Here is a 72,089-nt window from a genome sequence, read left to right on the forward strand (position 1 = left end):
TAAATTAGCATTTTTGCAGGTTTTCTGCCAAGTAGATGGCCAGAAAATTATGTTGACTAAACAAGTTGTGACCACAAGGGGGCGCCACTGAGTCCTAAATCCAAGACACCGTAATACAGTGATGAAATATAGGGTATTTATTTTCACAAAACAACATTTCACAAATACCTCTCCAGAAATCAGCCACAATTCAATAAATCCAGAAAATATTCCTTCTTACAGCTTCCGCTGCATACTGCCTGCTGTCTCCTGACTCTGACTCAAATGAAGTAATGCAGCAGATTCCTTTTATGTTGGACCAGGAAATGCTTCTGGTGTCCCACTGTGACCTCATGGAAGCACTTCTGGGCAATAGAAAAAGTAGGGAGGTCTTCCACTCGATTAATCCACTGCACTTCTGGACAGTCCCAAACACCCCTCCAGGGTCCCAATCAGGTTACCATACAAGGACCACTGCTACTTTCAGCAGAGTATGGGGGACTGAATCACTCCAGATCCTTGAATTTTCTCAGTCAGTCCATTAAATCATACTGATCAGGTACAGATTTATGTCCTTGTCCCGCCAGCTAATCTGCTTGCATCATTGTGCCTGGCCTCCCATCCGGGTAATTCTAAAAACACACCTCCCCTCCAAAGGGGTGTGCAGTCCAAAATGATTTTCTAGAAGGTGAAAAATTACAGAAGAAAACGGATATCTTGGATATGAGTAACTGTCCTCTGCATTAGCCCTGGGTGAATTTTTATCACATTGGCAGCAAGGGAGGGTAGCTTTTTTCTTGGGCAAAAGCACGTTTGAATTTTATCATTTTTTTGAAATCCATATTTTTCATTCTGTCTGTGAGTCAATCCTACCTCTTTTTGAAACTCACTGTCAGACTCCAGATTGATATAAACATGATCCTTGTTTTCTAAATATTCATTGTCTTCCAAAGTGGATGTTCCTTTAAACTTAGCTTCTCTCACTTTCTAAAATGGTTTCTAGGGGCATCTGGGCATAGATTTTCTTTGACATACTGGTTTGTTTTTGGAAAGGAGCCACACACACAGAGCATTTCATTTTGTTTTGTCTTTAGAAATTGGAATGATTGGTCTAATGGGATTATGTATTATGTGTAAAAGTGAATGGTATTGTTGAAAGTTGGGTGGCCATGGAGGAATTGATGTAAATTGTTGGTTGATTGTGTAAATGATTGGCTTAGGTTATGGGTATTTGGAAAAAATATGATTTAGAATGATATAATTTTTGTTTCATAAACAGTTTGCACATCTGAATTGCTCATGGGTTAGTAGACCCGAACAACACTAATGTAATGTAAATGTGTTGTGGTGTGGTAATAGTATGTACTTGATAAAATTTTGTTCTGTTCCTTAATATATGCTTTGAAGAAAATGAACCAAGGTCATTGAATCTCAGGTTGAAGAAAGTTTTTTTTTTGTAAACTTTGAAAATGCATCTCATAGATTCGGACACCACATTAGCCTAGAGTCTAGATTTTGATCTTTGCAATGCTGATCAGCATGTTACTAGAATAGCCCAACAGTCTAATTATGCTAGCCATTTAGGACAATGTTAAGTTCAGTTTCAGTTTTCCACATATAACATTAGGATTCATATAAGTACTCAAGAGATCACCCAGAAGACTGTGAGGCAGCTATACAAACAATTTAATACTGTAAATAACAGTTTACATTTGTATTGTTAATAGACTACTGCCTTGAAAATTAAACAATACTATTTTTAATAAAGCTCTGAATAGCCATTGGTCACTTAGGGAACATTATATGAGAATATTTAGTCACATTACTCAAAACAAAGCTACTACTTATCTCTCTTCCCAATAGTTTCCAATTCACTGGACCTGAATATTTCATTTTGCCACTTGGATGGTCTTACTGCCCTGTGGCATTTTCTCAAATAAACAAATATAACAGAATCTACTCATCCACATTACCTTGTGCAACTGGTGCAACCAATGATTGAAATTCATTTTCAGTGGACACCTTTCATAATAAATTATAGGTTGTACTAAGGTAAAAAGCAAAGATAGATTTTAATACCTGTACTCTGTGCTCTATGTGATTGCTGCATTGATTTAACTGATTTCAAAAGAGAACACAATTGAATCCATTAAAAAGTAAGATTATGATGGCATTGCAATTGGGTCACAGAAAGGACTGTTTGAGGGAAGCCCACTATCAATCAACTGCCACATTTCTGGCTGGCTCTCACTATCAGCACACTGCAGCACAAGAATAGACAAACATAAAGCATCACACCTGGCCCTCCCAGTCCCATGTGGATCAGTATATCATATTACCCAACTTATCATCAAGCAGCCTTTACTTTCACCAGCTTAACTCATTCTTCAATACTATGTGCAATTTTATTCTACAAGTTGCACATTTCAATCTTTAATGTCTGTGTTGTTCATCCATTCAGGACACTAATTGTTCAGCTATACCTTGATTTCCCTTTTGCTTTTAAAGGAGGGAAGGATCCTTTACTCTTTCTCTACCTGCCATCCCACATTATTTTGTTCCTGCAGGAAGACTTTCAACTATTTCCTCTATAGCTACTTTCTCTATCTTTACTCTGCTTTGAAAACTTTGATTGTCTGACCATTTTCATTTTCTTTCAACATTGCTTTGATCTTTATTTCGCTATTTATAATAAATCATTTTTTTTACTAAGGTCTGCAGTCCATTTGCTCTAATATCATCAGCATATTATTTGGGGTTTCCATGATGTGAAACTATATTGCTGGACTTATAAATACATCCATCTTAAATTTTGCCCCTTGCCCTTTATGATTTCACCTCTTTCCACTCTTCAGCAGTTAATCCTACTAAATTTACCAATGGGCATGTCCAGTACCAGTCAAAGCCCACACAGAGGCCAAAATGATGCCCCTCTTCTAAATATGTCTCTTCTAAAAAATGCCATAAGTTCCGTGAATTAAATACGGATTTTAACTTGTTGAACTTTGCACATCTGTAGTTTGCTTGTGGAGTCTCATGCATATTCAGTATGCCCTCATTAGTGCAGTGTTTGATGAGAAAACCTGAAATCCACAAGGAAGAAGGGTTCTTTTTATTTGTGAATGGCAGGGATTTTAAAGGTATTTCTAAAAGGTCAGAGTGGGAGAATAGTCATGTATGCCGCAGGATCAATGCACAGAAATGTTGTTATCTTTCAACAGCTTAAGAGAACAAATTCAAACTCTAGTCAAAGCACAAAAATTCAAAAAAGTTCAAAATCAGAACTGTTTTCCCTAAGAGATAATTTGCTTGCCTGAGTACCAAATCTTTGCCAAAGGTCTCTTCTTTACAAGCAAATTTCAGACACTTCATGCATGTTGTCTTGATTTCTAGGTTGCTCAGATTTCTTTGCCCAGAAAGGCACCTTGTCCAGTGTCACTCAATGGAAATGCCCATGAGGAAGTGAAGAAAATCAAAGTAGAAAAAAATAAAGGTTAAAATATATCATAAAAAAACCAACACCATTATTGCTCAGTTCCCTTTTTCTCTGTTTCTCTCTCTCACTGGTTCTCTTTCTTTTTGACGCCTCCACTCCACTCCACGCAAGCATTGTCCTCCATCTCCAAACTCTGGCTCAACCGAATGGAGTTAGGTGGCTTCTTTATGCTGCACCCGGAAGCGCTCCAGGTGTTCCCTGACAATCATTTGGCAGCACTTCCTGGTGTGGAGGGAGTGCTGAAATCCAGGACTCCATAACTGTCCAGGCACCCCCTGGTGGTGGCCATTGGCCCCAGCAGGGTTGAGCTTCCAAGATCCAAGCCCGTGACCCCGATGCAATCCAGGGGGACTGTCCTCTCATGCCCCGCGGGAAGCATTCCCTCTTCTAGTCCTTCCACCTGTCCGCCACAACACATATGAACAACTCTGCTCAGAAACTGATGTGATCTTTGACCTTGTGCAGTAGAGGACTATGGATGTTCTTTACTGCAAACAAACAACTGAGTATCTCTTTGCTTTTACAAAGGAAAAGAGGTCAGAGGAGGCTTACAAAGTTGTTTATGAAAAAGCAGCAAGTCTCACATCATACCCTCAAAATAAGCCTAGGCAAAAGCGTCTGTGTCTGTCACAATTGCTAGATCCCTAGAAACATTATATAAATCAATGGCCATTGTAGACAATCTTATAGAACAGATTTCTCGGCATCTTTTAAATTTGGAAAGCATGTGGTTCATAAAACTAATCAATCCAGGTTGATGAATTGAGACAGGTGTTTCCTGGGGAGGCATTCCAAAGTGTCCTGAAAAGTTATGGCCATTTCTTTGGTTCAGGGAGACTGAGATCTGAACTCCAAGTCCTATATTCAAATCGTGACTTGCAGAATAACAGGGGTGAGCTGTGTGATTTCTTGGTGTTTGGAGTTGGATGGAGCAATGCCTCGGCTATATAAGCTATTGTCTTTAGTGGCAACAATTGGAGTTACATCGGCAGGTGTAGTGAGGAGTGTCTGCTGCTTAAAATGAGTCAAGTCATACAACTGCAATACAATGGGCCAAAACCATTTATGCAAAATTGCTCTGCTTGCCATTGAGAGGAAACTGGTCAAGTCTCAGGAGAAGACTCCCAGTTATTATGACAGGATCACAGACCATTTCTGAAAAAAGAGAAGAGGGCGGAATTTACATATAAACAACATGATGAAATAATTGACAAATTTTATGATGTAGGCCTAAAATTTACTTCCCCTGTTTAAAAATCACCAGCTGCCATTGGTGGAAACAATGAAAATGGAAAAAGGGGTGTAATTTGCTTACTTCCTGATTATAAATGCTATATTTGCAATTATTTCATTATTGGTATGAATAATTGATTAGTGTAATGATTTGTTACTACCTAAGAATTATTAATATTATATTAAAAAAATCCAATTGTGGAAATGACTCTGAATTTGGAATTGATTTTATGTCATTGTACTGTACCAAACAATTAGAAAATAAATCAGTTTTATAAAATCCATGATTCTTCGATCAAGCAATAGTCCTATCTAATTCAAGAGAAAACTATAATATGACTAGCTGGAGAACAATTTTGAATTATTACTGATATTGAACAGTGTTTTCTAAGTACATAAATGTCAATCATAATATTTCACTAGATTACAAGTGTACTTATCTGTCACTACCATAACTTTAGCATTCGCAGTATATTTAATTCAAGTTACAGGGAGAAGATATGTTTTAGATACTTTGTATCTATAAAAAAGTGCTAACAGAAAATAAATTACAGATGTCAAATGACATAGCTATCAGGCACCATTTCTACTGTGAGAAACCCCTATATTTGAGTGCAGTATCCCACACTAAAAATAGAATGAAGTCAAGAAGGTCTGGTTTTCTCTTGTAACTTTTCTCCATTACCCAACAGAACTGTGTGGTCTTCCAATTATAACAGGTTATTTTAAGTGCTTTTCAGCAAATAACCCTAGTAAAAAGTTTTATTTATTAACCCTCCTTGAAATGTTAGGGTATTCCACAGTTCCATGACAACATCATTTTTTATTCTCTCATATCCATTTTCAAGTGTCTATGGAGCTCCTGATAAGCAGTGTACCCCATACGAGCAGTTATCTGTAGATCCCTGATGTGTACACCCTTACACATGTAATGTAAAGAAAACAAATGCAGCCCTACTAAAAAAGGAAACAGGCAGCTGCAGCAGCTAATTATATTACTCACATAACATGCTCTGATGTGAACAATTCAGTTTTTGATAGCATTATCTGGCTTTGTTCACTTTATACAGCACTGTGCCCTACCATTCAATATCTCCCTTTGATTATTTGGGGCACTACTATATTAATAACCACCAAGGAGCCAATGGTCATCTCAAAATATCTGGATACACTTTACCATCTTTTGCCATCAAAAAGTGTAGCTTCTAGAACACCACAGACCCAATTAGATTGATTTGAATGTGTAAATTAGTTTTTTCTTTTTTTTATTACTGTTAAAGGTTTTTATGTACAACATTAAATTCCTACATAAGCTCAAATTTTGTATATAAGTCTATCTCTTTTTTGGGGTAAGCAATCTGAAAAAGTAGTTATTTTTAGTCAAATTTTTTAATCTGCTGCTTTTTTTGCAAACATACTATAATTCAGAACAAGACAAATTTAATTAAAACAGTAGTTAATTGAATAATGTATTTTTCCTTATCAGGTTTCTGTAAGCGCTTGATTTGCAAAAATATATTTGCCATCCTCCCCCTTGTGATTTTGGATCATTTGCTACTTTTTGTGCACCTGAAAAGTGGTTTACAACTTATACTTGCACCTAAGGGTTAGAAATGTTACAGGTCTAATGGTTCGTATGACATGAGTTTCACTTTTTCTGATGTCTGTTGCCTCTTTGACCTTCACCTTTACATATGTCTGCAATGTGTAACATTGTAGCATAATACTTTAGTCAGTCTGCTAGAATTGATGGTCCCTGACCCTCAGATTAAAGTGCATGCCTCTTATGACTGGCAAAAATAACTGAAGCTATTCAGTCTAAAACATGGAAAGAACCTAATCAAGACTTTCTAAATTCTTAATTGTCATACGACAGTTCAACTGATAGGGTAATTTCAGTTTAGCAGTATTAGGGGTAGTAATCACATGTTTCTGGACACTGGTACAAACTAAAAGGAACTGTTTTCATGATTACCACTGAGGATTTCATCACCAAATGACAGTTAGAATTGAGAATACCTTAGTGACTCAAAAATTTTAAGATTTCCTAATGACTTATACAAGTATGAAGAGGTACTGGGATAAGTTAACAGAATAAATGTTCTCCTCTCATTTAAAATTTTTTTCTTTTATCTACATTAAAGTACTTGCTGTAAAGTAATATGTAATGGAATAAACAAAGAAGGGCTCTACTGTAGAATGCTACAGAAAAATATTCTTTTAAAATAAGCTTGGACTGCAGAATTGACAATTCTCTTGCTTCCCACTGGTTCCTGGTTTTCTTGGGCCTTGCTATTTCTATAACTAGCTCTTCCAGTTCTCTTCTGTGCTGATTGAAAAGTTCCACCGTCTCCTTCACCCCACTGAACTATTGCTGGTTGCTGGTGTGAAGTTGGTAAGGATAGAACAAACCCATCAGCCATAACCAACTCTAACTGCCCTACTGTACTGCAGTTGATTTAAGGAATTAGAATTATGAGACAGAGTGAGATTGAAAAAAACAAACCAAGAATTTAAACCAGAAGTCAAAGAATCTAATAAACAAAGAACAGAATGTGAAACGATAATTGTGGTAAAGAAATGTAGGAAGAGGATCAGTAACCATAAGTTCATGTATCCAGAGTCAAAACATGCCTTCAATGGCGGCAGCATGTGTAGACACAGTGGCTCGGCTCTCTCTATGGATTGCAGCTTTTTAACTGTTTTCATCATATTTTATCTGCTATGTCTGCCTTCTTCATCAGGGAAAGCAACAGTACACTCATATGAGTATTCCTAGCTACTTTCTATCAGGGACCGATTCACAGATTACAGCTTTAATGCAGAATCTATCCCTCCATAGATATTTCAGTTGTTTGGAGTTTCCAGGCAGAAGCATGGTAAGCAAGAATTGTTCATGTGAGGCTGCAATTTAACCCTCACAGACCAGACCTGCCAAGTCATTTTCTAGCCAGTTCCAGGTCACTTGCAAATAAAATGGATGAGTTTTGACTTAGATTGTTTCACACAATTGTAATAGCTGTGTGATGGTTATTGCAGAGACTTGGCTAAATAGTTTCATATCTGACGCCGCTATTGAACTCTGATAAAAACAAAGGTGTGTGGCGTGGGGGGGTTTGGGTTATGCATTTTACATTAACAATAGTTGGTGCATTGCCACAGACTTTGTTGATAAGCACTGTTTTATGGATATAGAATTCCAAATGGTAACGTGTCGACCATTTTTTCTACCTAGAGAACTCTCTATAATAATAATTCTGGCTATATTTGTGCCCCACCATTCAAATGCTAAACGAGCACTAGATAAGCTACAGGAGAGCGTTAACAATCAGTTGACAATGCACTCAGATGGCATTGTTATTGTAGCAGGGGACTTCAGTCAGACAGATCTGAGGGCAGTCTTGTCTAAATTTCATAAAAACATTAATTTCGGGTGGCACAGTGGCGCAGTGGTAGCACTGCTGCCTCGCAGTAAGGAGACCTGGGTTCACTTCCCGAGTCCTACCTGCACGGAGTTTGCATGTTCTCCCTGTGTCTGCATGGGTTTCCTCCGGGTGCTCCAGTTTCCTCCCACAGTCCAAAGACATTACGTGCATTGGCAATCCTAAATTGTCCCTAGTGTGTGCTTGGTGTTTGTGTGTGTGTGCCCTGCGGTGAGCTGATGCCCTGCCCAGGATTTGTTCCTACCTTGCACCCTGTGCTGGCTGGGATTGGCTCCAGCAGACCCCCGTGACCCTGTGTTAGGATATAGCGGGTTGGATAATGGATGGATGGATGGAGGTTAACTTTCCAATGAGGCACATGAACATACTAGATCAGGTTTATACAAACATATGAGGAGCATTTAAAGTAAAATCATCTGCACATCTAGGACTTTCAGACAATATCTCACTGATCCTGATTCCATCATATACAGTAAGCCACTAATTTGCAGGATTAGACCAGTCACCACAATTGTTCAGGTATAGACTGAAGAAGCCACCTGTAGGACTGCTTTGGTCCCACAGACTGGGACTTGTTTGCGCAGAGAGCAGACCTAGAGGAACAAACATCAGCAGTCCTGGGATACAGTGGTGTGAAAAACACACACAAACGGGCCAATTTAGAATCGCCAATCCACCTAACCTGCATGTCTTTGGATTGTGGGAGGAAACCGGAGCGCCCGGAGAAAACCCACGCAGACACGGGGAGAACATGCAAACTCCACGCAGGGAGGATCCAGGAAGCGAACCCGGGTCTCCTAACTGCGAGGCGGCAGCACTACCACTGCGCCACCGTGCCACCCCAGTTTTTAAATGATGCTTTTTATTATTTAGGGAGAAAAAAAATCCATGTGATTATTTGAGATTGAAATGAGTTACAATTATCATTTATACTCGTAGGTAAGTTGACTTGATTTTACAGTATAATTTCTGGTATTTTATAATGTTGGTCATATACTGTAAGTTGAATGCGTAAAACTCACGCTATTGGTACAAGGGATTATGATATGCTAACGCCCACCTGAGAGAGTAACCATGGAGCACACTGCCTTTTTATCTATGTGGGTGTGGCAATGCGCTGTATCAGCGTATGCTCCTAACCTCTCTCTCTCTCTCTATTTTGCCGAATACCTGAACTATTCTGAAGCAATGTTTGCACTGGTTTGTGTTTTTTGTACCTCACACCCTCACACACCTTTATCGTAAGAGCATCCCTTGTCTACAATGGAGCATTCAATCAGAAGAAAATATGAAGCTGGTTTTAAATTAAACGTCATTGAAGTAGCAAAAGAAATTGGTAACTGCGCTGCAGCAACTAAATTCGATGCGTCAATATTCAATAATTTCACCTAATTAATACCTAATATACATATAAACTGACTACTTAATATTTTATAATATTTTTCTAGATTGTGACAGTAAAAAGGATCTCTAGGAGTAATATGTAAAAAAGACAAATTGCAAATTTTAATAAAAAGTCTGCTTTTATCTGAATTCTAGTTTCCTTTATTGTTTTTGCTTGAACCCCAGCTTGGATGGTTGTATTCTTGTCAGCTTCTGACTTTTCAATTCTTCTTTCTTTTCTTAGTGTGCAGTGTCATGGGCATTGGTAACCAGATATACAAAGTGACTGGAAGCTTTTAGAAAGTGAAGCTATAGGATTGAATAAGTCAGATGTTGTCTTAAGCAAATAAAGATGTTCTGCATCACTATGGAAACAGATGGGAATTTAGTTATGTATTAATGAAGAAATCACTGATGACAGCTGTAGAAAACTAGGGATATGGTGTAGTCAAAAGGGAGGAAAATGATACAAATGCTAACTGGAATTCATAAGGTACGGTTTACCATTCAATTCAGGATTACAGAAAGTTAAAATAGAGGACTCAGATGAGGAAAGGATGGTGATATCTGTCTGAGTGATTCTGTGGGAAAGGGGGTGCCATAGTACTGTATTTCATTTCAGGCTTTTAGGGTAAACCTTTTCCTTACAGATGTGATCTGTGAGGTTTGTACAGGAGCTGCTTGTTTTATTAAAAATGAACAAAAGCATCACCAATACAACCTGCACAACATGTTAAAGCTGAGCCTCCACAAACGCAGTAGACATCCATTGCTTTTTTCTACTCATCACTTTTTTAATCAGTTGTCAACACTGCCTGGTTTTTGGTGAAGGTGTTCTACTGTCAGGGTGTTCTGCTATTTTACATTATTTTGGTGCTTTCTAGATTTTTTTTTTATTTATTTATGTTTTCTTTAAATTCATTTTTATTTATCTTTTTTAGTTTTTGTTTCTATGCATCCTTGATGATGTGTCATTTTAGCTTCTAAAAGGCATCTTCAAGTTATAGAGCCACCCGTTTCCTGGAAACCTCAGTCTGTGGCCTTGTGGGCAACATCTTATTCAAAGACAAGCATTATGAGTTTTGTAGGGTTTGCGTTTATTTGTCAAATTTGTATATATGGGAATTTATTAGTATTATTTTATTTTTATTATTAGATCATTTCCTTATTTTGTCTATGATTTTGGCCACCATTTTGATTATTGCAACTGCTTCCAACTTGAGCAGCCATTTTGTGGATAGCTGATATGTTTCAGTCAGGATATCTTCCCATGCTTATCTGCACTTTCTGTTTTGTTACTATACTGGTGAATTTTTAATTTATATTTCTTGTTTTTTATTGAATTTCTGGTAGGTTTGTTTATTATTTTATATTGTTGTACTGTATCTTTAAAGATTTTGGCATTCCTTGTGTTTTGTGGGTTGACCTCCCTGAAGGCAGGGATACCCAGAATTCATTAATCGTGGGTCCCCCTTCTGCATTTATACTGAGGTCAGTGACAGGTCAGTGAGAGGGTCCCAGTAGTGGATTATTGAGGTTATGCTGTTTTTTTTTTTATTTTCTGTTTTATTTTATTATTTTACTAGCAAAATACCCGCGCTTCACATCGGAGAGTAGTGTGTTAAAGAAGTTATGAAAAAGAAAAGGAAACATTTTAAAAATAACGTAATATCCCTGACCATCTCATCTTTGTTGTCAACCATTGTAAAGATAACAGGTTTCATTCATCGAAGTGATCACTGCCCAAATCGGTACTCGTGAATCTAAGATGTTTAACAGGCATTCCCGGTATTAACTTGTGGATTTGCCTGCGAATATTTAGCGGCAGCGTGTCTATGAACGTAATTTAAACTTAAGCTTTACACCTTGCTTTCCTATTGATATGTCTACAAAGGCTTATTCAGCTTCAGAGGGTTGTCCCTTTCTTACTTCATCAATAAACAGCTTGTCTTCCTCTTTATCTGAGACATCACACACTGCATGCATGGGTTTACCTTTCCCAGTCCTGCAAACTATAGCGAATTGGTTCAATTTACCACATTTTTTACACTGTCTTCCTTTAGCTGGACATTGACTTTTTCCATCGTGTGCTTTGTTTCCACAGTAGCTGCACTTATGAATATGCTTGTATGCATCACTCGCGTCATATTCTTTTGCTGCCTTCTCAGTTGTGTAATGTGTTTTTTGTTCAGCACTCTTTGGAGCTCTTGCTTGTTCTCTGCGTACTGTGCTCACAGTCAGTTCTCATCTTCGTTTACATAAGCGCAGTCCTTCATCCATGAATATTTAGCAGCAGCGTGTCTATTGGATTGCTGCTGACAGACGGCATTATATGGGCAGGCACTCAATTACGTGGGATGTGTGATGATCATTATGTACGTAAGTAGGTTCCAGTTATGACAGTTACGCGTAGAATGAAACCTGCTTAACTTTTGTAAGTAAGCTGTAAGGAATGAGCCTGTCAAATTTCAACCTTCTACCTAAACGGGAAGTTGGAGAATTAGTGATGAGTGAGTGAGTGAGTGAGTGAGTGAGTGAGTGAGTGAGTGAGCGAGTCAGTCAGTCAGTCAGTCAGTGAGGGCTTTGCCTTTTATTAGTATAGATCTGCCCTTGCAATATTGATTTTGGGTTGTATATTAATATTTCTTTGCCTCATTTTTGCCTTTTTCTGCTTTTTATTCTGTTTTTGCTGTGTTCAAATTTTGTTGTCAATAAATTTTCAATTTATAAAGATTTTTGGTTTGGTTTGTGTCTACAAGCCAGAGGTCTGTGGTTATTCTCACTCTTGTAAGGCATTTTTGATATATTTTCCGAGTTTCATTACATTTTGAACTTTAAGACTCAGCTTCTGATTTTGGGGCTTCCCTAGGCCAAAGTAGTTGCTGTTAGTAGTTGGGGGTTGGCTGCCTGGGGTGTAGTTTTGGTGAAGTTCTGGCCTGCTTTTTTGGCCCTTATTGGAGACCTCACACTCCGCTTGTCATGTTGAAATGTGTGTATCACCTTTTTTCAATTAATTTATCGTAGTTAAACATCCCATTTCTTGCTGAGGTCCAACAGTGTGGTGGAGATCTTCCACAAAGCGAAACTAAATAAAAACAAACAAGCATTTAAAACAAATCTTGGATATAACTATAGAGAAGCACAAATCTGTGGAACGGTGCAAGACCACCTCAAGGCTACTAAACATAACTTGTAGCTCAATGCCAGAAGTTGAAAAGTTATGGAATTTCAAACATATTGCATAGGTCAGCCTGCCCCTCTAAACTTGGTTGCTGAACAAGGATGCCACTTGTCAGATAGGCTACTGTGACACCAATTGGCACACTGACTGAGTTGCATTAGTCAATGACTGTGATTTCAGTAGGTGTTCACATGTCAACATTCTCCAAGGCAATGCATAAAATGGTCCTTTATGGAGTGGCAAGGAAAAAATATACCTTTTCCCATTAGGAACTTTCAGAAACTTCACTGCAAAGATACTACAAAGATGTGACAGAAAGCTTTGTGTTTTGAAGAGGCTAAAGTGGAACTTCCTGTCCTGAATACTAAATAGAATGCTTGACATAACACTAACTCCACACATCAGCCAGGTATCACTAGCTCCACTGTAAAATGTGGTTGTGGCAGTGTTATGTTGTGGGGATGCTTTTCAGCAGCATGAACTGGTAACCAGATTAGAATTCAAAGGAAGATAAATGCAGCACAATACAGAAACATCATGGAGGGAAACCTGTTGCCCTCTGTTAGAAAGCTTATGCCGTTAGGAATGTTTGTTCATCAAAAGGACAGTGACTCAAAGGATACTGACAGAAAAAATGGAGTGGCTTAAAATGAAGACAATTGAGAGGCCTAGTCAGAGTCATCTTTGTTACCCTTTTGAACATCTGTGGCAAGACCTAAAACCTGATGTTTATTACCACTCTCCAGCTAACCTTGAAAAGCCTGAGCAATGTCGTAAGAAGAAATGTACAAATCTTGCCCCATTACATTATGCAAAATGAACTGAAACTCCAAAAGGTCTACTTGCTGTAATAACTCAAAAGAATGGTTTAACCAAGCACTGAATGGGAGGGTAAATACTTACAAACTGTTGACATTTCTGTTTATTACATTTAAATTGTTAATGGTTTATAATTTTCTTCATTTTTATTCCCGCTACAAATAAAAATTCCAAGACAAATTGATCAAAATCCCATATTGCAACAATCATTTATGTGAATAAAGGTTTGGGGGCTTAATACTTTTCAAGGCACTGTATTTGTAATGTAAATGAAGTCATTTTATCCTGTAATGTTACTTCATAAGGATTTTTTTTGAAGCAATAAGATAATTCAAATATTGAATTAATGGTAGCTTTATCTTCTGATATAATATGCTACTGTGGCTGTCCGTTTGTCTTTCCAGGATTTTAAATCACCTGTAGCTCGCAAAACCATTTGACCTATTGACCTGAAATTTGGTACACATATACAGTACTACATGATGTCTACTATCCGCTTTCGGGGTAATGATTGACTTCCAAGGTTATTCCTCTTTTTATTTTATTTTATTGTAGAATCAGCTCTTGGCAATGGGCAGCAAGGTGGCCGTGCGGAGCATGCGTATGGGTGCCTTTCTCATCCCTACCATCTTTGCCGTCACTTCCCCTACCTTTTCATATCTTAAATCGTCCTTGAGGCAGATTGAAGACAAGTGCCAGCTTAAGTGAAAAATTAAAGAAAACGTACTAAGTAATTGCAACACAAACACTGACTTAATCAGTTTTAACGTGAAAAGATGCCGACAAAAGAAGAGAAGAAGCGGGCCACTAGGGTGGAGAAAAGAAGAGCTGATCAGGAAGCAGCAACCACATCACCCTCTCAACAAACGAATGCTAAACATACAGAGTAGTCAAGTGTATTCACTATACGTTATCATGCAGTGCGCTGTTTCTGGTATAGTACATGTAAAATAGGTTACTGAATTACCAAATGCATACTGTTCTTTAAAAGTGTATGGCATGTTTTATAATTCATGTTGTTAATCTTCCAGTCAATTGACGTTTATTATTGTTAGCTTGACTGTTTTCTTCAAAGCATCTAGTTTTATTTATCAAGTAGAAAATAATCAATTATCATGACTTATCATCTCCAGTAAGAGGATATAGCAGATGCAGCATTCAGAAAAAAAGTCTCTGTTTGAAGATTACACTGATCTAATTGCAAAGAGTGAAAAATAGCTTTTAAATAACTATTTACTTGGAAAAGATGTTCATTCAAACCTTTGAACTTTTCAGGAACCCAACATAAAAAGAATTGGTAACACACCTTATGCTGTCACTTTATATGTAGAAGTGCATTGTGCCCAGCTACAAAGGCTTACTGTATATAGTGTGTTAAATTACACTGCCCTGTGTATGCACAGTTCCTTGATGTTTTGTACAAACAGATAGAAACTAGAGACAGTTTTTTTGGTATGATTTCTCATCACTGTTTTTTTTTTTAAAGTTGCCCACATTTACTTTAAAATTCCTTATCATTTTATTTTTGGACTAAACAATAACTACCCCTTGGTAAAGGTATATCATTAATTGTGATTACTGCTGCATGCTCCTAAATGTAGTTGTATGGAATTGAACTGGACTCGGTCAGTAATATCTATGGTGTTATATACTTTAACTGTGCTCTTTGATATACAGTACATAATATTAAATATGTACTGGACATTGACTGCTTCTTGAAGTTGTCTGACAATCCAACTGACAGATGAACAGACACTGAGATAGGTGGCCTAAAGTCCATATTTTCACTTGCTCCATTATAAAGCACACTATCAATTCTTTGAAGTGATGACTGTTTCCTAATTCTAGTGGAGGCACACTTCTAATATATAAACCCACAAAGGTGAGCACAATTATGCTCTTTCCAAGCATAACGGAACAGCCAAGAGGTACAGTATTCCATTGCCATCTTGAACTAATAACCAAAGCTGACTTACACAATCAGTCAGATAATGTACTTGCAGTTGGTCAGATAAAGAGGTATCCAATTTCTTTAAGTGAATCCAAAATGAATATTGTTGTTTCTTTTAAGTTGGTTCAGATAACATTGTGAGGCCACCAGTTTGCTTTCTTGGTAATATCATTTCATTTAAAATTAATCAAAGGTCCTCAATATTTTCCTTTTCAACTAAACTTGTTGCTGTGCTTTATTTGGGAAATTCAATACTGTGTCATATTTATGCAGTTTAGGCTAGGGGATTATTGATTAGGCTCAGCATCATTCCAGGGTGACATAAGTCTTCACTGGTAGGAACACTACATGTTTTGTCAGTGTAAAATATAAAATCATCTAAATAAAGAGTGGCAATTACTTATTGTATAATGAGGTTCATTTTGTTTATTGCTTGAACATGGGCTATTTTTTCTTTGAGGTTAACTGGTGAAAGTTATTTAGGCTTCAATGCAAATTTATGCAAAACATCTATTACACCCAATTATTAAATGGAAATTTTTGCTGTCTGTCTGCCTGTGTTTATTACCATTTTCCATACGCTATTAATGTTTTTTATAAGAAAATTTAACACTTTAGGAGCAGACTATTGCATTTTTTAATGAAAGCAACAGAAGCATTATCAAGCACTACTCAAAGTAAAAGGGCATTATGCCCCTTTGGTAGCTTCAGGTATAGTATGTGGAGGTGTTTACTATTGTTAGAAGGAGATTTTCTAGCTTCTACTAGTAGGGGGAGGCGTAATAAGCCATATCACTTTAACATAAAGGACAATTTAGCTGTGTCATTTTGCGATATAATATGAATCCTGGAATGATTTAACCTGAGTTCAAATCTAAATGAAAATGTTTTTTTTTCTTTTTGTATCCTTACACTGCTGGCAACTGAACATGGTCTGATCTTTTCATATCAGAAACGATCATCTATTACTCAAAACTACTCATATATTAATTACATTTTTATCTATATCAATTGACTCAAAATGGTCTACTGTAGAAAAGCCTAGATATGGAGGCTTTGAAGGACAGTTATTTTAAATAGTGTTTTGACCATACAATATGAAAGGGTTAGGGTTTTGAAATGTTAAAGCATAAGGGCAGCTAACTAAATGCACTTAAAATGTATCAGCTATCTATGAGACAAATATAACGCAGATAACATTCTAACCTAAACGAAAATTGCAGCCATGCTTACTCTGGGCTAAGAACGTATTGATCCTTAGTCAGTGATGGTTGCTTTCTTCCCCAATTTCTTGTCAACCTCAGCTGACCAGCCAGCAATGCTAAAAACAGAGGTGCATCATCTGTCAAGGATGTCTCTGTGGTGTCATCATTGTTTACACCAGAATTTTTAAAGTTTTCATAGTGGAAACTCATATAGCTATTTCAATTTACTTGTTTTTCAAAAGTGACAAAACAAAGTGCTTTAAATGATGAAAAGATAAACATGTCTTCAGTTAAATTGTGAACTGTTTACAATGTATCATCTTTATTTAGCATTTAGCAATCATTGCTAAATGATTTACTTTTGTCTACACTCACAGGGTTATGTAACTGTCATAGCTTAGCCAAATAAAAGAAAAAATAAATCAGGAGACAAACTGATACCTCTGAAACCACTTATATTTCAACATCAGTACAGAAAAAAATGAAACAAACTCTAGCTCTACAAAACAATATATGAAACAAAGAAAAGAACAAAAATATTCAAAATAGAATGAAAATCCATTTAAGCAACTGATTTTTGTGATAATTAGTTACAGGAAAAAAACAGAACTTTAAACCTTTGTATCAATAGATAGATAGATAGATCTTTATTTTGTGAGAAATTGCATGTATGCACACTGTGATCTGAATACACAGCAGAATGATTATTAAGAATGAAAAGTTCTGACTTGGCAGCCCCAGCAAGAATACAGTGCAAGGCAGGAACAATCACTGAACAGGGCACCAGCTCCTTGCTAGCGCTGCGACATCATGTACTCAAATGTTTAATTATTAAAAATATAGATTATTTAAATGATGTTAACATTTTATCTGTATAAAGTAATCAACATATTTTGCTGCATTTCATTATAAAAATGATATTGTCATCATATGTAAATACGCGCTTTATAAAGTGGCGCATGTTGTGTAATATTATAACTGTATCACAAGTTTACAGTGAGGTAATTGTACTTATAAGTACAAAGAGTTCTACAAGGAGCACTTGATGGACTGATTGGGTGCGCTTATATGAAACTGTTTCTGAACCGCGAGGTCCATACAGGAAAGGCTCTGAAGTGTTTGCTGTATGAGAGCAGTTCAAATAGGCAGCATGGCTGAGGTTGCATGTGCTTGATGCTATACTGATAATTCTCTTTTCAATCAGCTGATGTAGAGCTGTGATTCCACACTCAGATACAGTGATATAAATACTCTGAGTGGTGCAGTGAGAGTAATATGGAAAAAAGATGATCCACTGTGGCAACCCCTAACAAGAGCAGCTGAAAGAAGAATAAGAAGGTACAGTGAGTGTAACAACGCTAAAGCTATGGTATTTGGAAAAGTTTGGCCATTCTGTGGACCATTATATTGTTACAGGTTAATTACAATCAGCTGCCTTAAACTAATCTATACTAATAAAAGGCAAAGCCCTCACTGACTGACTCACTGACTCATCACTAATTCTCCAACTTCCCGTGTAGGTAGAAGGCGGAAATTTGGCAGGCTCATTCCTTACAGCTTACTTACAAAAGTTAGGCAGGTTTCATTTCGAAATTCTACGTGTAACAGTCATAACTGGAACCTACTTACGTACATATATACGGCCATAGCCTGCAGCTCGTTCGTCGTGTGAGGCGGAGTTGCGTCCCTCATCGTCACGCCTCCCTTGTAATTGAGTGCCTGCCCATATAAGGCCGTCCGTCAACAGCAATCCAATAGACATGCTGCTGCTAAATATTCACGGGTGAAGGACTGTGCTTATGCAAACGAAGATGAGATGGTCAGGGATAGACTAGTATTTGGCACAAACTTAGCGAAAGTGCAAGAGAAACTTTTAAGTGCTGGGTCTTAGCTAACATTAAATAAAGCCGTGGACATTGCAAGATCACACGAGATAGCACAAGCACAATTGAGAACCTTCGATGCATGTACTCTGAGCGGCTCACGTGAACTGACTGTGAACGCAGTATGCAGACTACAAGCAAGAGCTCCAAAGAGCGCTGAGCAAAAAACGCATTACACAACTGAGAAGGCAGCAAAAGAATATGAAGCGAGTGATGCATACAAGCATATTCATAAGTGCAGCTACTGCAGAAACAAAGCACGGTGTAAACCTTAAATTAAGTTCATAGACACGCTGCCGCTGGCGTTTGTCATGCCTACAACAAATATGATATTCGCGAGATACAAGTTTAATGAGAAGACACATGGTATAAATGAGACTTTTGATCACTTTGTAACAGATTTAAAATTGCTTTAACGGAGTTAAAATTGCTAGTGAAGGACTGTGCTTATGCAAACAAAGATGAGATGGTCACAGATAGAAGTGTTTGGCACAAACTCAGCAAAAGTGCGAGAGAAACTTTTAAGTGCCGGGTCTTAGCTAACATTAAATGAAGCCGTGGACATTGCAAGATCGCACGAGATAGCACAAGCACAGCTGATAACCTTTGATGCATGTACTCCGAGCTGCTCACGTGAACTGACTTTGCAGGACTGGGAAAGGTAAATCCTGCAGTGTGTGAGGTCTCAGATAAAGCGGAAGACGAGCTGCTTTTGATGCAGTAGGAAAGGAACAACCCTCTGACGCTGAACAAGCCTTTGTACACATATCAATAGGAAAGCAAAGTGTAAAGCTTAAGTTTAAATTACGTTCATAGACAAGCTGCCGCTAAATATTCGCAGGCAAATCCACTACCGGGAATGCCTGTTAAACATCTTAGATTCACGAGTACAGATTTGGGTAGTGATCACTTCGATGAATGAAACCTGTTATCTTTACAACGGTTGACAACGAAGATGAGATTGTCAGGGATAGACTGGACAAACACGGAATGTAACTTGAACACAATACATCCTTCAAATACGAACCTAATTGAAAGAAATAATGATAATCAAATCCTTGATGACAGCAACACTCATAAGAGTCACAAAACAATTACATTGACAATCATGTTACGTTATTTTTAAAATATTTCCTTTTCTTTTTCATAACTTCTTTAACATACTACTTCTCCGCTGTGAAGCATGGGTATTTTGCTAGTAAATAATATGCGGTTAATTTCAGTGTATATGATAAAGCCGCGTCAGGGATGTGGATCTAAAAAAGAAAGGGAAACCACACTGGAACAAAAGTACTGCTTTGCCTCTGGGTGCCGCCTGTTTGAAAAACCGAGCGGAGAACTTGCATATGGCAGGGTTTGAGCTACCGTGAAAATGTGCGTGGCTTTACACCAAGTTTAGGTTTTATACATCGCCATTTGTGTGTGGAAACAGGACTATGCAACATTTTTGTGCGTACACACCGTTTATACATGAGGACCCTGCTCTTTTTCAGTAAAATAAAATACTAAATAATGTCTACCCTAATGACATCAGTCAAGTATTACCTAAATTGTAAGGAGAAATACTTAAAATTGGCAGAATTTGATCCTGATGTATACAATTGCTCAAAATGTCAAAGAAATTCATCATCCTTATTTTTGTCCAAAATAGCCTTAAAAAGCTCATTATTTCAGGTTCTTTGGTCACATACACATATATTTCAATATTGCAGAACAACAAAACACTTTAGTTTTACTATTGCACCAATTATGAGCCAATGGTCTTACAAGTGTAATATGTTTACATGTATTTCATTGTGGATTATTAAATGAATGTACAACCTATTTTATTAAATCTTGGCATAATCAGAATATAGGCATGATTTAAAAGTGCTTATTGAACTAATCAGCTTACTGAACTAAATGTAAAGTGTATACTTAATTATTTAACATAAGATTGGAAGGTCTGTGCAACTCATCTTAGTCAGGCTTGGGGCCTATGAAGCACCCACTTATCACGCCTTTTCATGTTCTGGTGACAGTTAATTACTTTTGTAGATTTACTTATCTTTATATACTGCATCTAAAGAGATTAGAGAAAGAACCTTATTGCAAGTTATTTAAATTTGTGTAGAATTACACTCAACACAGCAGTCTGCACCATCAAATGTATTACTTTCATCATCTTCTTTGAGAAAAACTTACAAATGTAAATCTGAGAAAATTAACAAAGGATGCAAGAAGATGACGATAGCTTCACAATTGCTGTTACGTTTCATTTTGATTGTTGTGTTTACAGAAGCTTTTTTTAAATTATTATTTATTCTAATTTCTACAAAACTATTATTATTGTCATTGTTAACACCTTTTTTCAAAGCTCATACATTATACACATTATTCTGTACATGATTTGCTGAAAAGGCTTTTCTACATGCACACTGATCATTTTCTGTAAAAATAAGTACAACTGTAATGACTTTGTCTTTTAAAAATGTTTGACACAGCCCCTGTTACATAAGGAACCTGACTTTTTTTTTCAATAATTACAACACCACTGTATCCTGTCTTCAATTCACAGGAACTTTTTCCCTACTTAAAGAAACTTTTTTGTTCATTTCTGAATATAAAACACTGTTCAGATTGCATCTTTTTGTGTTGAACTGTTCAGAAGCTCCCTTAACCATTATTTCTAATTTCTAGTGTTTCATTTCTTGAATGCTCCACTGATTTCATTGTTAATAAAAGTCTTTTTAGACAAGCAAAAGGAGCTTTCTCCTAGAATTCCAGTTTTTCTTTTTTTAGCTTTGCTAATAGGTTGTGGCCTTCATCAGAAACTGGACTGTAGCAATGTTTCTTCATGCGTTTCTGTGCTTCTCAACCCTGTGATGTAATAATTAAATAAGGTTACAGTATTGAAAAATGGATCTGGTGACAGTACTCCTGTCATTATCTTAATTAGAGAAAAGCTGGTTGCATTAGATAAGTGACCTTAGTTAACACTATTAATTATTTAATGACCAGGGAGATTAATAAGGAACAAAATTCAAATTCTCTACATGAACATCCAAGGATTAAACATTTTGTAATAACAGCTGCTGAGCTAAAACTATGTGACAGACTAGTTTATTGTAAAAATGCATACAGCTAATTAAAGGCATAAACAACCCATAAGCAGAATTGCTTATATGTGTACAGTATAATCTCTATATATGTACATTTTATTTACACAATGCTAAGAAGCATCCATAAAGTATTAAAAAAAATTATCATCACACTTAGTGCAACCATCATGTACCTGTTTTCCAGAGCCATGTCATGGGTATCATCAGCACTAGTGAATGTGGACTGATGACCTGATCGTCCTTTATATGTACAGACATTCTTGAAAATTTTAATCCATTCGTAGACATTCTTTTGTCTTTCTGCTGGGTTAACAGTAATGTACTGCATTCACTTACTTTGGCCCGTTGCACTCCAAATTTTGGGGGTATTGGAGCAGAAGTTTTTATGGCCAAGTGTCATTCCTAACACCAGCCTCTTTTTGTTGCCTTTAATGACATGCAAGAGGGACAGTGACCTTATTCTATCTCTGGTCACAGGGATGTTCATAGTTCATGTTCATTTCCTGAAGTAAAACATTATGTTCATACTCTGCTGAAAGTTGAGAATGGAAATGTGCCAGAGTAAAATGGATAACAGCAGGCTATACGCAGAAGATGGAATGACCATGTACATTATATGCAATAAAATTAAAAGACTATAAACTAACAAGAATTAACCAGACTAGTTTCGATCAGTGTTTCAGCAACTTAGTTAAAGAAAGTTCACACTAACTAACGCTGGAGCCAACAGTATAAAAATTTTAAAACATTATTGCAGATACTTTTTGACTTATCCTCATATACTGTATATCTGCTGTGTCTAATGATGGCTTAGAGGGGCATTAGGGAGATGCACTATCTTGTCTAAGCCCAAGTGGTGCAGTGATCAAGATTTATCCTATGGCTAAAGCCTCCAGGTAATCTTCTCCCTGAGATGCTCATAATTCCTTAAATTCAAGAAATATTTTATAAAGCAATTTTCATTAAAGTACACAAAGAAGCAATTTATTGGGTGCACATTATAAAAGTTATAAAAGCCTTTACAATGACTCATAATCAAATCATGAACTCTTTTTTTCTTCAACTTGTCATTTTGAATGTGATTTTTTTAACTGTGTTTCTATCCAGTAAAATGCATAGACAGGTCCTGAATTCACTATTGCTGGTATAGAAGGATTTTCGGAGCATAGTTAACTCTTTTGTAGCATTATTTTTCCACATTTAAAGGTTTCACTTAAAAAAAAAATTAAAATGTTTTTGTGTTTTGTGAATTTTATATGTAAACTTAATATTAATGTCAAACACTGAATGCGCTTCCAAAATAAATGGAAATATTTCTTATTAAAGGCAAATATCAAACATAAATGTGAGTTGTCATGTTTAATGCTGACATGATTTCTATACTTTTTGGAGTACTTCTGGGGTTTTAAGATATGTTTTAGACTTTCTGATTTATTGAAATTTATTTTTTATTTATTATTGGCAGTCTTTTTGTGGTCTTGTAAATGACCTCAGTTATTTGGCATCTGAATTTGAATCCATGTGCTTTCCTATCACTGTAGTACTCTTGTCTCAATTGATGATATATCCACCATACTAGTGATGGGCTAAGCTAATTGATCCAAGCTTTACTTAAAAACAAAGGGTAGATTATTTGAAATCAATAATAAATGCAGTTTTATTGCTTAAAAACTCCAGGTGTTCTGCCCAGTTTATGTTTGTTTTAAGATTACAGTGTAACACATTACACCCTGCTACAGTGAAGGAAGTGTGTCATGTGGGACCCTGTGGAATAGCGGCAGGGTACCTGAGATAGAACCGTAATAGCAGCAGATTAAGAACAAACTACATATTACACTACTAAAAAGAGATGATATTCAGGTCACCGTTTATGTCTCAGTGAACAGCAGAACAACATCAGTACCAATTTAACTAATATGCAGCTAGTCTTGTTTTGGTTTTGTGCTTCTCCTCAGTTTGCTCACTTGGCCGTTTGGCGGCACATTGGCAATTAACATCTAACACTTTCTCAATTATTGACACGCCAATACACATTCCTTTCATTTTAAAGTGACAGAACACAAGGAAAAGGTATGTCTTTATGTAAACTTGTTAAAGAATAATTGCAATTGTTAAGCTACATCTAAACATTATTGACTTCAATTATATGAAAAGGCCCAGAAATCCCCATATTAAAAGTAAAGACGATAAGAGGTATTTCTTAGCCGAATCATATCTGAAGCTTGATTGTCTCTTTGTAACTCATGGGTGAATCTACAAACAGGGTGACCTGGGTGCATGGCCTGAGTAGCCAGTCACCAAAGAGCCTTGGCATATATGAGAAAAAAGTAATGCTGGCATTTAAATTTTTCAGCTGTACCTTATACTCTTCCACACAACACACATACATGGTTTCATGGTTTCATACATGGTACATTATATCAGTCCCCTCAATGTAATGTACTGTATGAGTTACCACTTGCTTAAATGTTTGAGAGGGTTATTCTCCACACTTGATTTAATGTATGAAAAATATTGCAGACAGATCTTTGAGTGGGGCGACACATGGGCCCATTTTATTATTATATGTAATGTTCATGGAGTGTGAGTGTCTGGACTTGTGAGTGTTCTGGATAAAAACCAAGATCCAGACCTTTAAAGACCTCTTAGGCACAGCCATCAGCAGTGTGTCTGTCTGCAGAGAGAGTGTTGACCTTGTCAACAGGTTTACTTACCTCGGCAGTGACATACAGGTCTCTGGTGACTCTCCCTATGAAGTCAGCAGATTGATTGGGAGAGCATGGGATTCATGAGGTTGCTGCAAAGGGGTGTGTGGTGCTGGATGAAGGTCCAAGTCTTTAGAGTCCTGGTACTTCCTGTCTTGCTATATGGTTGTGAGACATGGACACTATTCAGTGACCTAAGATGAAGACTGGACTCCTTTGGTACTGCATCTCTTCGGGGAACCGTTGGGTTGTGTCGAACGAGCAGTTGCTCAAGGAGTCCTGAATGAAGCACGTTAGCTGTATTTTGAGGGTGTGTCAGTTACAGTACTATGGCCATTTGGCGTGATTCTCCAAGGGCGATTCGGCTCACAGGATGCGTATTGTTGAGGACCCAAGTGTTTGGACCAGGCCAAGGGGACATAACACCTGGCTACGGCAGATAGAGGGTTGTGTGTCTGCCTGGGGTTTGCCAACCAGGATCCCAAGCTGTTCAGACATGTAGTGGGTGTGGCAATGCATCAGTTCATGCTCCCCAACCTGTCCTGACCATGGTGTGCAGGACAGTCTGGGGCTTGTGGGAGTTTTAATCTGGACTTGCTGTAAAAAAATTCTCTAATTACATATATAATACAGATGGAATAATACTTTTACTTAGGAATCCACATCAATGACAGGTTGGATTGGTCTTGGAAAACAGAGAAACTATGTAAGAGAGGACAGAGCAAAAAGTTGTTTTATTTTGAAGACTGTATTTCTTTAATGTTGGAAGTGACATTTCTATACATCTTCTACAACTTTGTGAAAGCCAGTGCAATTTTTCATTTCAGTGACGGGCTGGTAACATCACTTCAAAAGAGGCTCACTGAATCTACTGCACAGTCTTACTTCTACAGTCTTAGTTATGGGACACACTCTGGACCCCATGGATGTAGCAGCACGGGAGAGAATTAAAACTGAGTACTGTTATGAACAATCCTGCATATCCTCTGTCTGACAGAGTAACACTGAGTACTTTCACTTAACAAATCATTCAGCAGAAGTCTGTCAAGAAACACTCTTGGGGTTCCTTTATACAAAAAGCAATGCACTGCCTCACTCTGCATGTGACTGCCAAGTCAGGAATTTTTCTTCCTTTTTATATTTTCTTCCTTTTTACTTATTCTGTTGTGTGTTTGGAATGCAGAGTGTGTTTCTGTGTATATGTACAGTATTTATTTAATGTATTTATTTAAAGAGCTTCTATAAAAAGTAAAATTTACCACTGGAGATAAATAAAGTTCTTTTTATCTATGTCTATTCTTTATGTGCCCAGCTTTTCCTAATAACCAAATTAATCGAACAGTCACCAAAGTTTGTAAAATACCTAGTCAAAGAGGAAGGGACAATATTCGTAAGGAAAGTTTCATAGCAGCAAAAACTTCACAGTAGAGCACAATTTCTATATAATAAATATTGTGAGAGATGTCATATCAGATCTAGAGGACACCCAAGGATACCTCCACGAAATTCTAGAGTAAAACAGGATGGAAGAAACTGGCAACATCTTTCAATGTTCACTTTCTGAAATGATCACCGAGAGATTTCTTAATTAGGAAAACCAACTATTCAATTTTTAGCATATTGTAATTCAATACAAGAATATATTCAAAGAGTTAATGCTAAGAAAAAGGTAACTTCTAAATGATATAATAAAATACCATTAAAAGTTTTAATTAATTTGCCTTTGTCAGAAAACAGTGTTGATAAGTCATAATGCCTTGCAATCATGTAGTGAAATCAGCAGATTCAGAAAATGAATGGATATTTTACTTGTTTGTGTGAAACTGACATTTCTTATTTGCATTTGGGTAGATTGTTCTACAGCCATTCTAATTTCTTCTCCCATCAAAAAGATGTGCATTTTAAGCAGGATGGAGACATTAAAGTGGCCCATATGTAAGTGAGTATTGTTTTTTTTTTGATTCAGCATGCCCAGTGTGCCCAGTGATCAATCAGAATTACATCTATTGCTCGTTTTTGCCTTGAACTCAGTGCTGTCATGGCTGATTCTGTCTTTCCTTGACTGTGTGACAGAAAGAAATGGATTCAAAACTTTTGATTTCCTCATGTTAACTTTGAATGAACTTATGATTTGCGCTTGATGTTGTAGAATTTTAGTCTTCAGGGCTGTATTTTATCTGTTTAATTTTGTTTTGCTTGCTGTATCACTAGCACTTAAGTCTGCCCAGTTGAAAATGTCAGTAGATGTTAAATGACAAAATAATAGCAAAAATCTCAAGTAGTTTGTAGACCATTGCATGACTAAATACAGAGCATTGCTATATTAATTTTGAATTTACAGGCTCATTGCAAAAGCAGGAATCCAGGCAGGTAAATAAAGAAAGAAGTTCAGTTACAGCATGGGATTAGTCTCTCTTTGTTCTCTTAAAAATTAGATTAAAACAGAAAAGCACAGTCAAAAACACATATCTTATTTTCTGCAACAAAACAGAAATACTCTAGTTAAATAAGAGTGAGATGTTTATTTTTGATAAATGTTAATCTGTAATCATTTTTAAAAATGTTAACGACTCTACAATATGTTTGGTTTGTTGATTCCACATTTTCAAAATTGAATAGATATTTTAATCTATAAAATGTTGCGGCATACATTAAACCTACAACACAATTACCAAATAAGTGTTTTGTTACTACAATAAGCAGACTCAAATTTTACAGTAAACATTGTTAAATCAGGTCGGATGTAAATATTTGCATAGGTTAGGCTGCTGTACTAACAAATATTTATGGGAGACTTAAATAAATCTGACATGCAATTTTACATCTGGTGCAAGAAATGAAGGGTTATGTAACTGTAATGAATATGTGCGGTAAACATTTTGAAAGCAAAACATTAATTACATTCTGTATTCATTGAATCTATCACACCTTGATTTATTCTAGTATGAAAAGATATCATTTTGTAATTGAAAGCATGCAATGCATTATTAAAACATAACAATAAAAACATCATAAAATATAAAACCAAAGTTAACAATCTTTAATTGTTAAAGCACTGCCACCACACAGTTGCAAGGTCCTAATAGCCTGCCCATCGACGGCTTGTATGGAGTTTGCGTGTTTTCTTAATTTTACTTGAGACACAATAACACTAGTTTAGTGCTTCCCAAGTTCAATCCCGGAGGTCCCCTGTTGCTGCCGGTTTTTCTTCCAAATGCTTTTCAGCATCAGTGACATTCTTTACATCTTCTCATTGTTTAAATAATCTTTCTTTTATTTTTCTTTTCTTATTCTGTATTCAAAAAAGTACAGCGCTGGAAAATGTTAATTTATAATAAATGTAGAAATATTTGTGTTTTGGCTATAACGCTTAACTATCTTTTGTAATTTTCCCAATAATTCACTTTTTCTGTTCCCTTAATTGTATAATTATAATTATAATGACAATTAATAGCAAGGAGAACAGACATTGAAATCTGAGAGGCTGCATCACCTTCACTGAGTGCATTTTACTGTATATACTCACGTATAAGTCGGGTCTTGAAACCCAAAAAATCGATCATAAAATCAGCCACTGACTTATACGGCCATTCCAAAATGCGATATTTAAAATTTTTTTTTACATCTTCTTGCTTCCTCTAATCTCGTATCAGTTTCACAGACGCAACAAATTCTGTTGTAGCAGCGCAGTTACCAATTTCTTTCGGCACTTCAATGACTTTTAATTTAAAACCAGCTTCATATTTTCTTCTGATTGAACACTCCATCATAGATAAGGGATGCTCTTACAATAAAGATGTATGAGGGTGTGAGATACAAAAAACACAAAAGAGTGCAAACGTTGATTTGGAATAGTTCGGGTATTACCGTATGGTCATGTAGGCACAATACATAGAAAAAAAAGGCAGTGTACTCCGTGGTTATTCTCTTAGGTGGGCGTTAGCATAACATGGACCAATAGTATGAGTTTTCTGCATTCGACTTATATGACTGACATTATCAAATACCAGAAAGTATATGATTAAATAAAGCCCCGACTTATCCACAAGAGAACTTAAACGTGAGTATATACGGTAAATGCACTTTAATAACCTGGTTATTCACAGAAACCTAGTTTAAAAAATGTCATGTATACCCTAATTTCAGTTCCAGAAACCAGGATATTGGTCTCTGAGAACCCTGGTTGTCACCCTTATATTGCCCTGTGATTAACCAGTTTTGTGGTCATGTAAACCCTTAACCGCAGTCTGTTGCACTCTGTTAGCCTGTGCATTTATTTGCTTTGCATTGGCATCCAGCAACTAGAGGTAGAAAACAGTGGAGGAGTCCATAAAGATAAAGTTCCAAATGCTTGGATGATGAAAGTATTCCTTCTCGTGGTCGATTAAACTCTCAATATTTCAGAAACTGCTAAATTTATGTTGATGAGCTGAATGTACAGTGCTAAGCTCAGCAGCACAATCTTGGGAGGCAAAGGCCTCATGTTTGTTTTTGGATTAACAGCAACTGTTGATGATTTTAAATCTTATTTTTAGTACATTGTTATGACATCAGAGCATTTTTCCAAGGGAAAACTCCATAAATAAACTCACACATGTAAATGGGGGATTTTAAGAAACCTTAAACGGATTACTCGCCTTATTTTGTGGGCACATTTAAACGCACTTAACATCAGACTCACTAAGGCGTTAACTGGCAAACAATGGCTTAAATAATAAGAACACATGGGAAAACGAAATCCAAATCATGATGACAATAATGAAAATCTCGAAAGGAAGATAAATAAATCAATACATTATTTCCATGTAACAAATGCTTGGTACATTTCAATCAAAAACAATGTTTGTAATTCCTGTATTGACCCCCAAACACAGAAAGTATTAAATAACAGCTTGCTTAATTAAGGTAGGAGTCCAAATAAAGCAGGTTTGTTTGGATGAAAGCCTGCAACCACAAGACTGAGCTTGAGGATCACTACTCTAGCATATTCCCATATTGCAAATGTTAGCACTTTCACTCAATTTCCACTCCACTCAGTTCAATTTATACATATACAGCCCACTCTTTACAAAGATAAAATCAGACCTACACGCTTACAGCAAAGGTGAGTGGAACAAGCAGCACTGGAGATGAATTTTAAAAATAGGTCATAAGCACGCATGATGAGTGGACAGCTCTAGCAATCTGTGAATTGTTTATTTAAAGTTTGTTTTCATTCAGGCTGCATGTTGTAAGTGTAATGTTATTTCATTACGAGTAAGTTATTTCTACAGTCCATCTAAAATGTTTGATAACATTAAGCATTGGTTTGTTCTATGATAGTTGCTAATCATTATTTTTCAGTGTCAAATATGTGATGCATTAATTGTCCATCATTTTGGCATGTTGTATGTATGTGCACCCACACCATACGTAAACTGGATACAGCACCTAGCAGGTCAGTTAATGGCTTCCAGCACAGTGGACATGATGGAGTGAAGCTTGCCTGAGGTTTTTCTGACCTGTGAAATGACAGCATTATAACCAATTGTTACACACGTGTACATGGGAGATAGCTCAAGGGCTCAAATAATTGTGTTTCTCCGGTGGACCGGGGTTGGTGCTGTACTCTAAATATTTCTCCTTTTGTTCCTTTGCAGACCAACAGAAGATCCCATTTTCTGGAGACATCACTTCTGCTTCTGGTCCTATCAACCTACCTCCTAAGGATGTCACTTCTACTTCTGGTCCCTTTGAACCCACCTCTTCCTGTCACCCGGCTTTGTAATGGACATATTTCCATTTTGTACGTCTTTAAAGACCTCTTGCATTAATTTAACCTGATTGCCAAGTACCTTTTACCCATTTTACACAATGTAAACTGCAGAATAACTGAAAAAGTTCTTCAGAGCATAAAGTTTGTACGTTGTATTCATCATTTTTGAAGTGTAATATGTTTGTCATTTCAACACACATTATAATAATGGTTTGGTGATATAAATTATTATCTGTGTGAGTCATCATTTAGCAGGTTTGACTATATCTCCCTACTTGATCAAGGGTGTTGTCATTTCCCAGTATCTCCAAAATGTTGTATGTGCACAGGTCAGAGTTGCCATAAATGTAAGCATGTTCCCCCATCATGTTTTTAAGCTCTCAAAAAATGTGTATGCACATTTCAAGCTTCTAGTTTTTATGCATACAAAAGCTTTTTAAATGAGGCTCCAAGAGTTCAAGCAACAATATCTTATATTAAAACAGGCCTTGTGATGAAAAAGGTTGTTTGCCTAAACTCTGAGTCGAGTCAGCCAAATTCTAAGCCACATGAATTAACAGTTGGCAGTATTGCTCTTCTAATTACAGTTGTGAAGAAAACTTTTACCTTCTGTTGTCATTTTTTTACATTAAAGGTAAATTAATTTGACTCATCTACCATTTCGCATCCCTAAAGAAATTACTTAATAACATACTGTAACTGAAGAGGTATTATCAGTTTAATTTACACACACAGCGGAGTAAAATCAACATCTGAATGCAAGTTGATATTATCTGTCTCACATTTGGTAATAGGAGCACATAACAAGAAAAAGAAGAAAGGTTCCCAGTGCCAAATCCAGGAATGACACATTGCTGTGATCAGACTTGCACGTGTAATAAAAACGACTTTCATTCTTTTGCGATTCTGTATTGCTGTTATATGAGTATGGGTGTTTGTCTAAGTGTGCCCTATGATAGACTGCTATCCAGTTCAGCAGGAGTCCATGTCAGGGAAAGTTTTCAAAAAATAAAGAATAATCATGAGTCATCATTACAAATACAATTCAAGATGGATGTCCGTTATTTACACCAGATGGTGGAGCCTTACCACGTGAACAGCTGAGCTCTCCATGGTAAGACTGATCTATTCCTAATAGAGTAGCTTTCACTATCACTTAGGCTCACTTACATATGATAATTCAAAAGCTTTTCAATTATGCCAGTCAGCACACAGACAAATAGCACATTCCTTAATATGCTATCAAGTATCATCTGAAGGTCCCAAAATAGTTATTTACTTAAAAGTCTTGTGTAAATATCTGATGCATAGAAATAAGACTTCCTATATGTAAATTATCAGAAAACAAAAATAAAAAGTTAAAATGTTATATGAGCTCATCTCTCATTTAAATGTGTTGGTACAAATGATGTCAGTATGTCCTATTAACAGGCGGGCAGTTTCAAGAATTTTTTTCCTTATATTTGTGCATTACATAAAATTCTACTGGGAGAATGTCGATTCAGAGTAACCCTGTAATTAAATAATGTAGTTTACAAAAGGATGGATGACTATTTTAACTTAATGTATTTTACTATTCTTTCCTAAAATAGATTTCTATTTTCTATTGTCTGATTTTTATTTGTTACTTTTTTTTAATTAAAAAATAGAAATTGTAGAGCATGTTTTACTCCATATGCAGTACTATCATTCTTTAATTTCCCATTCAATGAGAAGTTACAAAGCTTGCAAACATTCCCAAAAAAAGAATCCCAATCTAGAGTGCATTCACTGCAAGGATGCAGCACTATCTTCTCATCCACTCTGCCTATTGTTCTAGTAAGAGTACGGATTTTATTTGAGTTTTTCCTTGCTTATTGAATATCTATTGTTTTTGATATTCATTATCTTTTTAAACTGTTGTCACATATGTGTGCCTTGGGACCACCTTCCTGGCTCTGATGATGTAAGCGATACCACTTTGTGATGAGAGGGGGTGCTGGCCTTCCTCAATCTGCTCTTCAGTAACAATGTGTTTTAAAAAAAGAGCCATCTCTCTTTTTTCTGCATATGCTAGTTTATAAAAAAATCATTTGAACTGGAGCATACTACCAACATTATTTACACTTCTCAGGATATTATTAAAGCAGAAACATTATGAAACAATAAAGAAAACAGTAAATCACTGTTACCTTTATATTTTTGTAAGAATATTTTTTAATTCTATGTAATATATAACAGAATGACAGAATAATTTGTAGGAAATTAACAGAAGATTTTGTTAGGAATGACATTCTTATTTTAAGTTACAAAATGAAGCTTTAAATATTGCAGAAAAAGGAATGTCATTCTCACCTCTATGAAAAATTGAAATAGTCCAATCCTGCCTCTCTGTCTGGGATAATGGAATTATTTGCCATTCCTACATCACAGATAGATTACTGCAGTTCTGTTTGCTTTTTCTTGCTGCAGAAGAGTGAAGTTCAACATAAAGCTTCTAAAGTCTTGGCATTAAAAATAATCATAAAAAGAACACTCAAATAATAAAAAAAGACTTTATGACCAACACCATCTAAAACCCACCTTATTAATCCACCCCTATTACAACATCCCCTCCCATTTGCTATATATTGCCTTTGATTCCTAATAATTTTCCTCTGATGATAACACCTGGTAGGTTGTGTATATAAATATTAGACAGGTGGCGGGAGCACTCAGTTCTGTCACAAAGTGTCAGGGTGTTGGTCCTGTATTACCTGCACAAATAAAGTAAACAGGTGCTCAATGGCTCTAAAATAAACATATATCACATCTATGGCTAAACATATTGAAGGTTCTCTTCAACATCAAAAGTCTAGGGAGCTTTGTCCTTTGCTAAGGTTCAGGTCCAAATGCAACACCAGAAGGGGCAGGGGGCCTCTTCTCTGGGCTGAGGAAGAGAAACGAGACAAGCCTTTTAGTGGCAGTGCCCCCTTGCCTCAGTGGGGTATTGCATACTGTACCTGCAATGACTCTCTCTCTCTCTCTATATATATATATATATATAGTGGTGGACTACCGGTGCCCTTACCTGGCTAGGACGCCCCCAACCATGAAAGGACCGGGGGAGAGTGTGTTTTCAAGAATGTTTCACCTGGCAAAAGGTACCCTTCTTGGATTGCAGAGGGGTCACACATTGTGAGCAAGGAAGCTCAACCTTGCTTGGGCCCTATTTGGCAGCACTTTTGCCACACTTGGAAGTGCTGCTGGAAAAAGCTCGTTGGGCACCTGGAGTCCTTCGGGGTGTCCTATAAAAAGGGGCCAGTCCCCATCATTCAACAGCCAGTGTCAGGAGGAAGAGGACAAAGCCTGAGGAGGAGTGCAGGTGGATGGAATGGCAGCAAAGAAGGGACTGTATAGGGCTTCTGATGATTTAGGCACTGAACTGTAAATACCCTAGGGGAGAGTGACAGGGGTAGGATTTAAGAAGTGAAGTGAAGTGCAGGATTAGGAGATTTTGGAGTGAGGAACCTAAAGGTGATAGATAATGGTGACAAGTGAAGTGGACGGATACATAAAGCAGTTGAAGGAGGAAATGAATCAAGCTTTGATAAGTGCTTAAAGTGTTGGAGGTGTGCTCCATAACCCAAAATAGTGGAGCCAACAATAGTGCTCCATTTGTACTAAACAAAATTAAGTAAAATAAACTTGCAGAGGCACTGACAGCTATGCGTCCTCCTGTTCTTATTTACCTGGATCGTTACATTAGTGTCAGAAGTAGGAGATGGAATTGGAAGGAGTGACTGGACTGGAGACAACTTACTGCATGCAGATTCAAGAAGGTCTTCCACCCAGAGAAAAGTACAGATGCTGAGTTAAAAAAAGGTCTGTTTGATGGCTGCAATAAATGTGAAGCAGGATAGTGGGCTGGTTTCTTTAATGGAAGGAGGCAGAATGTTTGGTGTATTGGCATCAGCACCAAGAAGTTATCTGTTGAACCCTCAGATAAGTGCATGTGGGCCAACGTCAGTGTGTGACAGCCATGTAAGAGGAAAAAGCAACATGGACGGCAACCTTCCATATTACCCGGGCTTGACGTAGTGGGAGGACTTTAAGCTAGCAGTTACACAGAAATGGTCTGAAAGATTTAGGGCAGGATAACTGTTTGTGTGTCAGAGGAGGCAGTGTTCCCGTTAGCAGGAGCACTGTGTGATGGTTGCCATGGATACTCGACATTTCTAAATTGTTTGGAAGACTATGCACACAAGATAGAGAGAGAAGTGGCCACAAGCGAAGAGGGAATGTTCCGGCCTTTAGTTGTGCTACTGAGGCCTGGTTAAGCAAATCTGTACTAAGCTGGAACACTATCATGGAAAAGGAAAATGGGAGGTGTACTATAGGCACTTTCATATGGTGGCAATGGCCAATAGATAGGGTCCACAAAAACATGCAGTGCAGCTGGCTGCTGCCTTAGAAGGGGATGTCCTGGATGATCTGATGATTTTTAGGAGAGGAGGAATTACTTGAAATTGGCACCCTGGCAGCTGCATTGGAGTGACGATTTGGTTGTGTATAATCTATTCTGGGCATCAGACAGCAGCTGGGGGAGTGAACTTGTGGCACAACAGAGAGCCTGGGCAGGTTTGCAGTTGAAATCTGGTCTTTGGTCTAAAGTGGCTACCCCCACTTTGAAGAGGCAGTCCAGGAGTCCACAGTCAGTGAGGCAGCAAGTATGATTTTCCAAGCCGACTACATTAGAAGAGGCACTGCAGATGGCACAGGAAGCTGAGCAGGAGCAATCGGAAGGATAGCAGGAAGGATACCCCTAGCTATGAGAAAATCCACACTCCCAGTCATTTTGCACAGGTTCAATGTATGCAAAAAGAAAAAACTTTGGCTATTACAGTTTTACCCCTCCCCCCTAAACAACAGTTACCATGTTCAGTAAAACCAACCTGTGACAGAGTGGGGAACCTGCAACGCTTCTGTCCACACAAGGAAAAAGTTGAAGTTAAAGCCACACAGCTAGCCCAGGAAAACCACCAGGGACACAAGTAGGAGGGACTTCACTGACCCCACAGCATGTCCCATCACAAAGTAGTCTCTAAGTAAGAGATGTATAAACCCTGGTGCCTGTTGGCTGATTGGTTGAAGGGATTTATTACCATCTGGATAAGCAGTTGTGTCTGTGGGACCCTGATTGACTCAGGATCAATTGCCACATTTGTTAGACCAGACTTGCTACCATGAAAAACACAGTGTAAGGATACAAAGGTGGCTTTGATGACAGCCACAGGTGAGACTACATCCACACTGGGATAAACCCAGTTAGCTTTTCATGTAGGTGGGCTTTGCTGGACATGGGAGGTCTGGGATGCCAAGATTAAAGACTCCTGTATCCTGTACCTGGAAATGGCTGTAGCTCAAATTGATCTAAAAAACACCGACTTTGACATTCCAGGGTGAAATGATTTGAAACCTGTGGACCAGATGTGAAAGGAGAAGGAGGACCACAACCCAGGTGCTGCAACCAAACCAAACACCCTTTTACAGTCACACAGATACCACAGGTGTAAGTCTGAAAGTATTGGAAAGAAATAAAGAAGGACTGACTGTCACTCAGCAGCATCAACTCTGGGAGCTCCTGGAGGACTTCAGAGATCCTTTTGCAACCTCACCAAAAGATGTTGGCTGCACACACTTAGTGCAACATCTAATACAAACAGGCACTGTGCTGCCCATTCGACAACATCCTCAACATATTCCCCTTGTCCCTGGGTTTAAACAGTGGATACTGGCAGGTGCCACTGACACCCAAAGCAAGGGAAAAGACAGCTTGTGCTACCAGCAAGAGCTTATGGTATTTCTGGGTAATATTGTGATTTGCATGGACCATGCTGTTCTGCAGTGGCTGCTTTCCATCAGGGAACCAGAAGGACAAATAGCTTGATGGCTAAAGTGCCTTCAAACATTCCAGTTCACTGTGAAACATAGGTCTGGAGAGCGACATCAAAATATGCCCTGTCCCGAAGACCATCTTTAGGGAAAAAGTGTACACACTGTGAGTGCCAAGACAGTCAAGAGGAAGAAGGTTCTACATCTGCAATTATACATTGCAAAGTGTTAACTGTTCCTGGGAGTGAGGAAAAGTGGAGGAGCAGTCAAGAGGCTGATCCAGAGTTGCAGTTGATCATCCATTGGCAGGAGAGAAGGCAGCACCTGCCTAGGCTGAGGTTGCAGCAGTTCACTGTGTTAAAAGTCTGTGGTCTTAATGTGGGAGTTTCCTCATCATCATGGGAACTCTGAAGAGGCAGTGCCGGAATACCATAACCAGTAAAGGAAGGTGGCAATTGGTAGTACCTCGTGTATTTCTAGAGGACATATTTTGAAGTGTACATGGGACTCTTAGTGCTGGGCATTTCAGGGTCACAAAGACACTAAAAAGGCTATGCCAAGCTTTTTACTGGAGTTGGATTCTGAGAGATATGGAGGATTATTGTCGGCAATGTGATACCTGCACTGCCAGGAAAGGCCCATCAGGGCACTCAACAGAGCCACTGCAGCAAAACCAGGTAGGGGCACCAATGGAGAGGGTAGCTATTGATATCCTTGGCCTTGTTTAATGCTCTCCCAGGTGCAATTGCTATGTCTTTGTTGTAATTTGTTATTTTACCAAGTGGCCTGAGGCCTATACTCTTCCAGATCAAGAAGCTGAGACTGTAGCAGAGGCCCTTATTGATGGATTTTTCAGCAGGTTCAGGGTGCCATATGAATTGCATTTAGACTTGGAGTGGATGTTTGAGAGTCAGGTGTTACAGCAGGTACGCTAGCAGCCGGGCATTTGAAAGACACGTACAACCCCCCTTCACCTGCAGAGCGATGGGCTAGTGGAGAGGTTCATCCATATGCTTACGACGCAGCTGGCTATTGGCAATTCCCAAGACCAGCATGACTGGGATCAGCAGCTGCCCTTGATACTCCTTGCTTGTTGGTCTGCAGTACAGGGATATTCTGGGTGCACACCTGCCCGGCTAATGCTGGGAAGAGAATTATGGACTCCCGCAGAACTTGCATTTGGGCTGCCCCTGATACGTTGGTTGAAGTGTCCAGTCCTGAATATGCCTGCAAATTACAAGGTCACATAGCGGCTGCTCATGCATTTTCCAGGCATCTCCCACACAAAGCAGGTGCTTGTCAGAAGCGTCAGTACAATATGAGAGCTCAGGGCCAGCCTTTTCAAGAGGGTGATCGTCTTTGTCTTTGAACCTAAATGAACAAGAGGATGCTGCCCAAAATTGGACAGTACCTGGGTAAGGCCTTGCCAGGTGCTTTAACTGGCAGGGGAGGCAGTGTACTGGGTTGAGTTGCCACCACCAGGGTGCCGTGTATTCCTCCATTAGGATCATTTGGCTCCCTATGATGGACAATGCTCTGAAATAGAGAGGCAATTGGAATCATCAACGTCACCAACTTCTACCCAAGAGGGAAACCAAGGTTCAGCCTCTTCCATGGATATTGCACACAATTCACAGCCAGATGGTAGTCCTACCCCTGAAAAACTGAAGGAGGGGCTGTATAACGTGCAGGCAGTCACTTTCTGAGATTTGCCTGAGGAAATGGGATGGCTGGAAGGAGAGGTTTCTAACTGTAGGGGGCGGACATACCTCCTAGGTGTAATTGACAGGAGTAGGGCTTAAGAGGAGAAATGAAGTGCAGTGCGAGGAGATTTTGGAGTGAGGATCCTAAAGGTGACAGACAGTGGTGATATGTGAAGTGGACAGATACGTAAAGCAGTTGAAATAGGAAGGTATAGAGTTTTAATAAGCACTTTTTTTTGGAGGTGTGCTCTGTAACCCAAAATAGCACAAAAAACGATAGTGCTCCTTTTGTACTTAAACAAATTAAGTAAAATAAACTTGCAGAGGCCCTGGCAGCTGTTCATATTTACCTGAATCACTACTATATATAGAGAGAAGGCACTGAGTCCAAAGACTTCGAGAAAACTAATTTTATTTCCATCAAAACAGGAATAGTCAGGGTATTTATTAACAAAGGAGCTACCACTTCAATACACACAGACACAGCAAACAAGCAGGGATGGGGCCAGGTCAGTGGCTGTGTTATAATGTTCCCTGTATTACCCATCAGACAACATTGGTAGTGCTGCAAACCTGCAGTTGCCTCGACGACTGACAAGAACCCTCAATAGAAGTTCTTGTGCTAGAAAACTACATAATAAATTAGGCTATATGTGCATATATGTTGTCACAGACATGCGGCGAATGGGAGGCAGCTAAAGGGCCTGAATAAGGACAATTCTACACCAGTCCAGGGGGTGGCGAGGTGTATTGACTTTCTGCAGACCATTCAGGGGAAATCCCACAGGGTTCTGGCGCCCATGAAGACGTCACTTCTGATTACAATGATGTCATTTTCGGTCATCTTTTTGTATTTGAAACAGTTCTGTTTTGGACTTGAACCTGAACACAACTGAACACAAACCTTTTTGATGTCTCATATCAATTCTTGTCATAATGCATATGATGGTATGTGTGTGTTTGTGTTCTGTTTTTTGCATATATACAGGGTATATACAGTATATACAGTATATATACTATATATATATATAAAGACAGAACGCACACACAAACATACACACATCACCATATGCATATACTGTATACACACATAGCCTAATTTATTATGTACTTTTCTAGCACTATACAGGACTTTCTTTATCCTCCTGATGCCTGAATTCCACAAGAATTTAAGAAGGTGCTGTGTATAGTCCTTTGAAATTTCATTCCATACAAACTCAACTGCAATTACAGAGTTTGTGCAGATTTCTTGGACACACATTTTTGCCCTGAGGACATCCAAAATCTCTAAAAGATTTGGAGACTGTGCAGGTCATTAGAATAAACCAACATCAGTGTGATGTTTGCAGAACCATCTTGATAAAATGCACACTTTGTGACACAAGGCATTATCCTGATGAAAGTATCCATTTGAAAAGGGTAGAATATTGCCATAAAACATTGCACATCAACAGCAACAGTGCTAAGATGCACCATGACATTCAGTTGACACATGGTATTTGTGCCAAAAAAGCATACCAGGCAACATTACATTAAAACCACAAGCCTGTATCATTAACACAAGGTAGGATGGATTCATGTCAAATTTTAACTTTCCCTGCTGCATTATGCAGCAATAATGAAGATTCATCAGACTAGACAACATTTTTTCAACTTTCAGTTTTGATGATCACATGCCCATCTGCTTCAAGGTCTGATGTGATGTGCTATAAAGATGTTGTTTTGCACACCACTATTGTAAAGATTTGTTATTTTTAGTTTTTGTGGCCTTTCTCCTTTAACTGTTCTTATCAACATGATGCTTTTGAATTGCAGAACTGCCACTCACTGGGTGTGTTTTCTTTAATGTGCCATTCTTTGTAAAATCAAGTGCCTGTAGCATATGCAAATCAAGGACAGCTGTTTCTCATATGCTACAGAGAGGACATCTGGTACCAACAATTACACCATAGTCATAGCCACTTAGATTGCACATCTTGATTATTCTAATGTTTGGCTAAACAACAACTAACTGACCTCTTGTCTATTTTTACATGCTATAAATACTGAATTATAGCTACATTATTTGAGGAGAAGGCCATTTGTGTGGCCACTAACTACAATTATTCAGTTGGTAAAAATATTTTGGGAAAACCACTTTATATGGAACAATAGTAATATATGATGATGCTGTCAGCTGACACAATAGTTTTGAATTAAATGCAGGACCAACCTTTCTTCATTATTAAAACAATAAAGGTGTGATTGAAGAAAGTGAATCTTTAGCAACATGTTGCAGTTCTGGTTTTGTGTTCTTGAAGCATGTTTTCAACCAGCTAGGCATAGTTTGGTGCTCTGTATTTACCAAGAAAATCTTATCAACATCCCTGAATTCCTTCAATAAGATTTACTCCAGCCCTACTAATAGATCTTCGAATCGCGTGTCATTGGTCATGCATCTGATTTGTCGACAAGAAAAAATGTCTTCATTATTCTTGGCATCAGTTATTCATGGAAAGATTTGTCTCAAATATTGAAATCCTTCACCTTCCTTATTCATTGCTGAGATAACAATCTACTCACTCCTTCTTGAGTGGTTTTAGAGAATGGGCCAGGATATATATATTCTGTTATTCACAAAATGTATTCACAAAACATACTCCATATGTGTAAGATGATTTACAGGAATGTCTAAAACTGTTCCCCATAATGTTCAACACATGTACCATAAGTGGCACATAAATTGTCCACAAAAAATTTATATAAGTATATACATAGCAGTACCATTAGTGTTAACATAATTTTGACTCATACTCTCTTTCTATATATATATATATATATATATATATTAAGCATGTCAAATAAAGTAGATTTAACCAGTTAATTTCTGACGCAATCTATCTGTTCCTGTTTCTGAACATTCTTACTCCATTCCCTTCAACGATCCTAGTGTACAGTGGGAAAGGAAACTTTCAATTAATGTCTTAGAAAAGCAGTGGAGGGCTGCCATACAGTATATACAATTTACTCTAGTTGTATATGCACCAAACACTCAATAATTCAACTAAAACCTTTCATCAATCACATTTACCTTGCTTAAATTGTTCAAAATGTATCCAGAGCAAGTTCAGATTTGCCATCTAGCTCCAGCATTACTAGGCCACATATTTTGGGAATGCACCAAATTAACATCATTTTGGTCAAAAATCTTTACTTATCCGACAGCTTTGGTGTTTCAATCAGTCCTAACCCATTATCAGCTACTTTATATTCAGTGTACTTCCAGGTGGGCTTAAAGTAGAGAAGGACAAATTAATTGTAATAGCCTATACGACACTACTAGCATGCAGACTTACCTTGCTCAGCTGGAAGAATCCTATCCCACCTTTGAGAACTTGGCACAGAAATTACATTCTGCTTTATTTGAAATTGGAAAAAATTATATGCTCGCTTAGATCTGTGCAAAACTTTTTTTTTTTTTTTAAATAAGGCAAGACTTTGAAAAAACTTTACATTACGCATTCATACAGGGGGAAAATATGTTTTTTTTTTTGTGATATGTTTTTCCTGCTTTTGCCTCTTCTCTCCTTCTCTCATGTGAGAGCTGTGTACTTGTTCTTTTAGGTTTTATCTCTGCTTTATTTATTTATTTTTTTACATTTTCTGGTGTTTTTTCTTCTCAAGATTGATTTCAAAATTTTTTGTTGTACAAGTTCTCCAGATTTCATCTACTTGATTATACACTGTTACTTTCCAGAAATAAAAATTAAAAAAAAAGAAAAAAAAATGAAAAAAACAGTATAAAACTGTTCATTGTCAATCGCCTGCATAATCTTTCAGATTGTAGTGGTGAGATGTTAAGGAGGAATTTTATAAGATATTTAAAAACTGTTGACACTGAACGTGTCCCTTCATGGCAGTAGTATAGCCATCTGTGTAACTGCTTTTTCAAAAGAATGATGATTGTTGCTGCAATGCTACAAAAAGTCTTGGAGTTGTTTCAGGAACATTCAAATGAATGTGCTGGCCTCCACAGCTGATAAATCTCACCCCAACGCCGCCACCATAGAAACATAAATAAGAGAAACATTGGTGTTTCCAAGAGCCATGATACCTGTGCTGCTATTTTGACCCCTTGCCAATTCCATGCCCCAAGGAATTCAGACAAACCTGATGACAAACTGCAATTAGACGTGCGAGTAGCAACTCACTATATATTCTGTAAACAAACTGTGGGCACATATTCATAAAATGGTCAGAGATAAGAGAACTATGTGGTCGGTGTCACTGTTAACTCACTTATCAAGATGATATGACAGTGATTTTTGTGAACTTAGTTTTTTTATTAAATCCTGTCAAACTAAGAACTAGCTTGGAAGTACTGGGCACAACAAACAAACCAACTGTGAATGGAATTTCAGTTTGTTGCATGAAACACGCACTCAAACAGACAACCATACTCACTTGTGTTTCTCATTAGAGTTATCTTAGAGTATTAGTGTTGCAATATAACCTAACAAGTAACGGCGCACAGCACAATAACGTGCAGCGAATACACTTGACTTGAGCATTCATAGTTTTCATACTTTTTCTCTGTACGTTTAGCATTCATTTACTCAGAGGTTGATGCACTTATTGCTTCCTGAGCAGCTCTTCTTTTCTCCACCCTAGCAGTCCACTTCTTGTCTTCTTTCGTCGGCATCTTTTCATGTTAAAACTGATTAAGTCAGTGTTTGTGTTGAAATTACTTAGTACGTTTTCCTTAATTTTTCACTTAAGCTGGCACTTAAGTCTACAATCTGCCTCAAGAATGATTTAAGATATGATGAGGTAGGGGAAGTGACGGTGAAGGTGGTAGGGATGAGAACTGCGCCCGCACTCATGCGCCGAACAGCCACCCTGCTGGCCACTGCCGAGAGTTGATTCTACAATGAAATAAAATAAAAATAAAAAGAGGAATAACCTTGGAGGTCAATCATCACCCCAAAAGTGGATAGTAGACGTCATGTAGTATATGTGTACCAAATTTCAGGTCAATAGTTCAAATGGTTTGCGAGCTACAGGTGACTTAAAATCCTGGACAGACAAACAGACAGCCACAGTAGTGTATAATATAAGAAGACATGCAAAAAGTGGAATTCCAAAATAAAACTGTTTTAACACAAGGAGAACATGCAGAGTCAATACAAACTCAAGACTCAAGCCAAACCCAGGTTCTTCAAGCAGTGAGACAAACAAACATAGTATAATCGATTTAGTGTCGTACAAAAAGCACAAAAATAATGATTTTAATAGTGAATCTTTTATTGGATGGTTAAAAAATAAATAAATTGACAAACAACCTGCTTAACTTGAACACATGATGCATGTCTTACTTTTTCTCCTCTGTTTGAAGATTTTTCAAACTTTTCAGAAGTATTAAGGTTACTGTATATTTACAAAATGTACCCATCATAGTTAATATTGCGTAGTACTGAGGGCATCCTGTCACAATATATGACAGGCCCTCGATCCAAACTCATATTATAAAATGTGTTTTTTGTGACAATTCTATCTTCTCTTTTTTGGTTGCAATATATATTTAAATTAACAAATCTAACATAGCAGTGTATGTACAAAATAGCAGACACATTCACTACATGTCAACTTAAAAATTTTAGAAAGAATTTGAGAGCACTGCTGATAATTATAAAGTCATTTATGTATGAATGTGAATATATATATCTGCTTTCACCCTTAAAGGAGGCCAATGTAGGTCATTTGACAGCTTTTTAAGCAGAGCAGTCAAAACACATTATAATAAAATGTTATTTACATTAGGATAAACATTTTTCTCTGTTGCTTTAAAGGCACCCAGCATAGTCTTTAAACAAACAAAACAGGAAATCTGTACAGAATAAATAAACCTATAAAAATCTCAAAGGAAAAAATGTACCCTTTGTACCAAAAAAAAAAAAAAAAATCTCACTTCACAAGTGTTTGATAAAAAAAACAAGAAGAACAAAAATTGTGCCTTCTAAATGAAAATACTGTTCATTTTTCATCACATTAAACAAACTGAAGACAAAAGAAAACAAAATTATTTGTCAAGGCAAAATAGTAGAAGACCTGATATAAATATATTTACAAAGTTGCTATTCTTTTTCAGTAGTTATACACATTTACAATTAAAAAAAAAAACATTTACAGCAGCAATTGAAGATTGTCATGCCCCATTTTAAGTATTGACCTTCAAGCGGATGACTGTATCTTTTTCTATACAAAAATTAAACTAATTGGGAAAAAATGTTTTAACATTTTAGCACAAATAATGTTCACTTGAAATATTTGCAAATATGTTAATATTAAAGGGTGTTCAAGTGCTTCTTTAACAAGATCTGTGGGTTATTGTTAATAACAATAATAATATTTGTCCAGTACTAATACAAAAATATACTGAACATAAATTTGTAAAAATAAAGTCAAAGACATATTATTTTGGTATTTGTATACTTTGTAATAATTGGCTTGTAATCATACTACAGACATACAGCTTTCAGTCCTTTCCAGTCCTAATGGCTTCTCACAGTGATTCCTGAGATTCATTGTACAATTACTGCACTGCTCTTTACAATATGAAACAGTAAATCAAGGAGAATTATTTGTAAAGGCACTTGCTTGTAAAGGTAGACAGTATCCCTGAAGGATTAATTTTCAGTTCAAAGTTGTTTGCTGTTCTAGTACCTCCAGGTAGTCAGGTTCTGTGTGCAGATTGGCTTTAAGCTCAAAATACTCATTTTTAGTTTGTTCCACCATGACCTTCCTTGGCCTGGTGTACATAATTGTCTCCATTAATTTTAGCTCCTCATGCCTCCCGGGGCAATGAACTTCAACGCTTGGTTGAAGGTGAGAAATGTTTTTTTTGAGGTACTCTGTGATGCTAAGCTGCTGGAGTTCTCTTTCTCTTTCAAGGATATTTCTGTAAAGAGAATTTGCATCACCGAGTGAAAGAAACTCAGTTGGACGTTCAGTTACTGCTTTAAATTTCACATTTGATCCTGTCAGAGGTGAGTCATTTTCTTTTTCTAGAATTCCTCTGCAAATGTGCTTTGAGTCATGAAGAGCAAATTCTACCTGCTCCTGGTCTTTCAAATTTGCACAATATGAAGGACTTCTGCAAACCTGCACGACTGGTGTAATGGTATGTTCATCGTACATATGAGCTCCAGGTCTCTGAGCCATATGATGAGTAGTTTTTTGACCATACATGCTGTACTGAAGGTGGATAGGGCTAGTTTCTCTAGTCTGATCTTCGACTTGCTTTTTCTTAGATTTTCGGCGGCGGTGCAAAACGAGCACTATGAGTCCAGCAGCACAGAAAACAATCATTAGAAAAACAATCAGCAGTCCTAGAATTAAAACTGAAAGGGGCACCGTGTCAGAAAAGGAGCCAAATAGACCTGATACAGTGCTCACACTCGTTGCTGTTGTTGTTACAGTTCGACTTTCTTGGGTTGGCTGGACATCAATTACTAAACCGGAGCAAAGAAGTTCATTTCTGACAGATCTCAAATCATTTTTGGCAAATTTTTTGGGAGTTCTGCACAAAATCTCCCCCACCATTACATTTTTGTTAAGTCTTTCAACCCACTGTTTGAGACCAACTAAATCACACGTGCAGTCCCACGGGTTGTCTTCCAAGTATATCTGTTCCAATGAATCGAGCTGATCCAGTACATTGCTTACAGGTAAATGCATGAACTGGTTATTTCGAAGGTTAATTCGGGCAAGTGGCACATGTCGAAAGATAAGTGGTGGAAGACTCTGGAGACGATTATTGTTTAAAAACAGAAGTTTTAATTTTGTCATGATGCTGAAAGTGCCAGAAAGTATGTCTTTAATCATATTAAACTCCAGATATAAATATTCAACATTATGGAGGCCCACAAACATGCCAGGTTTTAAGCGTTCAAGCTTATTTCCACTTAGGTAGAGCTTTTGTAGATTTCCAAGGTTTAAAAAAGTCTCATCCTGAATACTTTCAATACGGTTATTTTCAAGATTAAGTATTTCCAAGCTCTCATAATTTATCAGGTCTGATTTTATCAGTCGCTGAATCTTATTTCCTGCTAAAAGGAGCTTCTGGGGTCTCTGTATTTGTGACCCAAGCTCAGCCATGCTTTGAATTCCAGCATCTTGGCAGTGTATCAGTAGACCTGCAAGGGGATGATTATTACAATAACACTTTAAGGGACAAACCATATCTGGGGCTAGTGCAGGAGTAGTTATTTTTGCATCATCTTGTGTAAATTTTGGAACTGGGCTACCCTTTGATGATGGAGTAACGATTAAGTATGAAGACTTGGACGGTTCTTCTGAGTCAATTAAAGTATGAAACCGGCATAAAACATCCCTTTTCACTTTGTTCAATAAGTTGCCTTTTAGATTTTCAGGGCTGTTACACATTACCTCTCCAATGACAGACTGTGCACGCATGTTTTCGATCCATGTCTTAAGTGGCAGTATATCACAGTCACAAACCCATTTATTATCCTCAAGCAAAAGTTCCATTATGCGGCCAATGTGCTCCAGAAAACCTACATATGGAAGTGTCCGAAGCTGATTTCCACGTAGGTCTAAGTGTGTTAGAGGTACAAACCGAAAAATATTAGTGGGAAGAAACTCAATTTCATTGTCATTAAGAATAAGAACTTTCAATCGTACAAGTTTGCTGAAAGCTCCAGGTTCAATCACGCGAATGAAATTTGAATCAGCTTGAAGATATTCCAGATTTTCTAGTCCCCGGAAGGTGTCCTCTTTTAGTGTTATTAGAAAGTTGCTGTTTATATGCAATTTTTTTAGTGAACTAAGGGCACTGAAGACACCAGGTTCCAACTCCTGAATGCTGTTTCCTCCAAGATGTAAGGAAATTGCATTGCTCAAACTTTCCATCTCAGAAGCATGCAGTTCTGCTATTTCATTTTTGAAGAGATTAAGGTGAAAAGGTTGAGAAGGTGGCACCTTGACTTGAGAAATCTTGCTGATGTTTTTTTCTTCACAGTTTATATAGAGAATGCCATCTTTTTCATCGCAGCTGCATAAGCTGTCACATGATGCTTTGGTTGATGTCTTGAAAGACTGAAGGCTTTGGAAATTAGCAGCAGCGAAGAAGAAGGATACAATAAAGGCCCAATTAAACATTTTCAGTCCAATTATTAGTCTAGATAGAGAAAAAAAGAGGGGGAAAATCAGGATGGCACAAACAATCACAATTTTATTTTTTTATCTACTCCAATGCACTAAAATGTATGAGAGTAGCCTTATATTAGTAAATTATTCTTGAATTATTTCAAGACAGCTCCTGGGATATCCAGATGAATTTGCTACACATCTAAATCAACTTGTATAGACTTGAGTGGAGGAGAAACAAGAGAATTTGTGGCATTTTTTAATCATTCAGAATCATTGAACTCACAGTAACTTTTTATCAGCACACATCCAAACATTTTACCATAGAAGAAACATCACTTTTATATGTATACTTATAACCACCTGAATGTTCATTACTGATTCTCTCCTCCACAAGAACCAACCAAATCATGATACCATTCAGAGGGCTGACACCATATGCACCAACAAAAGGACTGGTTTGTGGCACAGCAATGGCAGGTGCGGCATTTCAAATCAGCAGAAGAAGCTGCACACATGTCCTCTTCATTTTCAGTTAAGTATATAAAGTGCTGCCAGTTTTCTTCCTATCCTAGCTATAATTAGATACTTAACCTTAATTGTACAGAGAACTATGAAATATTTCAAACCATCTATTGCAAGGCCACAAGTACACACCATACAGTAACCACATCATCAAGAATCATTCATTATTAATTTATTTTTTTAAACCATCTTATTTCAATACAGGGCAATTGGGCAATGATTCTCCATTAAAATTATGTTTCAAAAGAACTGCACAATAACTTAATTATTAAAACTACTCAAAAGCCTGGCCTATTACAGCAAAATTGTTACACATTTCCATTCATTCATTATCCATACCGCTATATCCTAACTACAGGGTCAATGAGGGTCTGCTGCAGCCAATCCCAGCCAACACAGGGCACAAGGCAGGAAACAAACCCTGGGCAGGGCGCCAGCCCACTGCAGGATGCACACACACACACAAGGCACACACTAAGGACAATTTAGAATTGCCAATGCACCTAACCTGCATGTCTTTGGACTGTGGGAGGAAACCGGAGCACCCAGAGGAAACCCACGCAGACAAGGGGAGAACATGCAAACTCCACGCAGGGCGGACCCAGGTCTCCTAACTGCGAGGCAGCAGCACTACCCACTGTGCCACTGTGCTGCCTAGACATTTCCTGTTACTTAAAAAAGCTAAACATTTTTGGACACACAAAGATTTCTGAGTGTCAGGTCCTTAAGTATATGCTCAAGTACAGTGAGTTAATATTTTCCACATACAATTCAGTTTATCTGAACATAATGTAGTCTAGTAGTTAAAGCACAGAATTTAAAATTTTAATGTTGTTGATTAAATTCCTGGCACTAACTCACCCAGAGACCCCAAGAAAGTCAGTTAACCTCCAATTATAGAAAGTATATGGAATCAATGATGTTATTGCTCTACTTGTAATGCACCTCATGTTGCTCAGTATACAGTAGATAGGTAATTATATATTATATATATATATGTGCAGTCTTTATTGAGTATGTTGTCTTTCTATAATAAAGCACCATCCCAAAGATATATTTCTGTTCTTTAACAGTGTACAGCTGCAGCATTAGCAGATTAGAAAATTTTGCTCAGGGTTACAGAGTGATTCAGAGGTGAGGACTGAACAGATAGCCCTAGGGTTTAAAATTCAGTGGCAGAGGTAACAGACAATACTGCTTGTGAAAAAAATGTAAAAAAGCATCCATTTTTCTGTTAACGGTAAAAACAAACAGATAGATAGATAGATAAACTTTATTAATCCCAAGGGGAAATTCACATACTCCAGCAGCAGCATACTGATAAAAAATATTAAAGAGTGATAAAAATGCAGGTAAAACAGACTATAACTTTGTATAATGTTAACGTTTACACACCCCCGCCCCCCGGGTAGAACTGAAGAGTGGCATAGTGTGAGGGGAGAAACGATCTCCTCGGTCTGTTAGAGGAGCAGGACAGTGACATATACATAGGGTGTCCCAATAACATGTACACATATACTTTGAATAATCATAAATACAATTTTTATTTACACCTGAGTTTTATAATTCAAAGTAAAGAAGACAAATGTGTTCAAAATTCTGGCCATTCGGGTTCAGGCACTGCTGATAATGCGGACCAATGGATTTGCAAACATTACATTATGAGCTGTAAAAGTGTGCATATATTTGATTCTATATTTGTCTTTGTTAATTTGAATTATAAAACTCTGATATATCTCAATAAAAATTGTATTTATAGTCATTCAAAGTGTGTATACATTTTTCGGACACTGTATATAAAATAATGGATCTTTCTCAAATTCCAGAAAATGTATATTTTATTCTTTCTACCTTTATTACATTTGACTTTCAAAGAATATGAAACAATTTAAGGGATGGAAGAAACACCTGTACCTGTTTATGTACAACATTTATTTATTGATTACATGTCACCTATCATCATAACAGTAATTTTACAGTATTTTTGTTGTGCATTAGAATTAATGTTATGGAACTTCCTTGTGTTCTGGAATGGATAACTTTCTTCCTAAACAATTATTCTAAGCAGGAGCTCATGGCATGTGCTAGAAACACACAGTATTTCTTCAGCACTAATCCATCCCCACACATCAGACATCATGAAGACCTCTGAAAAAACTACAACCTCAAAATCCACCGGATTCATATATGAGTAAATGACAATCTAATCTGCATAATCCACAAAGCCTACTCACAAAGCAAAGCTGACACTATCATCTTCTTTGACTTCTACAGTGCCTTAAACATTCTGAGGCTTATCCAGTTGGGAAAACACAAAGCAGGGGGGCACTTCCTACCTTATTACCCCTACCAGCTCCACCTGCTCCCATCACACAGTACTTAATTATTTAGTTAATCTGAAACTGCAATGTTTCTATAGCACAACACGCACCTCAGTAAAAACATGCTTAAAAATCACTTTGCGGTCCCATGGCACAGTCTGTACTGTGTTCTGGATCATGGACTATCTAAGTGACAGACATAGACTTCAAAAAACAGAACTGTTTGTTGAAGATGATGGTCAGCAATACAGAGGGACCACTGAATTTAAGTGCAACAATGGTATTGAAATCAGTTATTTGCCTGCTTGACAAAATAAGAAGTATCACTTATTATAATAAACTAGCCAAAACCTGCCGTAGCATACAGCGGTGTAAGAATAGGAACGGAAAACGGTGAGAAAGGAATTCAGTATAACAAAGGCTTAGGAAACCACCGTCGCAGTATAACGAAAATAGCAAGGAGCGAAACCAATGCCAATGGTCGAGAGAGTACCTTCCTGTTGCAGGCTACGGAAAACATAGACATATATAGATAGACGCCGCATTCACTGTGTTGCCCAGTCGACATGATAAGGCAACGCGTTCGCCCTATTGCGAGTGGTAAAAGTGCCATTTAAACTAATACAGGTAGACGTGGAAACTGGGTTTTGTGATGAAAAAACAATAATGTTTTAAACAGTATCGTTTACATACAACAGATTTTGGTGAATTTTTTACATGCAATTATTTATATCCATTTATACACTAAATGCGTGCGTATCTCATGGTCTTAGAGTTGGTCGCGGGGCTCTGTGAGTTGGTGGGCGTGGCTCTCTGTCTTGCGTGAGCTCTCTGTTTTGCTTGCCCTTAGTTAGAGTTGGCGGGCAGGGCTCGGAGAGTTGGCGATCGTGGCTCTCTGTCTTGTGTACGGTGTAAAGTCAACGTGGCACAGAGGTGCATGTGGACTTTTGCACAGACAAAAGCGACTAAGGCTGTGTTTGGTGAGTTGTTGCGTGCCTCGAGAGCGATGCTGGACTCGGAAGGAAGGTTACAGTTGGCGTGCATAGCTCTGTCATGCATATCCCATGAGGCGGTAGGAGGGTTAGAGTTGGCAGGCGGGGCTCTGTCTTGCTTGCGCTCACTGTCTTGTGTGCCCTCAGTGTCTTGCTTGCCCTTAGTGAATTATATATATATATATATATATATATATATATATATATATATATATATATATATATATATAGATATAGATATAGATATATATAGATATATATATAGATATATATAGATATTGAGAAATGAATTGGTTTTTTTTTCTACAAAGAATTTTAATTGAATTCAATTGAGTTTTAGTTTCAAGAAAACAATTCTAACATATATCTTCCTGTCATCCTTTCATTGAATTTCTGAGCTTACATTCCTCCAACACAGGCTTGTAGGGGACAAACAACATCAAGTGCAATGTACCATAGGAACTGATCCTGAATGGACCACAATTCCATTTCACAATACATTTTCACTAATGGGATTCAGAACACTTTAGATAGGCCAGTTAACCTAAGATGCATGTTCAGGCAGTCAGGAGGAAAGAGGGGTACCAAGAAAAAACACATAAACATAGGGAGAAAATTTAGGCTCCATACAGAGAGAGTGACAGGTCTGGACGTCAAATGCACATAGCTAAAGCTATGGAACGGCAAATATAATCATATCAGACACCTGTTTCAATTATTTAGGTAAATACTTTGATAGAAAATTACTTTTGCTTTTTTTTTTAAATACTATTTTGCTTCTTTGGTCATGGAATGGCTTCAATGGACCTTGAAAGGCTGTTTTAGAACTTTATGTGCAGAGCTCAGAGGGGTACTACACACCTAAAATAAGCAAATATATGATAAACTAAGTCAAGTATCTTGAACTACAGTAATCAAGGATTGATCCACGTCTGCCATGTGAGCTGCTCATTGCCATATATGCAAAGGTATAGTCAGAGCACCATGTTAAGAAAGCTTTTCTACACACTGTCTGGACAGTGCCGCTGTTCTTAGAGATGGCACTGGTTTTGTCCATAAAGGGACTGTTGAAGCAGGAATATATGAAAGGCAGACAGGGAGTAGATATTTGTGCATATGCCTCAAAGTGAAAGCCGTATATGTGGGTTATGATGTATTCAAAGTCCAGCTGAAGGCAAAATTGTATGGTGTGCTCTTGATTTTCTATGGTAATCTTGGATTCACAAAGACATGAAGAAGGTACTGTATACTGAAAACATAAATGATTGTAACCAGCATGCAAGCTAAGATGGCCAGGGTGTTATAGCTGAAATGAACAGTTTACTTATGTCTATTTGAAGACTGAGGTAGGCAAGCCGAGGGAACCCAAACTTGATTCTTAAGATACCTGAACTGCAAGATCAATCTCATAGACAAGGGCTTGGTGAGTTGCTGTTTGTTTTGTGTGTAGTATGGACTGCCCAGTGTGAAGTAATATTGTTTCCCTCATTCTAAAAGTAAGACAGCAAAAAAAAATAGTTTTTTTGGTTATTGTGGGCAGGATCATAGAAGGTACCATGGGAGTACACTATAACATTGACTAATCTTTCTTAAGGGTGTGAACACTGTGTCCTTTTTAATGTTTCCTTCATTATATAATTATATAATTATTCTCTTACGAAAGTTTTATTTAACAGCTAAAAGTATTCACTTATAAGAAAAACACAGCATCTACAACCATTAGCTTAAGACCTAAAAATAATTCTCATACACATTGAATAAAAAATTAAAATATCTTTCCAATGAGGTTAATTTTTAGCACTTTATATAAACTGACTTTCTAACATCTGATTACAAATCTCAGCTGGAAATTAAAATGTCAAAATAAAAATGCCAATTATATTCCACCAACTGTATTTCTTCGCTGTTTCCAGTGTCTACATGGTGGGCCTTTCTGTAAAATTAGATAACAAAGACTGCCATGATTTAATAACGTACGCACAGCTGGCCTGATCAGAATCCAATGTGGATAAATTAACAGCAGTGTTGTTATTTATAGAAATATAGTAGAACAGCCAATGAACTGCCAAAGAAAATAAATGAATGCAGGTTCAAACCGCAGTCCTGATTGATTGAGCTTTAATGAATATGTCATGTAGTGAGAAGTCAAGCAAAATGACACCTTTTATTGGCTAACTAAAAAGATTACAATATGCAAGCTTTCGAGGCAACTCAGGCCCCTTCTTCAGGTTTACATCTTGATGATTACATCTTGCCTGAAGAAGGGGCCTGAGTTGCCTCGAAAGCTTGCATATTGTAATCTTTTTAGTTAGCCAATAAAAGGTGACATCCTGCTTGACTTCTCACTACATCCATAATGGCTAACATGGTACAACACCCTAGTACTATGAACATGTCATTAAACTATTTTGATTGTTCCATTACAAAGAGCATGGTTTCATAATGTATATTTAAGTGAAAGGGTAATTATATTTATGGAAAAGCTGTACATAATCTCCCAGTATATTTTACTCTCTGCAAATCAGAATTTTTAAAAAGAATCCTGTCCAACTTTCTTAATCTTATATCAACATCAATGGTTGAAAGTATACGGTTCTAGTAATGATAATTATAAAAGTAACAACTCCAGACGCTACCGAAAAGAGAATTGCTAGGTAATCCAAGGCAATAGTGAGAGTGGGAATGCTAAATCAGAACTTCAGTTAATGAAAGGAACTTAGCCATCAACAACACAAATTCTTACATTTGTGCAAAGGATTTAGTAATTTAGTTAAAAAGAGTATTTCACACATAAGTTACTTAAATTACGACTATCAAACTATATTCATGACAGGAATCAAATTGAACCATGTCATCAATTGCCTACTTCCTTAGGTCATACGTTTTAGGAATATCCTACACTCAGATCACATTGGGCAAAATACCTACTCATCACACAGGTTTTGATTCTTAATTATTCCACATTCTTAATAACATTATTTTGGGGTAACACTCAATGACACAATGTTCTCTCACAAAAAATGTATCTATCTAACACACTACTTGCTTGCTTTCTTATGCCAGCCACAATTTTAAGCCTAATTTGCAGTAACCAACTGATTTTTCTAAGTCAGTCCAAATTTCAACTTCACGGGCCATCATTTCACATGCAGTATAAGAGGGATTGAGATGCCCAATTGCATCTTATGATTCGGCTGTTGTTTGACTGGAGGAATTTGTAGCATATCAGAAATTTCACTCAGCTGTCTTGTACTGTGAGTAGTGTCACAACCCGATTTTCTGACGTCTCTATAAAATTTCATTGGGCATCAATCACAGTATATTGTACATTGGGTATTGCCGTTGTCACGGTCTTTTTCACATTTTAGATTTCGAAAATCTAAATATCATATAGCAACACATACTGTACAACTAAACAGCCAATCACAAAAGCATCATATCAAACCTCTACTGGAAGAATCTGAAATAAACACACACATAGAATTAAATTGTATAGACTACATACTTCTAATTCTCACTGTAGAAGAAACATACCATATTGTCCATGCAATAACCATCCATGTGTCCAGTTACACTTTTTTCTTTCCTTTGTAATTTCAAAGCATAGTATGGCACAAGTCAGAAACATAGCCATTTTCTTTGTTGACATTTTGAGAAGCCTGTGGCCATTGTGTTTTTTGAATGGGAAAAAATTTTGTCCGACAGGGCCCTGTATGCGTATAGTCTGAGCACCCATATCGGGGCATCTCAACCAGACCGAACATGTTCGTACAGTTTGAGCACATATACTGTATGACTGGCAGCTCTGTCTTGTAGTGTGAGAAGGTTATTGCCCACAGTTTCTAAAAATCACAAAGTGTATGACTGGCGTTATCTTACTCAGCTAGAACAATCTTAATTCACACGCTTTATAAATGAGAAAGAAAAAATCCTAAATAAAGATGAATAAATAAAAGACTCCTAAAAATGATGTTTATGAATGTGGTCCCAGTTTTTACAAGAAACAAAATTACAGGAAAATTCTGTAACATTTTATAATATTAGTGCAGCAGGTCATGCATAAAATATAAAATACACAGGAAGCCTCTGTTGTCACAGATTGCTCATAAAGAGAACATCAAGCTGCAAAGCATTCTTATTAGAATGCTTTATCAAGTAGGCATTTACTGTACTCATATTTACATGTTACATTTTTCTATCTAAACACTTTCTTTAACCAGTCTGAAAATATCTCCATTGCTTTCTTTTTATTATCAACAATGAAATCCACTCAGAACAACTGATGACCAATGATGCCAACCAGACTTTATACGGCTTCAGCAAAAATGTCCTTGGTGTGTACAGAGAAAGGTTAACTATGACTCAGTAGAAGGTCTGTCACTCTAAATTTTATCTCTTTAGTGCATATTAAAATGTAATATATCACAACTGCTACAAGCATTTCTGATTTATATTGCAAATTACATTGCAACAATACCAATACCAAGTGAACCTGTACGTAAAATTATACAGCTTTATATAAAGTATTTGTATATACTGCATGTGTTTATGCATGTGGTAGTGCTGCTGCCTCACAGTAAGAAGAGCAGGGTTCGTGTACCAGGTTGTCCCTGTGTGGAGTTGGCAAGTTCTTCCAGTGCCTCCATGTGTTTCCTCCAGGTGCTCTGGCTTCCACCCACAGTCCAACGACATGCAAGTTAGGTGAACCAGTGGAACTAAATTGGCCCTGGTGTGTGTGTATGTGTGCACGTGTGTGTGCGTGCATTTGCCCTGCCATGGACTGCCTTTCCATGGTTTGTTTCAGTGTTGTGCCCAATGGTAGCTGGGATAAGCTACAGACCCTGCCCCAAAACCAACTCCCCCCCCCATGACCCTGGTCAGAATTAAGCGGGTTAGAAACTGACATTACATGGCATCTTATTGTTCCTTTACTCAGCCTTCTTATTGTAATATTATTCTAATATTTTTAACTTTTGTTGGCACTTTGTTTCTTGATTTAATCTGTTAAGGGCTTTCAAAAATTGTTTACCTTGTATAAGAATTTGTATTTTATATACATTTTATCTGACATTATGATGTTATGGTGGGTAGAAGTACTGCCTCATGGATCTGCACATTCTCACACTCTGAGTGGGGCATTCTCCAGGTACCTCAGTTTCTTTCCTTACGCATAAATGAATTAATGTGCATTAGTTTAAATGGAAACTCTAAATTGGCCCATACATAACTAAAGGTGGTCACACACCCTATGATGGATGGAACCACTGCTGCGAGTCTCTTTCTGCTTCATGATCTGTGTTCCTTACAGGCTCTGGCCCTTCATAACCCTGAACTGGAATAAACACATTTTAGAATGTTGCATGAAATCACATTCTTTCAACTGATATCTTTTAGTTACATTAAAAAGGGAAATACAAATGCAGTTGATTAGCCAATTTGCTGCAGAGAAATGTACTCACACACACACACACATAACACCAAAGCAATTGAAGTTTGACAAGGACTCATTTGTTTCACTAAAGGCAAGACAGTCATCATGGAGTTATTTGAAAGCCTGCATCAAAATGCAATTTGAAACTCAGCCATATCAGAAAACCAAACTTCTCCAAAGGCTTATCTTTTTGCTAGCAAACAAAATTAAATATGCACAACGTTTGGCAGAGATATGGTTTTACGACAGCCACCAGATCCTTTTCTCCTAGAATTGCTAAAGAAGAACAATCGTTATTTTTCTATGTAAACAGCTTCATCCACATCTTACCCCACTGTTATTTTCAAAAATGTATTCGCTCAGGCTGCTTATTAGTTTTCTTAATTATCTTTTCCCCACATTCTCAGTCCAGCAAACTGAACCACTGATCTTCATTATTTACCATCTAAAAATTATTAAGTAGTTTAAGAGACATTTTATATTATGTCAAAAACATACTTAAAGTATTATGCTGTAATGAGCTGGTTGTTTTCTTTCTTCAATATCTGTACACACTTACCCAATATAACGCCAGCAGGAGCAAGGGATCCATGCCAGCAGCTTTGTGCACAAGGCAGGAACCAACCGTAAAAAGGCAACTTATACGTCAGGAGGAACATGCACACCACAACAAGCTAATATAAATCTACCCATCAACCAAACATTACAGCACGCCACCCATGCAAATATAATAAGAATATGCAAACACCTCACAAAAGGCTACCCAGGTGGGAACTGAAATGGAACTCAAAGTGGTATCAAACACTAACACCACCAAATGCACAACTGTGCTACGCCTATTTTCTCCTTTTCACCTTCTTTACTCCTTTTCTTTACTGTCAGAAACGTAAACGTGCCACATGAAGCTTTTGTTTCTCAAACGTAATACATTTAAGCTGGTTGTGTAAGCTATCGATTGCATAACTTTTGAACTGTATTACCTAAAGATACTCTTGAAGAGGCACACTGAGCGCGTTGTCAGGCTCCGATGCCATTACTGCACAATTAGCATAACGATTACCAATCACTGACTTTGGCATTTTCCCAGAGCTCTCCACTCAAAAACCCAAGTATGTAACTTGCCATGAGCTGCAATGGGCAGCAAGATGAAGTCACTCAAATACTGGTTATTGACTTGTCAGAATCTTTAGTGTCACTTGGCCCTGGCTAACCAGGTAGGACAACAAAGAAGTCAATTGGTGCTTTTTGAACAACACTGCAGCAGGGCTGAGGGTGGCTTGAAATGTGTCACTTTTAGATTAAGATTCCCCAGTTACTTTGGCCTGCTTTCTAGCTCTATTACCAGCCATTTGTTCTAACATTTTTGTCTTTAAATGTACAAGATATTGACCTGCTTGGAAGGTTGTAATAAAAAAAAAAAGATATTGGTCATTCTGATGAATGAAAGGATGCTAATCTTGGTAATTTCTCTTTTCCATGACATGCACTCAGAGTTCATTAAATCAAGTGCTGCGAGTTTTGGAGAAAACTGTAGCCTTCATATTGATAAAAAATCTCTTGGGACAATTACAGTTTATCACATTCAATAAAATGTGGAGTGGCCACCTCCAGCAGAGCCTTAAAATATCACATTTATAAAGGTTTTAGCAATTTGTCCCAATTCTTATAAGACACTAACCGCATATAAGGATGAACCGCACAAGACTACTGCGGTCTATTTCACCAATGTTTAAAATGTCAATAACATTGTAGTCATCAGAACAATAACTCACTAAGCATTTTGGATAACTGCAAGAATTAATTTCCCTGTAGAGACAAGCTGAGCATATCCACTCTGATGGAATCTGAGCATTAAAAAGTAACAAAGCAAATGAAAACTTTAGCCATCCGTATTTTACCGTACACGATTTTTAAGCAAAGTTCCTTCTAGCAAGTAAGGCGACAAGTAGCAAATGGCCGAGGACACTTGTGTTTTATTACAGCCTAGCAGTTCTTATCAAAGAGCACACATTTCACAATGAACGTGATTATGAACGTTTACCTTTTTATTAATATTTTACGTACATTGAACGGGCAAGACAACACGAGTAAATATTTAAAATACCCTGACAAGACTGCACTTGCTTCATCTGCACTGCAAAGACAGCAATTTTAATGCGCTAAATGCTGACGATCCCCGAGTGTACAAAGGAATGGCATTCGAGTTTTTACGTTTGACAGTGTAGCAATTATTTCTCGTTAAGAATGCTGAATGGCAACTGCTGCTTGCAAAGGTTACAAAGGATTATTCAGAAACTCGACTGTAATGATTCTGCTTGTCAAGAATTGGCTGCATGCAGTACTTGACACTTTTTACCTTTCAAATATATACTCAGTGAAATCTTCAAAACTCTCAGAGGAGACTCGAAATATTAGATTGGATTTCTACTGCTCTGACGCGGTGTTAGGCAATTAAACCTAAAACAGAAGTTTGGGGTTTTAATCCGCTGCTTCTACTGTATGCGCTATCGAAAATTTTGGGGGGCGACTGAAGAAGTGTCGGGTCGCTGCAGAATCGAGTGTTCAAGGAAATCGTCGTTGTAATAACACCTGAAAGCACATGACGTGAACAGTCTTTACATATACTGTATACAGATTTCATTGTAAATATAACACTGGCGAGTTGAATGTGCTTCCGATGAAACGACATTATGCGATTTAATGGTTTGATAAATAAGGATCGATCGATACGTACAACTTTTCAGAACACAGATACAGAAGCTTTGGTTTGTTTTATTACCGTAAATGTTTTGCTGTATAACATTTGTATATACTATGGCAGCTAAACATTTTGATTAAATGCATAATATAAGGCTACATTTTCAGAAAGCATATAGTCTTTTTTTAGCAAGCAGTGTTCTCTGCCTCTCTGCAGCAAAGCAGAATATGCAATACCTTTACTCACCTGATCAACTAAGGAAAGTCAATGCCGCTTCAGATGACAAAAGTTCCTATCCGCGACCTTCAGTTACATACATCGTAAGCCGTTAACTAGTAAATGAATGCAGTAAATGTTTGTTATTCCTCGAGTCGATGCATTCATATCAGTAATGAAAGACACAGTCAGCAATGGCAGGTGAACATTTGATTTTAACGTGCGGTGATTCCCATCCCACTGATCAATCAGCGCAAAGTGCCGTGCGTGTACGCTGCATCAGAAGCGGAGTTTGTCGTTTGTTCCTCTTTATTCGCTTCTTCAATATTGGCTTGGACTTCCCGGGAGAGATCACTTGAAAACCGAGGAGTACAGTAGCGCAGAAAAATCGCTTCCATGTGAGTCGTCTGTACACACTTTCAAATCCACAGTGCAGAGCACTAAAAAGCTTCCCTTGTTTTTGCTCCCTTCAGTAGAGATCAATGAGATTGCCAGAGGCAGCTATGTTGGCTTAAATACAGAAACTTCTTGGCTTCTGACTCAGCCTTTCAGCCCTTCCCTATCACTAAGCCTTCCGCGAAGGAGAGAATGAGAGCTCCACCTTGGGGCAGCTTTGCTCCTCCCGTTAATGTGTTATATCGCAGTTTACCAGTTAATAGGCGTGATATTTCTTTCCGGTTGAAATTGACTAGGCAGCAACTGTGTAAATATTTTTAATTATTTAATATAAAAATATATTCAGCTTTTAAACATACTACATTACTACAAACATGATTTGTCTACTTTTTTTGATATACAGTTGCATTCTTTGTATTTCCTCAAAGAGATGCATTGCTGATTATTAATAAAGATCGCTGCTGCTGCTGCTGCAAACAGGCAAATTATTTAATTTACGCAGTGTCTTTGAGTAATAAATAGAAGGGTCATTGACGCGTTAAACAATAGATATTTAAAACGACAAGTAATTGTCATGTTAATAATTGTGTTGTATAAAAGATTGCTTCACCGATTTAAATTTTGTGGTAAATTGATCACTACTACAAAAATCACTTATCCTCTGTAGTATACACGTCTACTTGTTGTTACTATTATTCCGTACCATTGCTGCTCCAAATACAAGCTCAACTTCAACCGATCGTTTACTTTCTATATTGCATATATATATATATATATATATATATATATATATATATATATATATATAGAATGTCACTTTATAAAAGAAATACCCTCTCAAAATCCTAAACCAGCTTCATTTAAAAAGTTTATGCAAACATTCTAATTTGATTCGGCTGATCCGTTTGCTGCTAATAATATAGGCCTAATTAATCTAATCGCTTTTTGATCCATTTCATAATTTGGATACCATGTACCAAGCACTAAATTTAAGACATTTGTCAATTGCTGATCAAACGATAGATAGCAATACATGCCCATAGGTATTAAGCAAATAAGCGTTCAAGGAAGTGTTTACGACGGCAGTCTACTTTTGATCATTACTGAGTGATACATACTAAAATTAGTACACACAGTATTATATAACTTGAAATGTTGCGCTGCCTTCAAGCACTTGACAATGTAGTATTATTTCAAAAACTCTTTTTTCTTAGAGGACAAAAAGAAGCTTTGAATTTCGCTTGTTGTGAGACGTTTCTAAGAGACATATGGGTTTACACTGCGGATTAGCTGAACAGCTCGTTGGAGTGCGCGCATCGCTGCATTTCGTGGTCTCAAAGTTAGTGTGCATAAACGCGATTATCACTCTTTAAATCTCAGATAATAAACTTTATAGACCTTTCGGATAGCCAATTTGTCTAAATGATGAACACAGACAACATTTCTTCATTGAAGCAGTAACAAGCCAATCGTGTGCATAAGAAGCTGATCGTTAAAGCCGAAATCAAGCGCCTGGATAAAAGCAAGAAGAGAGGGCAGTGAAATAGACAAAACCACACGAACACAGGAGCTGTGAGGTACATCACTGGTTAAACCGTTAGGACACGAGCTTGTGCATTTCAGCCTCTTCACACGCACACACTCACGCACACGCACGCACGGAGGCACACACCCACAGACTCCGTTCTATCTATCTATCTATCTATCTATCTATCTATCTATCTATCTATCTATCTATCTATCTATCTATCTACGTGTGTGTATTATATATAGTATATGCTCGCTAGTGAAGCTATCATGTGACAAAAATCATCTAATTAAATAAACAAGTGGCATGCTTAACAAAATGAAAAGCCATAACGTTCAGTGTTGTTATTTGACTCTTTTAATAGATTTTTTAGCGTTTAGCCCGGCAAAGGGACCCATAATGACTAGCAATCACGTTAAGGTTTCTTCTGTTCTCTCTTTGTCTTTCTATGTCTTTTCTGTATGGAATTACCGAGTCTGTAATCCCCATTGGGTCAGAACTAGACAGAAATGTAGGATGCGTGGGAGTTTTTTTTTTAAACTATTTTTATTTTTAGATGGAGTTATGATGCAGGCAGTTAGTTGTTGGTACATTTATATTTGGATGAATGGGATTGCCTACCTTAAGCTGTAGTAGCTGTGATGATGGTCAGCCTGATAGTGTTTTACACGTGGGCAGGCAGAGGAGAATGATGAGCTGATAAGTGACTAGTCTTATCTCATGTAAGATGTTGTTGCCTTTGCCAAGATTAAAAACAGCCCACTTTCTTAAGTCTCATACTGTATATCTCTTATTTTGTGGATAGAAGTAGTCATCTTAATTCCAATTAATTCCAATGCCTGTCTTTAAAGTTACCACACTGGTTGAAAAAGTAGAACAAAGGGTCTACTCTGTAGTCCAGAGGCTAACTGTGAAAAACGGTTTGATGAGATAAAGTGAAGAGGTTAAGCAACATGGAAATTAATCAGTCAAACTATTTTGCAGCCCTTGGAATTTGGTGTCTTCTAGAAGTGGTCTTCTATAGTGAGGTGGTGGGTTTCCTGGCATTTTGCACTCTAGCTGTATCATAACTAACTGTACATTTAAAGTTGTATGTTTGACATTTTAAAGTCAAAGGGGATTCCTCAAATGCTCAGTAGCTAGTTTTATTGAGGTTCTTGCCACTGGGCAAAGCAAAATGACACTCTCTGGCAAAGACAGGTCCCCAGCTCCTCTTCACCTTACTATCAGGTGCATAAGTAAGTGGTGATTGACTGGGGTGAGTGAATTGGAACCTTTCTGTTGTTTCTGAAGTGTGATGCTAGCTGCTCAATTTGTACAACAGAGTTGAAGCATGACCTTGTAATCAGTTCAACAACTTTATTTTAAACTAGAACAAAAATTTATTATAAATCACTTCATAATTATGTAAGACGATCAAAGTTTGTGTCGATTCATTCCACTGAGAAAGCTAGTTTATTCCAACCATCCAGAAGTACCACATCTATTTTTCACATGGGTGCATACTTTCATAATAATGTCAGAACATTAACAATACATTATGATTATTTAATCTACAAGGACATAGAATGGCAGTATTGGTTTCTTTTATGGTTCTCATCCATCTGGTCCATAATGGTATATTCGGGAAGCATACATGAATTACCAAACAATAAACTTGAGCCATAATCTTTGAACAAATATAAAACCTCAATACCGTTTCTTTACCTTAGCTAGAATGATTACAGTATCATTAAGTGTATTCTACTGTTAAGGTACTTCTAACAGTAAACACAAATTTGTATTAAGTCTTACCAGTGTACCAGTTTTTCTTTTAATACAGACAATGTGCTTATTTTAATTAGAGTCTGGTATTTTAATGATATTATCCATTATCCAGGACTTACTGGGAGTTAACAGGGATTAACTATTAATATACTATAACACCAGGTTTGAAGTTCCTCTCTATTCCACTTGTGCACGTCTCTATCTTCGGTATAGTACGTCCAGCACACAGAACATTGGATTTGCCACCAGTGTTATCGTGGGTATAGATCTTCTTTGTCGAACACAGAAGGTGGAATCTTTGGTTCCTATTGTATGAACAATAGTTGGTTTGTATTTAGTAGTTTACCCTGTCACACACGTGAGAGTTGGAGGAAGCTGTATGGACCAAGTGAGGGTATTTCCACACCAGGCCAGGGAGTGGCAGGGTGCACTAAACCTTCTTCTGTTACCTCTACAGACCAAACACGGGACAACCTGTCTGACTCATCCCTAAAGACATCACTTCGGGTTTCGGCACCTAGAAGAACATCACTTCCGGTTACAGCACCTAGAAGAACGCCACTTCCGGTCACAATGACAGAAGGAGGCCACTTCCGATTCCCTTACATCACTTCCAGTCTTGCCATTTAAAGCCGCTATCTTAACCACTAATCATCAGTTCTTGTTTGGACTCCTTCAAAGACAATACTGTCTTACTTCCAAAACTCATTGCAGCCAGGGATAATATACAGACGGCTGCCCCAAACCTTTTCAAGTGTGTCAATTCTGATCCTTTCACAATCCCTAAACATGTCTTCAATTGCTGGCTCAATCCTGTATCTTATGGGTATTTTCTGACCAACTCTGGCACCCTTTTTTAGGTGTCCTTGATGGCAGATTTTTTGATACCAAGTATATTTTATATTGATTTATCTTCTTTATCGCACATTTTGGAACAGATCACATTTAGTTTTTATGAGTTGTAATGAAAGTCATTTCAATTTTTCTTTTTTTTATGTACTTTGTTAATTCTTTGAGGGCTGAATATTTATTTAAAAAAACATAGTTTCTGAAAAGCAATGGTTTCACATAGAAATCAACCTAAAATATCTGTTGTTGCATGCTGTGGCTAGCTGTTTGTCAAGAATTTGCAGCAAGTTTGCTGCCAGGCTGTCTTTGTGTGCCTGGTGCATTGTAATCTGGTTTCTACCTCTTATTATTGTTAAGTGGCAGCCCTCCCTTACGAACATTGTCAGTACAATGATTAGCTGGGTACCAATCAGCTAAAGCTGGAACATCACACTCGTTTTCAATCACTTGCATCAAAAGCTGAGTCCGACAAGTCATAGTCCAGTTCAGAGATAATAGGCAAAACGTCTTTCACGGAGTATTTTGCTTTACACATTCGCTTTGATCTCTTACCAAATGTCAGTGCCATTTTTGCCGTTGTTTGCCCCTTGCTACTCACGCGAGCACAGGAGATGTCGGTCAAACCAATGAATCTAACTTTCCTTCTAGAAACAAGAGTCCAAATAAAACATAAAGGGTGGTTTTGTCACAGTTTACAGTCGATTACCATCATCAAAGCCTCCTTTTGACAAAAGTCGACATCAGCCTTGAAAGAGTTAATCCCTTAAGGGGAGGACTTTCAGCACTAACTTTGTGGATCAGAGTGCACAGTCCACCATTGTACAGTGCCTATAGAGCAATTTTCAGGTTAAGGGTCTTGCTCAAGGACACAATGGAGTAGGATCCACACTGTCAGTAATGGGATTTGAACCAGTAACTTTCCAGATACCAGTGCAGATGTTTAGCCACGGAGCCGCCACAGAGCCTAACTTACAGTATGTTCGGCTAATGCTTTTTTAATGCATGAAAAGTAGAGTGATTTGATATAGTACAAAAAATATAAAGCTTAAACTTCCATACCTTTAATTTACAAAAAGACCTAGTTCAGACCTTGAATTTTACATGTGGTGGTGGTGACGGGAGTATGGGAGATTTCCCTCCATTTTAACAACACGTGTATGGATTTTATTGGCTTTTAGGGATTTTAGTGTAGGGTTTATAAACAATGATATGATTTGTCTTACCCAGTGCACATAGTAAAATTTATTCACTCACATTTTCTGTCTGTTAACTGAAAAATAAACACTAATTAAAACCAATGCTAATAATTTCAAAGAATATTATGCAATTTCCTTGTGAGCTGGTGAATACCAAAGTGATTCAGGATATATTCATTTATACAAACATTTTAAAGCTGCTTTTATAACACCACCCTTTTCAAATAATGTTTGACAGAAAAATGTTTTGTTGGGAATTTGACATTTTGCTGTTGTGAGATTGCATCAATGTATGGAGGAGACGTTAAATGGTTAATAACACTTACATAATAATATTTAATGGAAAAGTTAAACTCAAAATTCAAATTTCATAAACTCCTCTTTAAATTCTTTAATTTTCCAAATCTTTCCCTCCTTTTTTAGACTAATTTAGATTTAGATTTATAAATAAAAGGCAATATTACATCAAACTTACCAATTTAAGGTTATTATTGTTTAAAAAATTCCTGTAAAACAGACTTCTTCTGTTGTTTCCAAGCTGCCTCACATAACTGATCAGACACCATTATTACTTATGCCTATCTGCTAATCCAGAGTATGCCACTGAAATGAATAATTACTCATAAATGGAACCTGCATCACATTCACTCGTGTACCATCCAAATTTGTGTCATTTGTGCTTTCACCATATTTGGTACATTTAATTGTTATAGTAATAACAATTTGATTTTAAAAATGACAGAATGTACTCTTGGCTGATTCATGCTATTTTAGTTTTCTTGTTAACTGCACTTCTCAAACATTATGTACATTAATGCATTACATGCCGTATTGTTAGAGTTTTGCCTTGTACGTTGGAGCTGTGTAAGCTGACCACACAAACAGATGTTTTGAACCATTAACTAAATAAGTTTTATTATGAAATGAACATCTGGAGTAGCTCATTTTGTCACCATTGTAGATGGGTACATTTAAAGGAGGCACCCTATGCAGCAGTCCAGACCTGATAAATTGGTTATATAATGAACAGATGCGGTGGGCTGGCACCCTGCCTGGGGTTTGTTTCCTGCCTTGCGCCCTGTGTTGGCTAGGATTGACTCCAGCAGACCCCCGTGACCCTGTAGTTAGGATATAGTGGGTTGGATAATGGATGGATGGATAGATGAACGGGTGATTGGATGAACTGTATTTTCATTACATTGTGAAGCATCCTTTCATTTATCACAGCAGTGTACAGTGATGTATTAAATGGAGATTAATCTGACCCTCATTTCAACTCCCTCTTTCAAATGCGTGACACTACAGGTTAAATAGCTACAACTTATAGCTGATTAGTCGTATCATTGCCCTCTCAAAACAAGTACAATTCAGGTATTTTGTTATTTCTGCACCATTTCCATAGGAAAATTGTTAATAACAAAAGCTTTTTTTATCCTCAAAAATGCAGCAGGGTTTTTAAGCATCTTGATCTGTAACTTCAATAGTGACAGATTCTCTTTCTCTGTCTTTCAGTTTTCACTGGGGCTTACCCGCCCAAATTTTTTCTTTTTTGTTTACTGTCTCCCATAAATCTTGGCATACTACCAGTGCTACACTTTACTAAAAGCCTTCACACTCACAAGCTGCAAAGATTACATTTAGGGTGGTGTCAAAAAAAAACTACACCGGCGGTTCTCAACCTGTGGGGGGCACGAAGTAACAAAAAAGAGGGCGCGAAGATGTGAAAAAAAGAAAACAAGAATCGAAAATATGAAAAATCCATCTATTGAAACCAAAGCAAATTAACTTAAACTACATTCTGATACTAGAAAAATAAATATAGAGTTAGATAAAAGTCGATAGTTAAGTAGGTTTAATAAAACTTGTAGCAGTGTATCGGCAGCAAAAAATATAGGAATAAATTTTATTAGGGTTTCCAAAAAATGTTAGTGGGCTGCAATTAAAACTGTTATGAAAACTCGAGTCGCAAATACTTAAAGGTTGAGAAACGCCGAACTACACTAAATACACTGAGCAATTCATTAAAGTCAATGATGGGTCAAAACTGACCCAAAACACATGGCAAGATAAACATTTCTTAGAAGCTGCACAAATTGGGGGATTATTTTTCTATTCATTAATTGGGAGAAATTTAGGAAAAGTCACTAAATATCATCCTGAACAAATGACATTTAATGTGCTTCTACTACACACAGCTGGTCTAGTTTGAAATGAGGACTTTGTAAGGGTTATTTTAGTTATGGAACTGTAATTTAGAATTGCTTCAACATCATGCAAAACAGCATGATTCTAACTGTACATTATTCTGTAATTCTGTACATAATTGTAACTGTACATTGTGTGCAGCATAATAACACTACATAAGTGATATCAAATGATTTATTCTACCACCACATGCAGCTAATGTTGTTTACAAAGAAATAATACAAATTTGAGAATTTGTTTTGGTACACTGTATTAATCCCCAAGGGGAAATTGTCTTTTACACCTATTTCCATCTTAAATTTGTATTCAAATTGTGTATTAAATAAAACTATTGCTTACTAATTGCTTCATTGAATAAAAGAGCAATGAATTTTGTGAGACTCATAAGGAATATTACATTTATTAAAGAATTGTTGTCATTATCTTAAAAAACTGTACAATGCTGAAACTTAATGTTTAATGCTGTGTCTGCAATAACCTCTCTTTTCCTTGTGTATTACCATGTTCTTTTGTGATATACTATCGATGATTACATTTAGCAAATTAATTATACAGAAGAAGCGTTCTAGAAACAGCTACAGTGGTACCTTCATAACAAAGGCAATATACATTTAAATATCTCACTTTGACTTTTAATTGAGTCATATCAGATGTGGAATTTCTGTATTTAAGAATGTTGTGTTTGTTCAGGTATGGGGGCAGGAGGTTTATTATTTGTTTCTTTCATTCTTTCTTGTAAAACGTTTAAGCTTCTATAATGGCAAAGTTTCCCCCTGGAGACCAATAAAGTACAAATAATAACCATAACAATAATATTTTATTGTCTAGTAGTGTAATAACACTCTTTAAATTCCTTTCAATTTTTCACTTACATCTTCTGTATTCTCCAATTTTAAATGATTACATCAACATTGCCCTTAAAGAAGTCTGACTGCCTTCTGCGTCTATGGTGCATTTTGCTTTATTAATTCACATGTCTGACTTACTGTTACATGATCATTTTTATGTGTGTTTAAAAGTATCCCTCCAGCCTATAAGTTCATCGTTATTACTAACGTGACACCTAACACTGGGATCACTGATGAAGACAACTCCCAGATTTTTGGCCAAGGTTTTATCATCCAGAAAAAAAGGGGAATCAAAATAAGTCTATAAATTTAACCTCTAAGCATCCTTTCTGACAAACAAAACATGCTGATGGCCTTTAAAATGTTTTGAGACATTCAGTCTTTGACATCAGCAATTAAGCACAATACAGTCAGAGAGACAATTAAATGGGATACAAAAATCTGGAGCCAGTGACAGGTTTAGTTAAATATCATAAGCATACTGATGAAAAGAAACACCGACACACACATACACACACATATATATTTATATACATATCTTCACCTTTTAATTGTGTTTATAGACCTTTCAACATGTTATACTGCATAAACCCACCTACCTGCCTCTAATTATTAGCAAAACATAAAACTTGGGAAGAATCCATCAGGAAGGATAAGGAAAGAGGAATTGTCTGCGCCCACCAACTGCAAACACATTTTCTTATTTCAGGGTTTTCTTGCTTTTGCCTCCCAAGTGCACTTATTGTCCCATTCATTTGCACCAAAGCAGGTGAAGTTCATTCACATTCCTTATGATTCCTAACTGGACAGATTAATATTCCTGAAGCCTAATTGACTTGGTGTTAGACTGTGATGATTAAGTGTTCCCTTAATTTTTTTTAGTAGTGTATAAAAAGTATCTCTATATATAATCTTCATTTGGATCTTGATCTTTGTTTGTCCGCGAATGAATTAGAAGAAGAAGCACTAGATGGCAGTAGAGATACAGCTAAAACATAGGCTTTGCATTAAGAATCTCCTCCAGGCTTATACTACTGAAGACTGTAGTATTCCAGTCACACCTCAAAACACAGACATTCAAACTAAACAAATTGTTGTGCTTTAAATTAACTAAAGAGATCTTCATTTAGATCTTGATCTTTGTTTGTCCAAGAATTCCACGCATGCATAGACCACCTTCCAGTTTAGTACGTTGTTGTTACTCACAATTGTCAACAATGTGCTGGAATAACGAAAGGGGGGTGGACAGTGTTACACTGGTTAGCTCCTGAGGCCTGGTTAGAGAATGAGATTGCCAAATATAAAAGGTACGTGCCTACGTAACATATGAATGAAAGAAAGACAGTGGGTAAAATGAATGACAATGTTACAGCACGTTCCGGAAATTATTATTGTTATTGTCAGTTGTAGGCGGCGAGTGCTGCTCGTCTAACAGTGGTACCGTGACTTGCTCACATGTCAGTGAAGTGATCCCTATTTATGCTTTAAAGAGCCTGGATACCTATGTGTCCCCCTTTTATAACCATTGCTCCGTGCATATTGCCTTACTCTGGATTCCCACAAAGCAACCTGCGAGACTGGAGAAAGGTTGAGAAGAGATCGTGAGTGAAACGACAGCGTCGTTAAAACGAGACGGACTGTGAACAGACAGAAGCAGAAATGCTCCTACACCACTACATAATTACGATTCGGACAGTGATTCTGAGTAGGCCATTCCTATCGAATCAATATTCAAGGGTTTTCTTTTGTAATTTTGTTTCACTTATAAAAAATCATAATGCTGTGCAACGAAGGGCCCAGTTTAAACAGGGAGCCCTTCACAGACAACTTTAACACGCGCAACATAGTTGGGTGCACATGGCTAGTATATATATATATATATATATATACAAAGTATATATATATATATATATACTGTATATATATATAGTAGCTACTTGTTCCTGATGAACGTAGCTATTAGCTATTTGAAGACGACTAAAGGAAAATCAAAATATTAAATTAATCAGTGAAAACTGAAGTTCTGCATTCATCATTATAAACAGCCATCTTATTTCTGGTTTACGTCACATGAAGAATAGTGCAAATGGTAGCATGTCCGAGTGCAAGTCAGCGGGATTGTAATTTGAGTGTTGTCTGGATCATTTTTGTCTTGAACTTATTTAAGTTTTGCATGCAAAAATACATGTAGATCTTTGTGGATTAAAAAAAAAATTCAACTCATTCCATGGACCGTGGAAAGTTTCTACAGCCACTGCTGGTATGGGGTTTGGAGATTTAGCTAGCATGGGTTTTGGGGCCCATGGAGGTTACTGCAGAACTATAGGAGACAGCATTAGTAACTTGTGATTGGCATTTAATGCTGTTCTCAAGTGTTTTTTTTTTCTATCTACCATTTTCTCAACAAAAGTGGCTTAGTTATATTGCATAATCTTCAATTTTTGAGAGGGGCTAAGATTAGAGCTCTGCTGGGTTTTTGCCCAGTATTTTTGTTATAGTGTGTACTTATTAGAACATTAGTGAATGAGATTACTCTTGAAGTAAACAAGCTGGTATTGCATCATTAGTAAACACATACATTGGCACTTCAAAAAATGTAAGGTTTTCCATCCATCCATAATCAAACCTGCTATATGCTAACTACAGGGTTGCGGGGGTCTGCTGGAGCCAATCCCAGCCATCACAGGGCACAAGGCAGGAAACAAACCCTGGGCAGAGTGCCAGCCCACCGCAAATGTAAGGTTTTGACTTTACAAAAAAATGTAACGCAAGGTGACTTTTTCTGCTTAAATTTACAGCCAGATGTACCAAGTATAAAGCAGTTCTTATAGGTATCCTTGACTAATATGTCTCCACTGTTTGGGAGTGTAATATATGAAACAAACATTGCAAAATCCAATAGGCCCAAATTCGCCCTGTCCATGTCCTATTCTTATTATTCACTGCATTCTATTCACACTGTGGCAGTGTGTAATCTTGTAATTAGCAAGTTTTTTGCTATCAAGGAAACAAAGTAATTGGGTGCAAAGTAGGCAACAATTTTGTATGGGACACTAGTGCATTGAAGGGCATACACATTTATACTGAGTTAATTTGGGACTGCCAGTTCACCTAATCTGTACGTTTTTGAAAAGTGCAGGAAACTGGAGTGTGCAGAGAAAACCCATGCAGATTTAATGCAGATTTGTGAATGCCACAAAATGATTTGATTTGGGATTCAAATAATGCTAAGCACTATGCAACACTGTACTGTAGATTAAAGATAAAATGTTAGTTTGATTTTCAAGGCGACTTTTGTAATTTTTGCATATAACTTTTTATTACTGTATGTAAGAATGTCTTTCTCATTTTATCAAGTTATGCTTTTATTAAGAATGCTTAAGGCATGCTTTTTTTTTGCTCTTTATTAAGTACGTTTATTAAGTATGCCTGTAGGGGTGAATAGCAATTGTAACCAGTACACCAAAGTGCATATTGTAGTAATACATTTTGCAGTACTTTTTTTGCTTTTATAGAGTGACTTTTGGACCTTTGAAGTCATATGAACCATCACTGAGGGACAGAGCAGACATTTTATGTGACATTCAAAGTTCCGTGCATTAGCCACAGGTTTCTCCCTGCACCCCAGCCCAGACGTCACAAGGAGGCAGAATGAGCAGTTGCTATATAGTATAGCGTGAGTAGTTAATACACACTACTGTAACATTCTCTTAGGCAAGGACTGTAGTTGGTAAAATTCAGTTTCTTGTTCTTTCTTTAGCCTCCAAACCATCTTCTACCTGCTGAGAAACAAAGGAAATGAAATTCTGTCCAGAAGATATCACCTTAAAAAAAGCAGCGTAAAGAGATCTGCAGCATATTTTAAAGATTGCTATTCAACATAATAATGACATACTTCATCCTGGCAATTTCTAAGAGTTTCTATTGCTTTTTTTCCAATTGTCTTCAAGCAGTTTCCAGCTATCAAGACCTGTGATACTGCATTACCCAAACATACAGTGCATTAGGTGTGTTTAGATTTTTTTAGATTTATATATATATATATTGTATATACAGTATATATACAGTGGTGCCTCGCTATACGTCTGCTTTGGAATAAGTCTAACTTGGTATACGTCCTGTTTGGACAGAAAAAATTTTGCTTGGTTTACAACCTTTGTTTGGAATACGACTCGCATGCTACCCTTGTTTACCTCTCTCGAGACAAAGCCACGACTGCACTCGACCGTCATTGCGCCAGTTGCTAGCATTCAGGGAACAACCCACGCTATAACTCTCTG

General features: G+C 37.3%; 1 protein-coding gene and 1 long non-coding RNA gene across 2 annotated transcripts; one reads left to right on the forward strand and one right to left on the reverse strand.

The window, feature by feature from the left end:
- Positions 1 to 9,833: 9,833 nt before the first annotated feature.
- LOC120524670 lies at positions 9,834 to 30,979 on the forward strand. Its single transcript, XR_005632815.1, has 3 exons — positions 9,834 to 10,027; positions 26,231 to 26,318; positions 30,019 to 30,979. It is a non-coding gene; the product is annotated as an uncharacterized LOC120524670 (long non-coding RNA).
- An 11,973-nt stretch (positions 30,980 to 42,952) lies between these two features.
- slitrk6 (SLIT and NTRK-like family, member 6) lies at positions 42,953 to 59,566 on the reverse strand. Its single transcript, XM_039745382.1, has 2 exons — positions 59,051 to 59,566; positions 42,953 to 46,868 (listed from the first exon to the last, which is right to left on the reverse strand). Exon 2 carries the CDS (start codon positions 46,847 to 46,849, stop codon positions 44,363 to 44,365), a length of 2,487 nt encoding a protein of 828 aa, XP_039601316.1. The 5' UTR covers positions 46,850 to 46,868; positions 59,051 to 59,566; the 3' UTR covers positions 42,953 to 44,362.
- Between the last annotated feature and the right edge of the window lie 12,523 nt (positions 59,567 to 72,089).

This window comes from Polypterus senegalus, chromosome 2, assembly GCF_016835505.1.
Source record: "Polypterus senegalus isolate Bchr_013 chromosome 2, ASM1683550v1, whole genome shotgun sequence".
Taxonomy (NCBI): domain Eukaryota; kingdom Metazoa; phylum Chordata; class Cladistia; order Polypteriformes; family Polypteridae; genus Polypterus; species Polypterus senegalus.

Coding starts and splice junctions, on each gene's coding strand:
- slitrk6 (XM_039745382.1), bottom strand. CDS start 46,849: ATGTTTAATTGGGCCTTTATTGTATCCTTCTTCTTCGCTGCTGCTAAT.